Here is a 62,902-nt window from a genome sequence, read left to right as displayed (position 1 = left end):
CCTTATTTTCTCTCTCAGTAAGCAATATTTTCCATGATTGCAGTTAATTCTAGTTCAATTCAGTCGATTCGGGAATTAAACTGAAATTCCAGTTATTTTTCTTATCAGAGCAAAGAGAGAAACTGGAAATTCACGAATTAACTGAATTGAAAAAGAATTGACCACAATCCTGGTTGCTTGCTCATACGGTGGAATGAGTGAGTTATGATAAATAAATGTAATTTACAAAAGGAATCTGACTACAGTCTCATTTGGTTAAAATAGACTGTGTTATATACAATGAATGATTAAAGGGCACAACATCATATGCCAACTTTGTTTAGTGCGAAATGTCTCGCTGGGAAAATGTTCCGAATGAGTGAAACACCACCCTGCCTTCCAATACGCAGCCCCTGTATCTTGTGCCGCAGTAATTTGATCCATAAAGAGAACGAACGACACAAAGGAGGTGGGAAACATTGTCCACGCATCAGTAAGATCAGTGTAGAAATGTATATAACATACTTAACTTTACATACCACGTTTTTAATCAATGAACAAGAACGCTAATCCAGCCTAGCTGTTGAGCAACATAACTTTAAAGTATCAGAATGCTTGTTTTTTTAAATAAACGGTCTCAGCTAGCTTTCTGCAGAAAAGTATGAATTGGTGTTGCACACAACGTATGTGAAATAACGCGAATTACTGTATATAATCAGCAGATGGCGATGTTGGGTAGCCTTTGTCCACAAAAAAGTTGCCTTGTTACTCCTATTTCCGTTTTCCAATTACTATGCTACTGTTAGCATTCCAAATTCAGCTTGTTCTGTTTAGCTACCTGTTATTAAAATAGTGATTTCTACAATGAATTGAAATTATAATATATGTATAAACAAATACATACATGTATTATAAATTAAAATCACAGTTAATTGTTTTCTTTGGAAATGTACATTTACACTATATTTGACGTACTATCCTGTATCTTCGTACATTAGACCATAGCCATTTTGTACTCTTACATTAATACATTTTTTAAAAACTATTTCAAATGTATTTGTTTGTTAATATTCTGAAAAGTAGTCATTTTATGCATTATGCTGTGCATGACAGTGGCTATTTATATATTAAGGAAATGTGACTGTTATAAGAACTAATATGCCACTACCATGTGTTTGTATTGTAGATTGTTTTAGAACAGGTCCCAGGTAAGATGGCTGTCAAAATGCTCCGTTCTGATTTATCGGGGCTCTATTATGACATCAGCCCATCTACTGTAATGGTCATCAGTCCTAAAATGCACATTAAAACACTATCGTGAAGACAAGCGATATTTATGAATAGGCATTATTTAGCAAAATGTTTATAATACAGAAGCCATAAACTTAAATTCTGAGTTGGATTTCGTGGTATAGCACTATTTATTGTATTACCAGATCGTTCAGAATTAATACATTTTAAACCCCAAGAAATTCCAGGTAAGTGGGTTTTCCATCTTTCGGAAGCTGTTTTTACCCTTGGTGGTAAGGCGAACAACAGACCTCACGTCATTAAAGCATAGATTAAAGACACAAACCTGTCTTCCTGTTCCTTGTAGCCAGTTGGATCAGAGCTTGTACGATGACGTTGCACTGTTTAGGACGTAGGAAAACCTCCCCTCCTACTTGGACGTATGAATTAGTGATTGGAAGTTCGATTCTTTCTACGCACTCGGATCTTGTCGATTCGTTCAGTAAAAAGTTGTAATCTTTCGAGTAATTTCGTTCATTTGAGTCAGTAATGCCTCCGCCCCGTTTACGTGTCTTTTCTACTTAAGCAAACGCTTGTTTTACTCAATGATTACAACTGTTTAACAGTTGTAAAATAATGTTTATCATTACAATCAAAAATCGAATAAATTACTGTAGGCCATGCGTCCAATTGTCTGTTACAAACATGTACCAACATGCTACTTGCATGATCAACTTTTCTTTGGGAACATCAATCTAACAGCTGTTGGATGGAGAGTAGGCTACTCAGCTGGAAGCCAGCCGTAGGTGTAGTACTCCGCTGCCAGTCGTTCAAATGAACGAAACAACCGTTCTATTCAACAATGTAACTGAGGTGGTCTTTTTTACTTAGTCAAAAGCTCAGTGTACGATTTAATCTCTGTTTATCATAACAATCAACTACTACATAAATTATGTCCCATTATCATGCCCTTAAACATGTCTTTATAACGCTATTGTGGTCTATTTTTCTTTGCGAAAGAAAAACAAACATCGTAGTCTATGGTTGGGCAGAACTCCACTGTGATCATGTTGTAGAAATCCGCTGTCAAACGTCCGAATGAACGATGCAATTGAACGAGTCACTAGAAAAAAATGATTCCTGAATCCCGAGTCACTAAAAAGATTCGTTCAAAACGAACGAATCGTTCGCGAACTGCACATCACTTGTATGAATCATTTTTCAAGATGGCGATACACCTGCTTTATCCGTAGTAAACATTTTCAATTATAGAACTGTGGAGAAATACTTTAAAAGAAATCCTTATTTCAATATCTTTAATTTCGAAGAACAACGCTATCCATATTATCTTTCAAACATGTCGACTGAGGAACTGTCTACCTCGGACAGCGAAGCTGCCTTTGCTGGAGCTGGCGAGCGATGGGCACCTGTCGGTGCTGTAGCCAGCCCAGAGGATGAGAACGGTAAAAGGGACTCTGTCGAGCCAACGAGGAAAGGCTCGCATGCGGCTGGAGAGCCAGAGATGTTTGAAAGATTAAAGAAGCTGGAGGAGGAACAAGACCTGCTGAATTCCTCGCTCCTCGCGCTGACATCTCATTTCGCACAGGTGCAGTTTCGCTTGAAACAGATCGTTCACGCTCAGACTGATGAAAAGGACAGGATGTTGGTCGAACTGGAGGAGTTTGCGTTCAAAGGATGCCCTCACGTTGTGGGATGCAGGGCACAAGATTCCAAACAACTTGAAAACGCGGTAAGTAAGGTTATTCCAAGAAATTCGTCTAGACCTTGTGGAGATTTGGTAGTAATCACTAGTTTATAATTTTTTGTAAAACAAATTTTCATGAGACTTTGTGATTGTGTAAGCTTCACAGAGCTTAAATGATCACCCAAACCTCAGATAGAGACACTAATGTAGGTCTCTATCTGAGGTGAACACGGACTACACCGTGACACCTGTGGAGGGCATGGGTGAGTCATGTGATGGTCACTAGTTTGGGCTGCCCTGTTTGTCACAGGCTAGTGTCTGTGGGACAGCCATGAGAAAGCCCACTCAGACAGATGCAGACACCTTGGGAAGCAAAACTCACAGACACAACGCACACAAGCAGCAGTAGCCCCATCTCGTCAGATTGCTCACAGGAAATTCAATTGGGCGGCTACCAGGCGTTTGGTTAAGGCTTCACACGTCAGCACAGTGCTCTACCTCTGTATTGTTCCCTGAGATCTACAGTCTCCAGAGGAAAAGAGAAAATGTCGCTGTCTGGTCAACAACAACAAGTGACACACAGCCTCAGCCAGCACACCTCCTCGAGATCTGTATCTCTGTAATACTACCTTCTGTCTGCACAAGCGATCCAAACCACTTGGTCCCCGTTTAATTCCACTAGTTTTCGATTTACCTTTGAGACCATGCTTTGTAATGCAGTCTTTTATTAAAGTTTTCTCTCCTCATTTCTTTTTGCCTACCTGCTGTACTTGTAGGAGGGCCTGGTGAGTACAGCTCGAGCTCGTTGTTCCGCTGCTGCGTCTGTCTGGGATTTCTTGGACTTTAACACGCATGATGTCTCCGGACATGTTTGTGTGAACCATCCCTGTCACTTCCTGGGCCTTTTTGTGCACCTCAGCCCTTTACATGTAGTGTGTCCTGTGCTCTTTCCACAAAGACTGAAAGAGAGAAACGGGAGCGTCTCGAGGTCCAGAGGGAGAAGCAGAAGGAGCTCATTGTCCAGCTGAAAACCCAGCTAGATGACCTGGAGCGCTTTGCCTACCAGGAGGGCAGCTACGACTCACTGCCCCAGTCTGTGGTCATGGAGAGACAGAAGGTAGAAATACGTTCATGCGCTAGAAGGCTCACAAAAGTTTCGAATGTACTATTTAACCAATGGACAAATCACTAAGTTTGTGAACTACATTTAAATAAAATGTTTTCTGTTGCTTATGATATGAGTGGAGTTTTGTGTTACCTTCTCTACTCTGTTTAATTCAGTCAAAACCGCTACTATGTAATCAAAAGCAAGGATGCATATCAAGCAATAAGACATTACAACATTTGGTTAGGCATTGTTTTTTTTCACTGTCATAATAGGTCTACATAATATTCAGGTTTACTCTTCCTCTGCCAGGTAATCATTGATGAGTTGATTAAGAAGCTGGATGTGAACTTCAACGAGGACATTGGGAACCTAACGCCCGAGGAGCTGAGACAGAGAGTGGACGCTGCCATTGCTCAGATAGTGAACCCAGCCCGGGTGAAGGAGCAGCTGGTGGACCAACTGAAGACCCAAATCAGGGACCTTGAGATGTTCATAAACTTCATCCAGGGTAGGGTATTTATGTTAATGAAGCCCTTTTCATATCAGAAGTTGTCACAAAGTGCTTATAGAGATACCCAGCCTAAAAACCTGGAGCAAGCAGCAAAAAGATATTGGTGCACAGTTAGGAGAAACTTCAGAGTAGGGTCAGTAGCGAGGAAGAAACCTAGAGAGGAGCCAGAATCAAGGTTTTGTTTAGGTGTCTTCAGTGCTCTAATACACACCACAAGGTCAAACAATTGTTATTTTACATTTTGCTGGGTATTGTTCCCTGCCTGTTCACACTTTTTTTACCCATAGATGAAGTAGGGAACCCTCTTCTGTCTGACGGTGGACCCAACCAGCAGTCAAAGACAGCAGGGCCCAACACCAGAGCACCTGGAGCAAGGAGGAAAAGTCAGTAATCACCCAGCGTTGTCATCTGCATCACTCACAATAAGACTCTGTTCTAATGATTTCTTTCTCCCGTCCACAGTGGATCCTGAGCAGGCCCAGAAGATGAGGGAGACGGGCTTACAGCTGATCCAGCGGGCCCTGGCCGTCCTGCAGATCTTCGCGATGAGCCAGTTCGGCTGCACGGCAGGCCACGTCCCCCAGGGCATGTGGTCGCAGGGGGACGGGGGGCAGGACTACGGGCCTCTGCTGCAGCGCCTGGAGCTGGCTGTGGACCGGGTCCGAGTGCAGGCCTCCAACAGACAGCCCTCCGTAGATCACATGGTCAGTTACAGCAGCAGCTTGCCCCCGGGCCCCCGGGATGAGCTCACAGCCTCGGTCAGGAGGGAGCTGGCTATGGCCCTGAGGGACCTGCTAGCCCATGGCTTGTACTCTCCCTCCCAGGGCATGAGCCTGGTGCTGGCCCCCATCTCCTGCCTGTTGCCCTACCGACCCGGCCCAACCACCATACACCCCTGGGAGCTCTTTGTCAAGTACTACCACTCCAAAAATGGCAAGGCCTTCGTGGAGTCGCCGGCCCGCCAGCTCTCGCAGTCCTTCAGCCTGCCTGTCGCGGGCGGTCCGGTGACGGTCACACCCAAGCAGTCTCTCCTCTGGGCCATTCACACAGTGCTGCTGGAGCACGACCGCTACAAGCGCGGTGCCGACTCTGAGTTCAAGGCTCTGGTGTGCATGGCTCTGAACGAGCAGAGGCTGGTGTCCTGGCTGAACCTGCTGTGCAAGTCAGGGGCGCTGGTCACTCCGCACTACCAGCACTGGAGCTACATGGCCCAGACAGGCTTTGAGGGAGCCCTGCGCATCCTGGGACGCATCAGCCACCTCAGGTTCAACTTACCTGTTGACCTGGCAGTACGGCAGCTGAAGAACATCAAGGATGCCTTCTGAGAAGGGACCAGAGAGAGACACCCAACGCCGAGCTTTCGACACACAGGGCTGTGTAAGGGTTAACAACAATGTAATACACTGGGAGACTTGGTTTGGGTGTCGCTCTGAGGTCGAACCTGTTATGGGACAAAAAGTGGTTCGCGCTAATGTCGCTTTGTCTGTGTCGTTTTTTTAAGGGCATGTTGGGTCGTTCTACTCCCCCCAACCCCGCGCAAAAATATGTTTGCATCCCGTCTGAAACCTGGCATGAATTCCGCGCAAAGCCGTTCAACCGAAAACCGAGTGTGCAATGGTGAGACGCATGGATGATTTTATGTAGCAAATTTGTAACCAATATATCGTTAGGAATGGTGCATATCCAGATCCTGGTTACTTCTTACTTTGCATTACATGAGAGCTCGTTACCACCCATAAGGAGCAGAGGCTTTATGTAATGGTTTCTGCCATGTCCCTATGGAGATCAGATACAGTAGCTCATAGCTTTGTCTCGTACAGTTATTACATACTGCTGTGGATGAATACCCATTAAATGGGTAATTACTCAATATATATATATATATGAGTTAAAATTGACTAGCGTCATGCAATGTCACTACACTGTAGACGAGGACCATTTGTAATGGTCCACATGGAAGAGGGTAGTATTGATTAATACAGTTTATTCACAGAGCTGTGCTCTTTGTCTGTGGTTGCTCCTGGTTCTTTTGTTGCGTACATAAAAGACTGGTGGACACCTATTCGATGCACTCAGGTCAAGCTAAGATTGTTTGCCCTCCCTCATGAATGTACAAGCGAGGTAAACATTCTAGCGGTGTCACACTTGTTTGGAGAAACGAATGATTAGTAGGGCCTAATGTCGCTCCCAGATCCTGCATAACGTGTCTTAAGAAGGTGGGTAATGTAAAGACCCTGTATTAACTGCTGCTGCTTTACTGTTTAAAATAAGTGATTCTTAGATAAAAATAAGATGGTATAAAGTATATCTCTTCTCTGTAATTGTAATATATTTAAACGTCCAATATTTAAGATTATTGTGGGATGTGATAATTTCCTCTCTGAGAAGGTGAAAGAAAACACTTGAACTGAAATCTTTGTGTCATCCTATAGCATATGAATTACTTGGAGCATATCTTGAAAATCTGAATTTACAAAAAATATAGAATCAGTCAAATTGTTTGATAGGTTGTTTTCCTTAGTGACATGTATTGGCATTCCTTGTATAGTTTTTCCCACCCCCCTTATAAATTGTAATCTGCAGAGTCACTTGTTAAGTGCTATTTATTCTCAGACTTTATTTTCTATTCTCTCACGGTGTACACTGTTATTGTACTAAGCTCTATTTCTATTCTCATGTACAGGAAATTGTATTCCTTAACCGGACTCCTACCAGACACAATGTTAGAATGATATGTGCTGTACTGAAGTGCATCTCGATGTATTCATGTATGGAAGGACAGTGTTTTCTTTTTTTTTAACATCAAAATGTCTTCTTAGGTTTAACTATTACTGAGGTTTTTGTGTTAATATAAATGCAGCCTGTTCTAATGGATAATTCCTCTTATCTAGGCCAAAAATAATTCATTGGTTAGTGTATATATATATATATATAAGTTAATTTGATCTATATCAATATACACTCACTGAAAGGATTATTAGGAACACCTGTTCAATTTCTCATCAATGCAATTATCTAATCAACCAATCACATGGCAGTTGCTTCAATGCATTTAGGGGTGTGGTCCTGGTCAAACAATCTCCTGAACTCCAAACTGAATGTCAGAATGGGAAAGAAAGGTGATTTAAGCAATTTTGAGCGTGGCATGGTTGTTGGTGCCAGACGGGCCGGTCTGAGTATTTCACAATCTGCTCAGTTACTGGGATTTTCACGCACAACCATTTCTAGGGTTTACAAAGAATGGTGTGAAAAGGGAAAAACATCCAGTATGTGGCAATCCTGTGGGCGAAAATACCTTGTTGATGCTAGAGGTCAGAGGAGAATGGGCCGACTGATTCAAGCTGATAGAAGAGCAACTTTGACTGAAATTACCACTTGTTACAACTGAGGTATGCAGCAAAGCATTTGTGAAGCCACAACACCCACAACCTTGAGGCGGATGGGCTACAACAGCAGAAGACCCCACCGGGTACCACTCATCTCCACTACAAATAGGAAAAAGAGGCTACCATTTGCACAAGCTCACAAAAATTGGACAGTTGAAGACTGGAAGAATGTTGCCTGGCCTGATGAGTCTCAATTTCTGTTGAGACATTCAGATGGTAGAGTCAGAATTTGGCTTTAAACAGAATGAGAACATGGATCCATCATGCCTTGTTACCACTGTGCAGGCTGGTGATGGTGGTGTAATGGTGTGGGGGATGTTTTCTTGGCACACTTTAGGCCCCTTAGTGCCAATTGGGCATTGTTTAAATGCCACGGCCTACCTGAGCATTGTTTCTAACCATGTCCATCTCTTTATGACCACCATGTACCCATCCTCTGATGGCTACTTCCAGCAGGATAATGCACCATGTCACAAAGCTTGAATAATTTCAAATTGGTTTCTTGAACATGACAATGAGTTCACTGTACTGAAATGGCCCACACAGTCACCAGATCTCAACCCAATAGAGCATTTTTGGGATGTGGTGGAACGGGAGCTTTGTGCCCTGGATGTGCATCCCACAAATCTCCATCAACTGCAAGATGCTATCCTATCAATATGGGCCAACATTTCTAAAGAATGCTTTCAGCACCTTGTTGAATCAATGCCACGTAGAAATAAGGCAGTTCTGAGGGCGAAAGGGGGTCAAACACAGTATTAGTATAGTGTTCCTAATAATCCTTTAGGTGCGTGTGTATATATATATATATATATATATATATATATATATATATATGTGTATGTATGTATGTTAAAGTCTGATAAACCAAATAAAATATATTTGCAAGTAAAAAGTAATACATTTTACTTTCCATGTCTTCAAATCGGAATTACAGTGGCTCTCAAGCATTCACCCTCCTCGAACTTTATTTTGTTACAACATAAAATCTAAATTGATTTATTGTTTGCCACTCAACACAAAAACGTCCATAATGTCTAATAGAAAAATAAAGTCTGCAAATTGTTCCAAATTAATTACAGATATACATCAGAATTTTTTTTATTGCGTAAGTATTCACCCCATTTGCTATGACTTGGCTGAATACAATGTGGTGCAACCAATCGTCTTTGGAAGTCACACACAATTAGTGGAATAGAGTCCCCTGTGTGCAATTCAGGTAAAATACACATCTTTTGAATGTTCCACATTTGGGTAGTAAATTTTTTTACATACTTTTGGCATGTTCTGCGTCCATTGAAAGCGTCTTCCGGCTGGGAAAGAGCGGAGTATGAGTAGAAATAGCAGTAGAACATAATATAACCCTTGCTGCTGCAGTATGTGCAGTACTCCACAATATAGTATGTGCTCCAGAGGCAGCGACTGCTAGACACAAGATCACAACATTTCTTCCATAATTTTGAATCCCTGCTTTTTTCTTGCATTTTTTCTTATTTAAACCCATATTTTTTTTTATGGTTTTCGATTTTCCCAACTAATTGGAGCAAAAAACTGAAAACAACAAAAACCTCAATGAATCAAATTGATCTAAACTCGAACCCTCCGCAGATTAGGACGTATTTCCCAGTAAACAACCTTCAGACTCATTAGCCCTAGCTTCTGGATTCTCCTCATCAGCTCCCCCCAAAGATTTTCAGTGGGATTTAGGTCAGGGGACTGTGATGGCCATTGTAAAAGCTTGATTTGTGGTTTGGTTACAGCAGAGGCTTTCTTCTGGTAAACCTTCAAAATAACTTGTTTGTGTGGAGGTAGTGTCTAATTGTAGTTTTGGAAACTTGGTGACCCCAAGATAAAACCAACTTCTGCAATTCTCCAATGCTGATCCTTGGAAAAGTATTTGCCAATTAAACATCTGTGCGTGGAGGAAACTAAACATGTGTCCTCTTCCAAGCAGGTTCATCACAGGTTTAGTAGTTTTACATTTCTTAATTATTGCCTAAACAGTGGAGATGGGTATTTTCTGCCGTGTAGTTGTCCTTTTATTGCCATTGCCGAATTTGTGAAGGTTAAGAACCTTTTGTTTCATTTCATTTTTGTGTTCTTTGGTCTTTCCTATTTTGTTGGATGACTAAGAGATTTGAACCTGTATGTCATCACCTTGTATTTAAACTCCAGCGAAACAGGATGTCATGGAAGACCATTTGAGTCCTCAAAGACTCAGAGGAGCTTTAAGTAGTAATATCTCAATTAGAACATCGATCAATTTGATTTTGTTCATAAATTTGTGGCACACATGTTTTTGAATAAAATTATTTCTGTAAATTACACAAAATTCCCATCAGGTCATTCCTCCCAGAATAGTTCATTTGGACTGGACCAATTTCACAAAAATACAATTTGAAATGTTTTGATGACATGTTTATTATCTCATATGAGCTGCACTGCAAATATGTTTTATAAACTGCTATAGTGCACTATTGTTGATATACAGTATGTGATAATAAACTATTTCTAAATGTACATAACTGACAAATGTGCATTACTATCACAACAGAACCAGCCACGACCCATCTTCAATGCTCTTAATGAGGGAAAGAGGTGGTTGGCCAAGATCTAACGATACATGGCCCCATCCATCCCCCCCTCAATACGGTGCAGTCGTCCCCAAAGTCCCCTTTGCAGAAAAGCATCCCCAAAGAATGATGTATCCACCTCCATGCTTCACGGTTGGGATGGTGTTCTTGGGGTTGTACTCATCCTTCTTCTTCCTCCAAACACAGCGAGTGGAGTTTAGACAAAAAAGCTCTATTTTTGTCTCATCGGACCACATGACCTTCTCCCATCCCTCCTCTGGATCATCCAAATGGTCATTGGCAAACTTCAGAAGGGCCTGGACATTCGCTGGCTTGAGCAGGGGGACCTTGCGTGCGCTGCAAGTTTTTAATCCATGAAGGTGTAATGTGTTACTAATGGTTTTCTTTGAGACTGTTGTCCCAGCTCTCTTCAGGTCATTGACCAGGTCCTTCCGTGTAGTTCTGGGCTGATCCTTCACCTTCCTCATGATCATTGATGCCCCTTACCGAGGTAGGTTGACCATCATCTTGAACTTCTTCCATTTTCTAATAATTGCACCAACAGTTGTTGCCTTCTCACCAAGCTGCTTGCCTATTGTCCTGTAGCCCATCCCAGCCTTGTGCAGGTCTACGATTTTATCCCTGATGTCCTTAAACAACTCTGGTCTTGGCCATTGTGGAGAGGTTGGAGTCTGTTTGATTGAGTGTGTACACAGGTCTGTGAGAGCCGGAATTCTTACTGATTGGTAGGTGATCAAATACTTATGTCATGCAATAAAATGCTAATTAATTACTTAAAAATCCTACAATAAGATTTTCTGGATTTTTGTTTTAAATTCCGTCACTCACAGTTGAAGAGTACCTATGATAAAAATTACAGACTTCTGCATGCATTGTAAGTGGGGAAAACCTGCAAAATTGGCAGTGTATCAAGTACTTGTTCTACCCACTGCATGTTATAGCTATCTGGGCAAAAGTTAGGAGAAATAGTTGCCTGGCAATATTTTTATTAGGATTATTTAATAGCTAGCCAGTTTACAATTTTTTTAAATTACTGTTGCCAGCGTCTAACACAGGAGCTATCCCAGGTTGCCATATCTGTGATTTTCACATAATCTGGCAACACTAGCTATCTAGTTAGCTCCGCACCACAAGATATTGTATTGTGCGAATTAGCTGGTTTGCTACACTGTAGAAATTTTAAATTGTACATGTAATTCTCTGTATTTCAGAATGACAGTAAAATTCTGTTTTAAATTACACATTAAAACCTTCATTTAACATTTGTCCTCTAAAATAACTGGAAAAGTCTGTTATCGGGAAACACAACAATTATCTGTTTTTCCATAGACTTTTCCCACAGAAACCTGTATAAATACGGTTTAATTATTGATATCCCAGCATGCTTTGTGCCAGTTCATTTTGTTAATGTTTATGTTTGTTTATGATTGATATGAAGGTGAGAGAGTATTGTTTAGTTTTTTTGCCATCTTATTCTTTATGTACAGTGTTCCCCTTTGGATTGTTTTTGGGGGATTATGGTCGTGTTTGTGTGCAAATCTCTTGCATATGTCTGCCAAATTGTGTCTTATAGAAGTGGGTAAGGCGTGAGTCATCAAAATACAAATAGCTGATGTATAAATGCATTAAACTTGAAGAACAAACATTTTTAAAAGGTATTGATGACAGCAAAAAAATAAGAATTTGGGGAAGAAAATGGGTTCTTGCTGTGATTTTACATCAATATACTTTATTTGAAGTAAAGTACATTTCCGTATTTCTACAGATAAATAATGTAATTTTAGCTATGTTATACAACATAAATCTCTTTTTTTACAGTGTAGCTACTGCAGCTAGCTAGCTAGCCACCTGACTGAAATAACAGCATCTATTTTAATTACATTTTGACCAGTCATTTTCCAATATCCATCCATCCATCATCTTCCGCTTATCCGGGGCCGGGTCGCGGGGGCAGCAGTCTAAGCAGGGATGCCCAGTCTTCCCTCTCCCCAGACACTTCCTCCAGCTCTTCCGGGGGGACACTGAGGCGTTCCCAGGCCAGCCGGGAGACATAGTCCCTCCAGCGTGTCCTAGGTCTTCCCCGGGGTCTCCTCCCGGTGGGACGGGACCGGGACACATTCCCAGGAAGGCGTTCCGGAGGCATCCGAAACAGATGCCCAAGCCACCTCAGCTGACCCCTCTCGATGTGGAGGAGCAGCGGCTCTACTCTGAGCTCCTCCCGGGTAACCGAGCTTCTCACCCTATCTCTAAGGGATCGCCCAGCCACCCTGCGGAGAAAGCTCATTTCGGCCGCCTGTATCCGGGATCTTGTCCTTTCGGTCATGACTCAAAGCTCATGACCATAGGTGAGAGTAGGAACGTAGATTGACCGGTAAATCGAGAGCTTCGCCTTGCGGCTCAGCTCTTTCTTCACCACGACAGACCGATACATCGACCGCATTACTGCAGAAGCTGCACCGATCCGTCTGTCAATCTCCCGTTCCATCCTTCCCTCACTCGTGAACAGGACCCCTAGATACTTAAACTCCTCCACTTGAGGCAGGCACTCTCCACCAACCTGAAGTGGGCAAGCCACCCTTTTCCGACTGAGGACCATGGCCTCGGATTTGGAGGTACTGATTTTCATCCCCACCAATTCACACTCGGCTGCAAACCATCCAAGTGCATGCTGAAGGTCCTGGCTTGAAGGGGCCAACACGACAACATAATCCGCAAAGAGCAGAGACGAAATCGTGTGGTCCCCAAACCTGACACCCTCCGGCCCCTGGCTGCGCCTAGAAATTCTGTCCATAGAAATTACGAACAGAACCGGTGACAAAGGGCAGCCCTGCCGGAGTCCAACATGCACAGGGAACAAGTCTGACTTACTGCCGGCAATGCGGACCAAGCTCCTGCTTCGGTCGTACAGGGACCTGACAGCCTTAGCAAAGGACCCAGGACCCCATATTCCCGAAGCACCCTCCACAGGATGCCACGAGGGACACAGTCGAATGCCTTCTCCAAATCCACAAAACACATGTGGATTGGTTGGGCAAACTCCCATGAACCCTCCATCACCCTGTAGAGGGTATAGAGCTGGTCCAGTGTTCCACGGCCTGGACGAAAACCACACTGTCCCTCCTGAATCCGAGGTTCTACTATCGGCCGTATTCTCCTCTCCAGAACCCTGGCATAGACTTTCCCGGGGAGGCTGAGAAGTGTGATCCCCCTATAGTTGGAACACACCCTCCGGTTCCCCTTCTTAAAAAGTGGGACCACCACCCTGGTCTGCCATCCCAGAGGCACTGTCCCCGACTGTCACGCGATGTTGCACAGGCATGTCAGCCAAGACAGCCCCACAACATCCAGAGACTTGAGGTACTCAGGGCGGATCTCATCCACCCCCGGTGCCTTGCCACCGAGGAGTTTCTTAACCACCTCTGTGACTTCAGCCCGGGTGATGGACGAGTCCACCTCTGAGCCCTCATCCTCTGCTTCCTCAATGGAAGACGTGACGGCGGGATTGAGGAGATCCTCGAAGTACTCCTTCCACCGCCCGACGACATCCCCAGTTGAGGTCAACAGCTGCCCACCTCTACTGTAAACAGCGTTGGTAGGGCACTGTTTCCCTCTCCTGAGGCGCCGGATGGTTTGCCAGAATCTCTTCGAGGCCAGCCGATAGTCCTTCTCCATGGCCTCACTGAACTCCTCCCAGGCCCGAGTTTTTGCCTCCACAACCACCCGGGCTGCAGTCCGCTTGGCCTGTTGGTACCCGTCAGCTGCCTCAGGAGTCCCACAAGCCAACCAGGCCTGATAGGACTCCTTCTTCAGCTTGATAGCATCCCTTACTTCCAGTGTCCACCACCGGGTTCGGGGATTGCCTTGACAGGCACCGGAGACCTTACGGCCACAGCTCCGAGCGGCCGCTTAGACAATGGCGGTGGAGAACATGGTCCACTCGGACTCAATATCTCCAGCCTCCCTTGGGATCCAGTCGATGCTCTGCCGGAGGTGGGAGTTAAAAATCTCTCTGACAGGAGACTCGGCCAGACGTTCCCAGCAGACCCTTACAGTACGCTTGGGGCTGCCGAGTCTGTCCAGCTTCCTCCCCTGCCATCGGATCCAACTCACCACCAGGTGGTGATCAGTTGACATACGGCCGCAGGTCAGATGAAACAACAACAAAGTCGATCATCGACCTGCGGCCTATTTTCCAATATCAGCATCTGAATTAGTTACTAGCACTGGTCCGGGCCAAATATTTTTACTTACCACTCTGTCTGGGTTGAGGAAGTTTGATTCATGTCAGTATGTGGTGTGCACTCGGGTGAGTGGAGTTTGTTGTTGGATAGAGTGTTGAACAGAGATGGTTAATAGAAATCTCTTAATAAAAATCTCTGGTTTAAACCCTTCCTTCTTGCCATTTGAACAATTGATATAAAGCAGTATCCAAGCTCTGTCATTTGAACCTAGCCGTAGTGCATACTTCATAGTGATCGAGTTTTACTTCTAGGGTTGCCACCTTCCATGCAGAAAAATAAAGGACTGAATGGATTGAACAAGCTATTTATTTCATATCCATTGAGTTACATTGTGGCCAATGTTATGGGCAGAGTAAAATGCCAGCAACAATTGCAAATACACAGTGCCCCTTGATTATTTTGCATATTTTCTACAATAAATTCACCGTGCCTTATAGAATAGTTTATTCTGTATTAGTCAATATATAATCTATTATAGTGTTTTGCATTTTTACCTAAAAGGGTGTTGAATATATTGTGTTGCTAGATGTAGCACCTCATTCACCATGATTACACAGGTTTGTCTTACTCTACACACTCCTAAACATTTCCTACATTGCTTTCTCTGTGGAATATTTAATAGTTTATGGGCTACGAGGCAATATATTCCATATTCAGTCATTGGCATTGTCTGAATTTTGCCCTTGAAACGTGTTTTAATATCCACTTTTTATTGAAATTACTCTTAAATATGATCAAATATGAATTGCTGTGAATGTTTTGAGAGGTACGTTTTCTTAAACAATTAATAAACTCAATTAACGGACAATTAATGGACGATTCTGTGTTTTATGGGACGGATGGCAACCCTATTAGCCAGTGCTATACAAAGCGCTTTATTTAAAACTTTGCTTGAATTCTGAAAATGGTGAATAGCTATAGGATTTTTGTTGCAAATGGGTGGGAAAAACGTCTCAAAACACAATAATACCTCCAGTGCAACAGTAGCTAGCTAAGTTAAGATCAAAATCGCCAAATAAAACGAAATCTGTGGATGTCGTGTTTGTGGTGAACCATATCAGTCTTTGTTAAACAAACACAACCTTTTCCTAGGTACATTTTCGTTATTGCAACTGGACTACACCCTCACTTTAGAAGATATAAATATTGTCAGTATGTCATTTAATTACGTTTTTGCGACGTCCTGAGCAGTTGGTCATGCAATTATCTTCGGACAACGTTGCCACAACATGACCAATCCATTACGTCACGGTTGGTTGTGGTTACGTAACGTGTTTGCTGGGAAGAAATAGTGATACCACGCTGAGCCCGCCTTCAACAAGTCTGCGAGTGGAGGTTTTTTGAAAACTAACATCCAATAGAAAAATTGCCGCGTAAAGTCAGCTGCAACTTTTTATCAGCGTCCTAGAAAGCCAGACAAGATTGGAGGTGTGGCCTCGCGAGACCGATCCTGTACAAATAACTCGGAAAAATAACTAAGTCAAATAATACGTAAAGTCACCATCTAGAATCAGCAGCTCAGAGCGATTGTAAGGTGAAGAGAGTTGTGTAACTATTCTCCGTTTCCGGAGTTGAAGTTGCGTTGAAAAGCTTTTTTTTTGCCACATTTACAACTAGGTGGAACAACACCTAGTTCCCACTTGTCTTTAAATCACTGCCAAGGTTTGGACATTTCTGAGTTCTCTTGTTGTTACGGTAGCCAGACATTGAATGTTCATTTTCACCTGTAGTATTCTTATCCAGACACACATTAAGTTCTTACTAAGCCTAATGGCACACCCTGGGGATAAATGTAATGAGTCAACGTTATGATCTATACTACTATACTGTAACCAAACTCTGCTCATCTCCATGGAACTACATTGTTAGATGCATGCTGGAACTGTACAAATGTGTACATTACTGTGCTAAAGTCTTAGGCACCTGAAAGTCGAGACTAAAGGCTTTTATGTGTTTATTTGAAATATATATAGCGCTTCAGAAATAATTGAGACCACTGCACCTTTTTCTTTCCTTTCCAAAAAAGTTGAAAAGGAATGTTTTGAGTGAGGAACAGAAGCATTACATTTGTAATGGTCTCTTAATTTTTAGCCTTCTGTTCTTCATATATTTATGTGTGTGTGTATGTGTATTCATTAAAACACTTAATACCCAAATAAATGGCCTTAGTTTGACTTTCAGGTGCCTAAGACTTCTGCACAGCATTGTACATCAACTGTAAATTCAAGTAAATAACATGCTTAATTCAGATCATATCTTATTGAGACAACACCTAATGTATATAATTGTTTGTCAAACTTGTGTATATTTCGTGTATTCTCTCCCTGTATGTTGTCTACAAGCGCATTACACCAAGTACAGTTCTCAGTGGCCCTCATTTATCAAAAGTGCGTACACCCAAAACCACGGTGACTTTGGCCCTCATTAATCAAAAGTGCGTACACCAAATTTCCAGCGTACACCTGGCTTACACCCAAAACCACGGTGACTTTGAGATTTATCAATATGGACGTTGGCGTACGGCACACTCAAATCCTACGCCAGCTCAGGAAGTGGTGTACGCACGTTTTGAGTTAGTGCGGAAATGCGCAGAAAAAAAATCCTAACGCACTGACAAACTAAAAGATATATATTATGACCCACTGTAAAAAAAAACAACATAATTACAAACTTCAGTGTTTATTTTTGTGCAACATGGACTTCAATGTTTAATTTGTGTGACTTTACCAAAGCATTTGATGTATATGTATTCCTTCAGATGCGAGCCTGTGCGCTTTACATGACGTTTCAGGGTTAGGCCCGGCAGTTGCGCACGGACTGGGTTCAATAATAAAAGGCTTTTAATGACCAAAAAGATAATTCAGACTGACAAAATAATAAAAATGACATTCTTCTTCTTTTAAATAAAAATAATAGAAATAATAATAATAACGACATTCTTCTTCTAAATAACAATAAACGTGATTAATAATAAATATCATAAAATAATAAGACGAATATTACAAATTGTCATGCAATTATTAATGTGAATGAATGGTACTCCACATCACATCATCTTTTATTCCGCTTTTTAAACTGCCAAATAAAACAATTTTATTTATTTCTACCTCCCTGGTGATCGTCTCAATCTCCACGTCAGAGAAGTTTCTCCTTTTTTACCGTCTTCCGTGTATGGTCCATGGCGTAAAATGAGGGCGTGGGGGAAGCGGAGACTTGAATATAATGGGACGTGTTATTCTAGTGACGATCATTTTCAGCCTCGGCATTTATCAAGGGCAGGTATTGCGTACACCTGGATTTTAAAGGTAGGCACAGCTTCATAAGTCAGGCGGTGAGAGGAGTGTAAGTAAAATCTTACGCCAACATATACACCCGTTTCTACGCAAGAATGATAAATGAGGGCCATTATGTGTAAATATGCAACAAATCAAAAATTGCATACAGTTGATTTGTCAATAAAAACATTTTTATTTCCACGTTTCAGCTTAGGACAATCACAACAAACAACAACTGCAAATGTAATCCCTTTGGTACCAAAAGCCACAATTGATTATTACCAGATTATTTCACATTCTATTTACCTTAAATAAATCATAAAACACAAAGTGGGAAAATCCATTCCTAGTAGGAGCTGAGTGAAAATGTGTATAAACAGATGGTAAGGCATCCTACATGATTTCCTTAGTACTAAAAGGGAACAACAGTCACAGGGCCACCAAGGTGAAAAAACCCATTGTTTTCAAATTAATCTGACCTTTTTAGTAAAAATTAGTGGTGGCAAGTAGCCTGGGGGTGAGAGCATCAGATCAGTTACTAAAATGTTGTTAGATTGAACTGGTAAGATTAAACACCTGTTCTATCCCTGAGCAAGGCAGTTAACCCTAATTGTTATTCAGTGTCAACTGTTTTTCACCACATTCTTATCCTTTCCTGAATCACTATCATAACAATTTTGAAAGATCATTGAGCATTGATATCTAATTTTAAGAGTAGTTTCCGCACATAAGCAAGCATGGTTATTTCAAAAAGCCAATTGCTAGTACAATATATTCCTTCTTTTTAGGTGCCTACAGTATCTCAACATCCTGCTTTTAAAAACAGAAAACTTGATCTACTGTAAGTTAGATGAGGTCCCTGCAATTGCATTGGTTCAGTGCATGTAGGGGTGGAGTCATTCCAGCCATTAGATCCATTGGTCCGGCCCAACGTTGTCACACACGCAGGGCTTTCCTCTTGTTGGAGAAGAACACCTGCCAGTGGGCCCAGTTGAACCCATTGGACTGGACGCAGCTCCTTCCCTCCTCACAGGTGTAACCTGTCGGGCAGCAGTGCTTCATGTCTTCGCAGCACACCGCCTAGGGGGACAGACGGAGCCAGAGATGAGTCGGAGATGGAAGAGAGAGTGAAGTGGGAGAGTTCATAGAGGTGGAGACATGTCATATTTGACTGTCCAATATTCTTGAACCAAAAGTAGTACACCAACGTAACACGCGTACAACAACACTTTTCGTGCACAGAAGTGTTTGTGTCTGACAGAGCAACGGTGTGTGTCCTACGTTAGGAGCAGGGCAGCACGCCCATGTAGTGGCGGAGATCTTGCAGCACGTTTCCCGATCCTGGCAGACAAATGTCCCCCCGCATTGGACCTCCGCCCCCTGAGGTGTCAGGGGCTCAGGTGCAGACACTTGGGTTAGCGGTACTGTCTGGAACTGAAACAACATTAGCTTCTGACAGGTCCCCATGCCCAGGTTACAGCTGTAGCCTTGTGGGCAGCAGTGACCCTCGTCGCCACAGCACACAGCCTGGGGAGGGGGAGACAAACGAAAGGACATGAAAGATGAGCCCCGTGTGCGACGGCACGCTAGGACCGGATCCGGGGTTCTCCGTAGGCGCGAACACATGGACGCACCTGTCGTAGAGGGCAGCAGCTCCAGTGTCCCGTGGAGAGCTTGCAGCAGCTGGAGCCTTCGGGGCACCTGCTCTGGGCGTCACACCTCAACGAGGCGGCCGGCACCTGGGCCGTGTCCTCGGACTGAGCCGCCAGCTTGTTGTACCACGGAATCGTGACCTTGCCCTTAGTGCACGTCGTCCTGCTCACGTCACACTTGTAGTCTTTTGGGCAGCAGTGCTCTCCATCTGCACAGCACACCGCCTGGGAAACGGAGGAGACAGCGGGCCAAGCGTGAGAGAGGTGTTTCGTTTCTATGGCAACTTACTGGGAGTCCTGGCTGGGAGTCGAGGACATCCTTAACTGTCCTAGTGTAAGTCACCTGTGGCAGTGGGCAACAGCCCCATTTCTGGGTCGATTTGATAAAGCAGCAGGTGGTGTCCTTTGGGCAGGTGGTGTGAGAGTCACATTGTATCTTAGCCAACTGGTCGCCTTCTTCATCGCTCTTAGGCATCTCAATGTAGTTTGAGAGCTCCCCCTGGTCTTTGGTGGGTGACTCCTCGTGGTCCGGTGCCGGGGTTGTGAAGGCACGAACCTTGCCCACCATGGGAATCGGCCCAGAGGCGCCGTTACACATTAGGGTAGCCGGGTCACAGGTGGTGTCATGGGGGCAACAGTGAACATGGTCTTCACAACATACAGCCTGGAAGGAGGGTGGGAAATGAATGTTCAGTCAACAGGATTCTACTGTAAATTTGAGACGGTCACACAGACTTTATAGGGGGATGTAGGCATATTGCTTGTAGCGGAAATACTGTAAACATTCACAGCTGGAGATATATTGTTATTCTCCCCGGGTGTATAGCTCCTTTGATAAAATATTGTATCTAAGCTGATTCAATCTCTTAGGATGGCAGAAGAAAGGTGACAGGAGTACAGAATGGGGATGCCATAAATAGTGCTCCTTTGTTAACTATACATAATCTCACATCATATCCCAGTGCAGTCATAATATTCAAAGTGCATAGTCCATTCATACATTTCTCTCTCCATATCAGTAGTAACACACCACCTCTCTTTTCCTACCTCAGGTAAGGGACAGCACGCCCAATCTCCTGTCTCTGTCTTGCAGCAGGTGGTGTTATCAGGACACTTATGGGAAGGGTCACAGGGAACATCCGCTGGCCTTTTAACTTTCTGAGGCACAGCAGGAACCTTCTCCAGCCAGGGCTCAGATGACTTTCCTGAGGGGTCTTCACATGTCTGAGCGGGCAGGTTGCATATCTTACCATGAGGGCAGCAGTGGATGAAGTCATCACAACACACAGCCTGGATGAAAGAAGGGAAAAGATATTTCACTACAAGCATTTTCTGTCAATGAATTTACGGTCATCCTCACTCTATACACCAAGTGACTTGGCTCAGTCATATCCTCACATGGTTTCTCCTATCTATGCTATGGGGATGACACTCAACTATTTTTCTCTTTCCCCTTTGTTACAATCAGGTGGCGACACGCATCCTTGTATGTCTGGCAGTCATCTCTGCTCTGGCAGTCATCTCTGCTTGTGGAACACCACCGCAAGCTCAACTATGACAAGATAATGCTACTCTTCTTCCCCTCTATATCTTCAGGAAATGCTTAAATCCTACATTGCATTTGTCGATGCTGCGCCATATTTTGTTAGGAGAAACTGCTGCCCTCATTACATAATCTCATTACATAGCAATGCAGAAGGAAGGTTAGGGTTACAAGCAGCAAAAAGGTGACAGGAGTAAAGGTTTGGAGATGTCATACAGACTCAAAAAAAAATCTTTGCTATACATAATCTCACATCACAGGGTAGTCATAATTAGCAAAGTGTGTAGTCCTTTTATACATTTCTCTCTCCATATCAGTAGTAACACACCACCTCTCTTTTCCTACCTCAGGTAAGGGACAGCACGCCCAATCTCCTGTCTCTGTCTTGCAGCAGGTGGTGTTATCAGGACACGCTTTGGAAGAGTCACAGGGAACATCCGCTGGCCTTTTAACTTTCTGAGGCACAGCAGGAACCTTCTCCAGCCAGGGCTCAGATGACTTTCCTGAGGGGTCTTCACATGTCTGAGCGGGCAAGTTGCATATCTTACCATGAGGGCAGCAGTGGATGAAGTCATCACAACATACAGCCTGGATGAAAGAAGGGAAAAGATATTTCACTACAAGCATTTTCTGTCAATGAATTTACGGTCATCCTCACTCTATACACCAAGTGACTTGGCTCAGTCATATCCTCACATGGTTTCTCCTATCTATGCTATGGGGATGACACTCAACTATTTTTCTCTTTCCCCTTTGTTACAATCAGGTGGCGACACGCATCTCTGTATGTCTGGCAGTCATCTCTGCTTGTGGAACACCACCGCAAGCTCAACTATGACAAGATAATGCTACTCTTCTTCCCCTCTATATCTTCAGGAAATGCTTAAACCCTACATCCCTACCCGGCTTCTTTGTTCTGCCTATTCGGGGCTAAAAATAGAAACAATTCTTTAGTGGAATCACTGCATGGGCTCAGGATCACTTCAGAAAACCATTGCCTGTGAACAAAATATGGCGCAGCATCCACAAATGCATGTTCAATCTCTACCATGTGAAGAAAAAAATAGACATAAAAAACATCCAGAAATGCCAATGTCATCTCTGGGCCTGAGCTCATTTTAGATGGACTCAGGTGAAATGCAAAACCGTCCTGTGGTTTGATGAATCAAAATGTACGATTATTTTTGGGAATCATGAAAAATCCATGCACAGGCAATTTGCTCTGCCACTTCTGGGCTTTTGGACATACTACCTCTACGGGAAGGCAGCTCCCAATCGGTCCAGTCAAAATGCTTCTCTGTTCATGCACTCCAATGGTGGAACCAGCTTCCGATTGAGGTTAGAATAGCAGAATCTCTGACAATTTTCAGAAAGCATCCAAAATCTTACATCTTCAAAGAGCACCTAAAATAGCTACAGTGACCTCTGTTGCTTTTGTGCACAAATGTGTGCTATGTTTTTTATTTGTATTGTGTTCCTTCCAGAGGTTTTGCTGGCAACAGCAGCAATTATACACATTTAAAGAAATATTGTCACTCTTCCCAGATGACCCATCTTCCCAGTTTTCAAAGAAAAATTGCTTCATTGATAAAAGAAAAACATGTTGTTTAAGCTCCAAAATTACATAGCAATGCAGAAGGAAGGTTAGGGTAACAAGCAGCAAAAAGGTGACAGGAGTAAAGGTTTGGAGATGTCATACAGACCCAATTTTTTTTCTTTACTATACATAATCTCACATCACAGGGCAGTCATAATATTCAAAGTGTGTAGTCCTTTTATACATTTCTCTCTCCATATCAGTAGTAACACACCACCTCTCTTTTCCTACCTCAGGTAAGGGACAGCACGCCCAATCTCCTGTCTCTGTCTTGCAGCAGGTGGTGTTATCAGGACACGCTTTGGAAGAGTCACAGGGAACATCCGCTGGCCTTTTTACATTCTGAGGCACAGCAGGAACCTTCTCCAGCCAGGGCTCAGATGACTTTCCTGAGGGGTCTTCACATGTCTGAGCGGGCAAGTTGCATATCTTACCATGAGGGCAGCAGTGGATGAAGTCATCACAACATACAGCCTGGATGAAAGAAGGGAAAAGATATTTCACTACAAGCATTTTCTGTCAATGAATTTACGGTCATCCTCACTCTATACACCAAGTGACTTGGCTCAGTCATATCCTCACATGGTTTCTCCTATCTATGCTATGGGGATGACACTCAACTATTTTTCTCTTTCCCCTTTGTTACAATCAGGTGGCGACACGCATCTCTGTATGTCTAGCAGTCATCTCTGCTCTGGCAGTCATCTCTGCTTGGATTTAGGAACACCACCGCAAGCTCAACTATGACAAGATAATGCTACTCTTCTTCCCCTCTATATCTTCAGGAAATGCTTAAATCCTACATTGCATTTGTCGATGCTGCGCCATATTTTGTTAGGAGAAACTGCTGCCCTCATTACATAATCTCATTACATAGCAATGCAGAAGGAAGGTTAGGGTTACAAACAGCAAAAAGGTGACAGGAGTAAAGGTTTGGAGATGTCATACAGACTCAAAAAAAAATCTTTGCTATACATAATCTCACATCACAGGGTAGTCATAATTACATAGCAATGCAGAAGGAAGGATAGGGTTACAAGCAGCAAAAAGGTGACAGGAGTAAAGGTTTGGAGATGTCATACAGATCCAATTTATTTTTCTTTACTATACATAATCTCACATCACAGGGCAGTCATAATATTCAAAGTGTGTAGTCCTTTTATACATTTCTCTCTCCATATCAGTAGTAACACACCACCTCTCTTTTCCTACCTCAGGTAAGGGACAGCACGCCCAATCTCCTGTCTCTGTCTTGCAGCAGGTGGTGTTATCAGGACACGCTTTGGAAGAGTCACAGGGAACATCCGCTGGCCTTTTAACTTTCTGAGGCACAGCAGGAACCTTCTCCAGCCAGGGCTCAGATGACTTTCCTGAGGGGTCTTCACATGTCTGAGCGGCCACGTTGCATATCTTACCATGAGGGCAGCAGTGGATGAAGTCATCACAACATACAGCCTGGATGAAAGAAGGGAAAAGATATTTCACTACAAGCATTTTCTGTCAATTAATTTACGGTCATCCTCACTCTATACACCAAGTGACTTGGCTCAGTCATATCCTCACATGGTTTCTCCTATCTATGCTATGGGGATGACACTCAACTATTTTTCTCTTTCCCCTTTGTTACAATCAGGTGGCGACACGCATCTCTGTATGTCTGGCAGTCATCTCTGCTCTGGCAGTCATCTCTGCTTGTGGAACACCACCGCAAGCTCAACTATGACAAGATAATGCTACTCTTCTTCCACTCTATATCTTCAGGAAATGCTTAAACCCTACATCCCTACCCGGCTTCTTTGTTCTGCCTATTCGGGGCTAAAAATAGAAACGATTCTTTAGTGGAATCACTGCATGGGCTCAGGATCACTTCAGAAAACCATTGCCTGTGAACAAAATATGGCGCAGCATCCACAAATGCAAGTTCAATCTCTACCATGTGAAGAAAAAAATAGACATAAAAAACATCCAGAAATGCCAATGCCATCTCTGGGCCTGAGCTCATTTTAGATGGACTCAGGTGAAATGCAAAACCGTCCTGTGGTTTGATGAATCAAAATGTACGGTTATTTTTGGGAATCATGAAAAATCCATGCACAGGCAATTTGCTCTGCCACTTCTGGGCTTTTGGACATACTACCTCTACGGGAAGGCAGCTCCCAATCGGTCCAGTCAAAATGCTTCTCTGTTCATGCACTCCAATGGTGGAACCAGCTTCCGATTGAGGTTAGAATAGCAGAATCTCTGACAATTTTCAGAAAGCATCCAAAATCTTACATCTTCAAAGAGCACCTAAAATAGCTACAGTGAACTCTGTTGCTTTTGTGCACAAATGCGTGCTATGTTTTTTATTTGTATTGTGTTCCTTCCAGAGGTTTTGCTGGCAACAGCAGAAATTATACACATTTAAAGAAATATTGTCACCCTTCCCAGATGACCCATTTTCCCAGTTTTCAAAGAAAAATTGCTTCATTGATAAAAGAAAAACATGTTGTTTAAGCTCCAAAATTACATAGCAATGCAGAAGGAAGGATAGGGTTACAAGCAGCAAAAAGGTGACAGGAGTAAAGGTTTGGAGATGTCATACAGATCCAATTTATTTTTCTTTACTATACATAATCTCACATCACAGGGCAGTCATAATATTCAAAGTGTGTAGTCCTTTTATACATTTCTCTCTCCATATCAGTAGTAACACACCACCTCTCTTTTCCTACCTCAGGTAAGGGACAGCACGCCCAATCTCCTGTCTCTGTCTTGCAGCAGGTGGTGTTATCAGGACACGCTTTGGAAGAGTCACAGGGAACATCCGCTGGCCTTTTAACTTTCTGAGGCACAGCAGGAACCTTCTCCAGCCAGGGCTCAGATGACTTTCCTGAGGGGTCTTCACATGTCTGAGCGGCCACGTTGCATATCTTACCATGAGGGCAGCAGTGGATGAAGTCATCACAACACACAGCCTGGATGAAAGAAGGGAAAAGATATTTCACTACAAGCATTTTCTGTCAATGAATTTACGGTCATCCTCACTCTATACACCAAGTGACTTGGCTCAGTCATATCCTCACATGGTTTCTCCTATCTATGCTATGGGGATGACACTCAACTATTTTTCTCTTTCCCCTTTGTTACAATCAGGTGGCGACACGCATCTCTGTATGTCTGGCAGTCATCTCTGCTCTGGCAGTCATCTCTGCTTGGATTTAGGAACACCACTGCAAGCTCAACTATGACAAGATAATGCTACTCTTCTTCCCCTCTATACCTTCAGGAAATGCTTAAACCCTAAATCCCTACCCGGCTTCTTTGTTCTGCCACTTCGGGGCTTTTGGACATTCTACCCTTATGGGAAGGCAGCTCCCAATCTGCCCAGTCAAAACTCTTCTCTATCCTTGCTCCCCACGGATCAACAAGGCAAACTGACTGTCCCTGCCTTTTGAAAGAGTACCTAAAATTACTACAGGAACCCCTCATGCTTGCTTTGTTTATTATCTGAAGGTGTGTTCATTCCACCATTAACTTTTGCTAGTAACTACTATAACTCTGTTTCCAAAAAGTTGGGACATTGTGTAAAATGTCAAGAAAAACAGAATGCAATCATGTTCAAACAATTTAAACCGTGTACTCAATACAAAACAGTACCAAGACAGAATATTAAATGTTGAAACTGAGAATGTTATTGTTTCTTGGAAAATACATGCTCACTTTGAATTTGATGCCAGCAACAAGTTTCAAAAAAGCTGGGACAGAGGCACCAAAAGTCTGGAAATGTTGTGTAATGCTAAAAAAATAAACCTGGTGGAATATCGCACAACTAAGTAGGTCAATTGGCAACAGGTCAGTAACATGACTGGGTATTAAAAGAACATTCCAGAGAGGATAGGTGTGTCAGAAATGAGGAAGGGGAGGGCTTCACCACTTTGTGAAAGACTGCACAGGCAAACAGTGTCACAATTCAAGAATAACGTATCACAATGTAAAATTGCAAAGAGTTTAGGGATCTCATCATCTACAGTATACAATATCAATAAAAGATTCAGAGAATCCGGAGAAATCTCTGTATGCAAAGGACAAAGGGGGAAAAACAATACTGGATGGCCATGATCTTTGGGCCCTCAGGCGGCACTGCATTAAAAATAGAAACTATTCTTTAGTGTAAATCACTGCATGGGCTCAGGATCACTTCAGAAAACCATTGCCTGTGAACAAAATATGGTGCAGCATCCACAAATGCAAGTTCAATCTCTACCATGTGAAGAAAAAAATAGACATAAAAAACATCCAGAAATGCCAATGCCATCTCTGGGCCTGAGCTCATTTTAGATGGACTCAGGTGAAATGCAAAACCGTTCTGTGGTTTGACAAATCAAAATGTACGATTATTTTTGGGAATCATGAAAAATCCATGCACAGGCAATTTGCTCTGCCACTTCTGAGCTTTTGGACATACTACCTCTACGGGAAGGCAGCTCCCAATCGGTCCAGTCAAAATGCTTCTCTGTTCATGCACTCCAATGGTGGAACCAGCTTCCGATTGAGGTTAGAATAGCAGAATCTCTAACAATTTTCAGAAAGCATCCAAAATCTTACATCTTCAAAGAGCACCTAAAATAGCTACAGTGACCTCTGTTGCTTTTGTGCACAAATGCGTGCTATGTTTTTTATTTGTATTGTGTTCCTTCCAGAGGTTTTGCTGGCAACAGCAGAAATTATACACATTTAAAGAAATATTGTCACCCTTCCCAGATGACCCATCTTCCCAGTTTTCAAAGAAAAATTGCTTCATTGATAAAAGAAAAACATGTTGTTTAAGCTCCAAAATTACATAGCAATGCAGAAGGAAGGATAGGGTTACAAGCAGCAAAAAGGTGACAGGAGTAAAGGTTTGGAGATGTCCTACAGACCTAATTTTCTTTTCTTTGCTATACATAATCTCACATCACAGGACAGTCATAATTAGCAAAGTGTGTAGTCCTTTTATACATTTCTCTCTCCATATCAGTAGTAACACACCACCTCTCTTTTCCTACCTCAGGTAAGGGACAGCACGCCCAATCTCCTGTCTCTGTCTTGCAGCAGGTGGTGTTATCAGGACACGCTTTGGAAGAGTCACAGGGAACATCCGCTGGCCTTTTAACTTTCTGAGGCACAGCAGGAACCTTCTCCAGCCAGGGCTCAGATGACTTTCCTGAGGGGTCTTCACATGTCTGAGCGGGCAAGTTGCATATCTTACCATGAGGGCAGCAGTGGATGAAGTCATCACAACACACAGCCTGGATGAAAGAAGGGAAAAGATATTTCACTACAAGCATTTTCTGTCAATGAATTTACGGTCATCCTCACTCTATACACCAAGTGACTTGGCTCAGTCATATCCTCACATGGTTTCTCCTATCTATGCTATGGGGATGACACTCAACTATTTTTCTCTTTCCCCTTTGTTACAATCAGGTGGCGACACGCATCTCTGTATGTCTGGCAGTCATCTCTGCTCTGGCAGTCATCTCTGCTTGGATTTAGGAACACCACCGCAAGCTCAACTATGACAAGATAATGCTACTCTTCCTTCCCTCTATATCTTCAGGAAATGCTTAAACCCTACATCCCTACCCGGCTTTTGGACATTCTACCCTAATGGGAAGGCAGCTCCCAATCTGCCCAGTCAAAACTCTTCTCTATCCTTGGTCTCCAATGGTAAAAAACAGCTTCCGATTGAAGTTAGGATAGCAGAATTAACCGATTTACCATGGTGCTTAAAGGTTCATTACTAATTGCAGAGCGCTCACTACTCACTGTGTTCTGTACAATAGAATGGGCTGGCCCCCATTGTTGACACGTAGGCTCTCTCATTGGTACTTTTTAATTTACATAGCTATTTTGGGTTTGTCCCCATGCTACCCATGTGATCTTAACAGCAAAAATAGTTCTAAAAGCTATTGTTTACAATCACAGGATCTCTATTTACTGTCAGTTCCCACTCTGTGCAGAGAGATGGGCAGAAACTTTTTTAGGGTTGCTGCTCCTACAGCCAAGAATGGTCTTCAATCTGACCAAAAACTGCAGGAGCTAGTTGCACTGGGTGCTTTTAAAGACAATTTGAAAATATTGAAGGAGCGCCTATCTAGTTGTCAGTGCTTTGAAAATGTTGCATCTTTTTTAATTGTTGCTGTATTTATTTGGTTATTTATTGGCGCTGGGATGTATGGTTGCTGAATTTTGATTTCCCTAGGTTTGTGTTGTGTGTTTTAAATGAGATTTTGTTTGTTGATGCCTGTCTTGGCCAGGACACTGTTGTAAAAGAGATTTTTTTTAATCTCAGTGATTCCTTTACTGGTTAAATAAAGGTTGAAAAAAATAAAAATAAGAATCTCTGCCAATTTTCAGAATACATCTTCAAACAGTATCGTAAATAACTAGTCACAACTTCTATTGTCTTCATTAACTAAATCTTGATTTTTATTTTATTTATTGTATTTTTCCCAGCATTGACTTTTACTAATAATTAATTATGGAGTAGTGTACGTAGTTATTATCTTCGCAGTTTTCAAAGAAAAATTGCTTCATTGATAAAAGAAAAACATGTTGTTTAAGCTCCAAAATTACATAGCAATGCAGATGGAAGGTTAGGGTTACAAGCAGCAAAAAGGTGATAGGAGTAAAGGTTTGGAGATGTCATACAGACTCAAAAAAAATTATTTACTATACATAATCTCACATCACAGGACAGTCATAATATTCAAAGTGTGTAGTCTGTTTATACATTTCTCTCTCCATATCAGTAGTAACACACCACCTCTCTTTTCCTACCTCAGGTAAGGGACAACAAGCCCAATCTCCTGTCTCTGTCTTGCAGCAGGTGGTGTTATCAGGACACGCTTTGGAAGAGTCACAGGGAACATCCGCTGGCCTTTTAACTTTCTGAGGCACAGCAGGAACCTTCTCCAGCCAGGGCTCAGATGACTTTCCTGAGGGGTCTTCACATGTCTGAGCGGGCAGGTTGCATATCTTTCCATGAGGGCAGCAGTGGATGAAGTCACTGCAGCAAACAGCCTAGATGAAAGAAGAGGCTAGCTAAATACACACAAATAAGTGAAATTATCTATTTTAGAGAAACTGATGAGGACTTTAACTCGCTGGGTACAGAACAAAATACCTGTGGCAAAGGACAGCATGCCCATTCCCCTTTTTCCGTTTTACAACATGTGCTTCCATCCTCACAGCTTTTCGTGTCATTGCAAGGAACGTCTAGAGACATATGTTGTTAGCAAACAACAACTGGAAGGGATAAAATGTTTGTGAGGAAATGTAATGTCGTACCTTTTGCCCTAGTTAAGAGGGGTGAAGATTTGGCCCCCTCCCAAAGGGGAACCAGAATTGTATTGGTGGAGGTAGTAGTGTCTGGAACAGGTGTTGTCACTTCTGAAAGTGAAAAAATATAGAAATCATACACATGTACACATTCAGCCAGTAATTGGTACAAAAATAGAACAGGACATTTTAAACTAACTTTTGGGGTTTTCCCACTCTGCCCTGATACGTGCAGGGAACTTGGCCCACATAGGCATTTCCTTGTTGCTAGCAGATATACACTTCGATTGCTTGATGTCACAGGTGCTGCCATCAGGACAGCAGTGAATCTTATCCTCACAGCACACAGCCTGGTCAGGGCACATTGACAAAAAAAAATAAGCACATAGGCCAATGCAAATCCTTGATTAGACAACTCTCCTGGAGATAATAACACACTTTACCTATGGAGAGTGTATATTTCACAAATTTTAGGGGAACCAACATAATTTCAAATTCATGATGGAATGTTCCCAATCCTTCCATATAGCCCCAGTGTACCTTGGGCATGGGGCAGCACCCCCATCTCCCATCAGGAGTCTCACAGCATGTCGTCTCCCCTGGGCACTCAGATTCTCCATCGTTACACATCACTGGAACAACTGGATCTGCAGGTTTCATAGCCAAACCGCCAGAATTATGGTTAGTGATAATATTCCAATGCTTTTGCAACAGAATGATGATCAACATGTGGCTATAACATACTGCTAAGGGTAGTATATCACTTCAAAATGTTTTTCTGCATCTAATTTTGCAGAAAAACATTTTTAACTAATGATTCCTCAATTAGCCCATGTTAGCTAAAAAGTTTTACAGTGTTCTCTTAGTCTACCTTTAAATACCAGCAAGTCACAATTTTTCAAGTCTCAAGCCATCAAGTGCAAATTAATTTAGTCTATTCTCAATTAATTACCAGGCCAAATGATAATCAAAAACATTTAAAAACAGGTTGAAACATACATTAAACTTTTACAGACATTGAATGTTAGTTTAGAGGACATCATGCATAGAAAAATACTAATTAAAAAAGGATTTGTGCATGTGCAAACAAAAAGTGAATCCCAAGGCACACTGGTTAAATCAAGTATGTAAGTAAAATCAGGTTGGTATATAATTAGGTACCAAATTAACCAGTCAAGGTTTTTTCTTTAGGAAAGAGTTTGCATGGGCCTCACAGTCCACCAAAGATCACTGGGAAAACCCGAAAGTTTCTGGAAGTCCATTTTCTAGATGAGTCCAAAATTCACCTTTTTGGTCACAATCAAAACTGCTATGTTTGGGTAACACCAAACACTGCCTACCACCGAGAGACCTGATCCCAAAAAACAAGTAGCATGGTGGAGTGAATGTCAAGATCTGCTTTTCCACCTCAAAGCCTGGTGAATTGCACATCATCAAGGGCAAAATGAATTCTGATGCAAACAAGGAGATTCTTGAACAGAAAATCAGGAAATCAGTCAAGGAGCTAAAGCTAGGCCAAAAATGTGTCATCCAAAAAGACAATGACCCAAAGCATTCAAACTAATCTACCAAAGAATGGCTCTGGAGAAAGAAGATTATTGTTTTGGATTGGCCTAGTCAAATTCCTGACCTTAATCCAATCAAGATGGTGTGGAGGGACATGAAGCGGGCAGTACATGCCAGACACCCTTCAACAGACACCTCACTCAATTAGCTGAATTCTGTAATGAAGCAAAAATTCCCAGAAAAGGATGTAAGAGACTGATTAGTGGCAATAGAAGACCTTTACTATTAGGGCTTATTTACAATACGAGAGAATGCTAGATAGACTTATCTTAGTTTGCATAATAATTTCCATAACCTTTGAATTTACACCGGCATGTTCGAGAGATACTGAAATCGGTGTTTGGGCCTTAAATTCAATAGTGCACAGGAAGAGGACATTGGTTAGCGATTGTTCTGTAGTGCTCATGTGATGGCAGAGTTTGTCAAGAGGACATTGGTTAGCGATTGTTCTTTAGTGCTCATGTGATGACCGAGTTTGTCAAGCAAACGGACCGATGCAAATAATCATGACATTATTCTGGCACGGCTAATCTTTTATGGGAATAGCTTTTTCCATTTCTATCAGAAAATGTTTTCATTAACATCATTGTGGCTACACAAACTATAGACATCCTCACAAACTGTGCACACACAAAATGACAGTCAAGAGCTTGTTAGAAAGTGATGCATTCTGTTCAGGTCTCGTTAATAACTTGGTGAAATGAAATAATGTGTAGCCCTAAAGAGGTGCTTACTGCACAGTCCGACAAGCCGTCTTTAGAATAGATGCTAGAAAATGTAAAACCTGCAACTGACGTCACATAAAATGTATATCGTGTGAACCACAATCGCTTGAGCTTCCCCAATGTTGTGTTTTCACTGTGACAAAACATTTGTTTTTCACATTGATAATTGTTATTTCATAAAGTTATATCAAATCCCATTTGTGGGGGGAGAGCAATATAACCAGATTACAAATAGTTTTTTTTCATTATTCCCCATTAAGTCACAATTCATACAGCTCAAGTCCAAGTTGAGATAGAAGTAATTTAGCTCATGTCCAAATTTAGTATGAATTCATACAGTTTAAGTCCAAGTTAAGCCACAAGTCACACAGCTCCAGTCCGAGTCGCAAACCATACAGTCCGAATCTAAGACAACCCATACGGTTCAAGTCCACTTGAATTCAAACGTCATATGGATCAATGACGTTTCCAGGTCAAGGTAGGTAAGCAGACCTACGAGCCCCTAAGGATGAATTAGAATGTTTTGGGTCCCCCACCAGTGTTGCTCATCCTTGGTCTCACCTTTCAGTCTGATGCAGGACTGTCCATCCGTGCTGCACTGGTGGCCTTGAGGACAGCAATGTTTCCCATCAGAGCAAGACAAAGCCTGTGTTGTACAGCAATGAGATCAATGTATTACACAATCAAGCTTGACCCATTTCAAATCCGGAATGAGCAACTCCGTTTTTTTTTACGCCCAATCATAATGTGAATGTCATAACAATATGAATGGGGTAGAAAGGAATAGACTGCAACAGTGTCTGAGCCATTACCTGAGCTACAGGACAGCATCCAAAGCCTTTAGTGGTCTGTAGACAGGAGAACTCCGGTGGGCAGTGAGAGTTGTCCGAACAGATTTTATCATCTTCATCCCCAGCGTATGTACTGATCATTCTGAAAGACTAGAGGGAAGGGAAACAATTATATTATTATATTATTTGTTTCAATAAAAAATGGAAGAATGATTATTATACTTGTATGATTGTATGATTCTATATTCATGTATGGATGTTATATGAGTAAATTATTTAAGCAGGGACATCATCATAAAAATAACTTGATGCAAATGATCATTTATGCCTTTTTTCACTGATCCTCTTACTTTAAGATGTGTGGACTGTTTAGCAGAGACTCTCTCCACCCATGGCAGCGAGACGGTTCCATTCACACACGTAGACTCATTCACAAGACAGAGTGTTCCCATAGGGCAGCAGTGGATATGATCCTCACAGCACTCAGCCTGATATGTATGAAAAGAGTTTGATTAACAAAGTGTGGTAGACGTTCATATCACAGAGACCCAACAGAGCCTACAAGAGAATGCCGTTATCAACCGCAAAACATGGTAAAGACTTTACAGAGCATGTAATGCCACAAGAGTGCTATTGAAGGGGTATCGGCTCCATGGTAATAAGACAATGATACCATCGGTAGCTACTAGGTGTTTACATTTCTTATACGGTAGATATATGTTGCAGAGTACAGTAGGGATATGAAAGCTTATTGAACTCTAGTTGAAAATAAAGCCATAGGCCGCACTATGTGGGCACCACCCTGTCCCCACCTGATGTAGCGGGCAGCATTTGTAATCATTGGAGGGGGCCTTGCAGCAGGTGTTGCCCTCCGCACACATCCCTCCATCTGGGCAGCCATCAGCAGAGACCAGGGCCAGCAGGACCATACAGAGCACCAGACACTTCTGCATCTGCCCACACACAGAGACCAAAGGAGAGGCAGAGGGAAAAGACCATGGGACAGATTCAGAAAAAGTAACTTGCAACACAAACTCAATCCATTTAATGTATATTATAAAGCCGCTTTAACATCAGCAGTTGACCTTTTGGAAGCTCTCTGCGGACCATGGCTTTTGCTCTGATCCATGAGATGTACACTCACCTAAAGGATTTGGAACACCATTCTAATACTGTGTTTGACCCCCTTTCGCCTTCAGAACTGCCTTAATTCTACGTGGCATTGATTCAACAAGGTGCTAAAAGCCTTCTTTAGAAATGTTGGCCCATATTGATGGGATAGCATCTTGCAGTTGATGGAGATTGGTGGGATGCACATCCAGGGCACGAAGCTCCCATTCCACCACATCCCAAAGATGCTCTATTGGGTTGAGATCTGGTGACTGTGGGGCCCATTTCAGTACAGTGAACTCATTGTCATGTTCAAGAAACCAATTTGAAATGATTCGAGCTTTGTGACATGGTGCATTATCCTGCTGGAAGTAGCCAGAAACAATGGTCAGGTAGGCCGTGGCATTTAAACGATGCCCAATTGGCACTAAGGGGCCTAAAGTGTGCCAAGAAAACATCCCCCACACCATTACACCACCACCACCAGCCTGCACAGTGGTAACAAGGCTTGATGGATCCATGTTCTCATTTTGTTTACGCCAAATTCTGACTCTACCATCTGAATGTCTCAACAGAAATTGAGACTCATCAGACCAGGTAACATTCTTCCAGTCTTCAACTGTCCAATTTTTGTGAGCTTGTGCAAATTGTAGCCTCTATTTCCTATTTGTAGTGGAGATGATTGGTACCCGGTGGGGTCTTCTGCTGTTGTAGCCCATCCGCCTCAAGGTTGTGCATGTTGTGGCTTCACAAATGCTTTGCTGCATACCTCGGTTGTAACGAGTGGCTATTTCAGTCAAAGTTACTCTTCTATCAGCTTAAATCAGTCGGCCCATTCTCCTCTGACCTCTAGCATCAACAAGGCATTTTCCCCCACAGGACTGCCACATACTGGATGTTTTTCCCTTTTCACTCTATTCTTTGTAAACCCTAGAAATGGTTGTGCGTGAAAATCCCAGTAACTGAGCAGATTGTGAAATACTCAGACCGGCCCGTCTGGCACCAACAACCATGCCACGCTCAAAATTGCTTAAATCACCTTTCTTTCCCATTCTGACATTCAGTTTGGAGTTCAGGAGATTGTATTGACCAGGACCACACCCCTAAATGCATTGAAGCAACTGCCATGTGATCGGTTGATTAGATAATTGCATTAATGAGAAATTGAACAGGTGTTCCTAATAATCCTTTAGGTGAGTGTATATTGATATAGATCAAATTAACTTAATTAAACAGAAAACATAAAATATATATTTTTTTTTATTTATTATTAAATTTCCTATTTACAAAATAGCATGTGAACTTTATTTTAGGGTACATTTTACCCAGTAACTCAATGATTGTGGTACATTCTCTATACCATGAAGTTCTTGTGTACAGGAAATAATTGTTAAAATACAGAGAACTAAATCTAGACATAACTTTCACTTCCCTTTTAGCTGACAGCCTAAGTCTATTACTATCAAGTCATATGTAGTACTTTAGTGTACTCTTTACCAAGTAATCTTATTGGGTACAGAATGTCAAGTATCACTACCTCTTTTTTGTTGCATGGGGTGCACCTCAAACAATGGAAGGTTCTACATTTAACCAAGACAATGCCTCTCATATGCAACCACATTAAACCATTGAATTAATGACAAATCTACAACTATTTGTGTATAGTCACCAGCTAAGGTGTAGCTAAATAATATTTATAATTACATTGTTCTACCATTTCTTTAATGTTGTTTAGTGTAATATTCACACAACTGAATTATACTCTGGTGTTTGGTGAATTAAGTGAATTATACTTTCACTTTCAAAGTTTTTAGAGGAACACTCTTGTTCTGGGTAAAGTACGCCCTGGTATTTGTATTCACTTCCTTTATACAAGGGGCTTTCCTTCCCAGTTCCCATAACGTTTTCCATAATCATGTAAATCTGTTCCTTTTTTTCTTCATTTGTTTCTCTTCATTTTCCTTTTTTTAATTAAATACGATTAACAATCCCCACTTTTTATAACTAATTTTTTGTGTTTTTGTGTTCAGTATGTGTTCAGTAAAACAATATTTTCACCACAGACACTTTTCACTTTCAGCCGACAATCAGCTCTTCACTTACTTTTAAGTAGATAGTTTCAAAAGGAGAACTATCTTCATATGCTCTGTACTGCACACACGTGGACCCTGCAAGAAAATAAGTTGACATATGCATTTATTTTTTATCTTGGTCAAAGATAAAGCTACCTAGGTGCATATTAAATGCTTTTTAATTGTTATTACCAACAATGACCGATTACTACAATTTGAAAACAACAACCATTTAAAAGACAATGACATATGAAATGGCATGATATGCTATTTCATTCGAAGTAACGTTATCTTTAACTTGAGCATTTTATAATATTAATTAAACACCATTTGTGTCCTGATGTTTCTGCCACTAATTTAAATTAAAAAGGTGATCTTACCTCTGTCTCAGTGACTTTACTACGGTTGTGTTAATGAACAGTGTAGCCAACTCTCAAACATGCAGAGTCAAACAAATATGTACACGCCCCTAAAGGTTGTATCTTACCTGCTGATTTGACGTAGTTTGTCATGGGATGACATTTAACAGCGTCCACCCACTCCTACTGGAGTAAGCATTCAAATTAGCCACAAAATGGTCTTAGAAAATGTATTCTCCTAGAGGTGCTAGACACATAATAATGTTGCCCCCATGTGGAAGATAGGTGAACTACTTTCCTACTTTCAGCTTTCATCAAGCGGTTTTAAACAGCTGTAAAAAGATGGACCTATTTTAAGAATGATTAGCCACTAGATTAAAGCAAGTTGAGATCTCAGTAAACCATCGAAACCTGCTAAACCCACATTCAATAAACTCAGATGTATGAATAGTACAAAGCAAACGTACGCTGCTGTGCTCACCAGTTTTGGGAAGTTTCTAATCAAGAGGTAAATTGCAAGGAAAAGGGAGTTCATAATGAACCAGTGATCTTAACTGATCATTTGTCACTCTTCCTTTTTATTTTATTGATCACAGGTTAGTAATGAACTCTATTTACCTACTCCTTGTAGGTAATTATTTCAATTAAAATAATTAATTAAAACAAACTGCCTTAAATTACAGTTAGGGTACATTGAAACACAAAGATGTATTTGATAATTTGTTATTAGTATCTTTCAGGGATGTCAGGCAAGTACCTTTTCTTTGTACTTTTTACATAGTGAAAAAATCAAGTCTCAATGCCAAACCAACACTTTTCCCTTCACTGCAATTCCCGAAAGTTTACCAAACCAGAGAGAATACAAAATTTAAGGTAATTGTACATTGATCCTGCCTCTGCATTATAAAGCATGCCCCACTTCATTTTCCATCAAGCACAATTTATAGCAGTTATATGATTTAGAGACTTGACAAGACTTGACAAGTTTCCCTACACAGCCAACGGGTCTGTGGAAGACCTGGTCAACATGGCTTTTCACTTCATACTCCAGCATCTGAACGCCCCTGGAACCTATGCCAGAATCCTGTTTGTGGACTTCAGTTCCGCATTCAACACCATAATTCCTGCTTTGCTCCAAGACAAGCTATCCCAACAGGGAGTGCCCTAGTCCAGTGGTTCCCAACCAGGGGTACTAGGACTCCTGGGGGTACTTGGCCTTTCCACAGGGGGTACTTGAAAACACTCATGACACCACAGACTTACTAGTGAAATGAACATGAGGGGGTACTTCAGGGGTACTCCAAGCAGTGCAAATTCTTTTTGGGGGTACAGTAACTGAAAAAGGTTGGGAGCCACTGCCCTAGTCCACATGCAAGAGGATCACGGCCTTCCTGTCCAACAGGAGGCAGTATGTGAGGCTGGGGAAGCACTTCTCTGACCCCCTGACCATCAGCACTGGCTCCCCTCGAGGCTGCGTCCTGTCCCCCTACTCTTCTCCCTGCACAGTAACAGCTGCACCTCCACTCACCACTCTGACAAGCTCCTGAAGTTTGCGGATGTCACCACTCTCATCTGACTTATTTCTGTTGGAGAAGAGTCCACCTACAGGTGGGATATTGACCATCTGGTGTCCTGTTGCAGTCAGAACAACTTGGAGCACAATGCCCTTAAAACAGTGGAGATGATAGTGGACTTCAGGAGAAACCCAGCTTCCCCCCATCGCCTTGGGTGGCTCCCCAATCAACCCTGTGGAGTCCTTTTGTTTAGGCACCACCATCGCCCAGGACCTCAAATGGGAGCAGAACATCATCTCTCTTATAAAGAATGGCTCAGCAGAGGATATATAGTATCTCACAAATGTGAGTACACCCCTCACATTTTTGCAAATATTTGATTATATCTTTTCATGTGACAACACTGAAGAAATGACACTTTGCTACAATGTAAAGTAGTGAGTGTACAGCTTGTATAACAGTGTAAATTTGCTGTCCCCTCAAAATAACTCAACACAGCCATCAATGTCCAAACCGCTGGCAACAAAAGTGAGTACACCCCTAAGTGAAAATTAACAATTTTCCCTCCCCGGTGTCATGTGACTCATTAATGTTACAAGGTCTTAAGTGTGAATGGGGGGCAGGTGTGTTAAATTTGGTGTTATCGCTCTCACAAGCCCTCATACTGGTCACTGGGTGTTCAACATGGCACCTCATGGCAAAGAACTCTCTGAGGATCTTAAAAAACGAATTGTTGCTCTACATAAAGATGGCTATATGAAGATTGCCAAGACCCTGAAACTGAGCTGCAGCACGGTGGCCAAGACCATACAGCGGTTTAACAGGACAGGTTCCACTCAGAACAGGCCTCGCCCATGGTCGACCAAAGAAGTTGAGTGCTTGTGTTCAGCATCATATCCAGAGGTTGTCTTTGGGAAATAGACGTATGAGTGCTGCCAGCATTGCTGCAGATGTTGAAGGGGTGGGGGGGGTCATCCTGTCAGAGCTCAGACCATATGCCGCACACTGCATCAAATAAGTCTGCATGGCTGTCATCCCAGAAGGAAGCCTCTTCTAAAGATGATGCACATGAAAGCCCGCAAACAGTTTGCTGAATACAAGCAGACCAAGGAGTATTGGACAAAGCCACTTACTAGTTATGTCAGTGTGTCCTGTTCACAAGCCTTCTACTAGTTATGTCAGAGTGGGAGCTGGAATCGTCAGGTATCATCTTGATCTGCAACACAACAATGAGGACTTTGAAGCCTGGTTCATCATCATAGTAAAAGCTTTAAACAAATTAGTGAACTTGGCACTGTGCATAGCAACATCATTTTCAAAATCTTAGGTTTAGCCTCAAGTTATGGCACCAAAGATCATCATTAGGATTCAGACAAATAATTAACTTCAGTTTGCAGGTAAACAATATATGCTAAACTAAATAGGCTATTAATTTACACAAAACACTAATAAATACACTGCTGGTGTTGTAGGAATTGGGTGCGACAACTAAGCATGGCAGATGACACAATTCAATCTCTTAAGAACAACACAATTAGAAATTAAGCAGAGAAATGCAGACCTGCAGACAAATGTCAGAACTCAGCACACAAGGGACAAAATGTGCTTACAGAATCAGAATAAAATCTCTGCAGTATTCCCCATCCCCCATTCCTAGCATGTCCTATGAGAAGGACTGTAAATACTGTGAAATGATTCTGGACATGAAAGACACGTTTTATTAATGCAACACCAGACTGCAATCTAACATTTTAGCGTAACTTTCGAATTAGCAAATTCAGCAGCTCTGTAACAGAGTTGATTATGTACCATTACTCGAAAAATAAGTGTATACTTGGCGAATTACATTAGCTCTCTGCAACAAGTTTATACAATACGAACTCAATGACTAGCATGTAAATCAAATAAATATTGTAGCTACACTGTGACTTTCAGGAGCAGTCATGTTTTTCACGGTGTAAAAAATATTAAAATGTTATTGACAATAATGTTACAGTAGCATTGGTTTATTGTCTTTACGGCCATAATCAAGCTGAACTACGAACAGCTGGCATTGCTAGCTAATGTCCTAAAATTATTGTTATCAAACAATTTCTTGCATGTTTAGCTCAACGAATAACTGCTTGTGATGTAGCTAGCACTCAGTACTCATAACAAAAAGTAATAACGTTAGACATGTTTTTACAGTTAAAAAAAGCATTACGCTAAATACTTAATGGTATTTTGTCTTCAAAGAAAAAAAACAACTCAGAGCGTAACGAGGTGCCAATGAAAAGCAAACGTTGAGGAACCAATTGGAATAGGGGGAGGGTGTTCTAAATGGCGGAGTTTCCCTGGGCGGAGCTTCACTGTAGCCGGCCGCAGACAAACCCTTCTTGCTCAGAGGGATGTAGCTTCCGCTTTGAGTAGGGCGTCTCTCAAGGGCATATCCCGGAGGAAACGTTGCACGCGATAGGCGTGCACAGTACGCTGATGTTTGTTGAGGGCCCAGCATTGGAATGTTATTTGAGACAGTGTTGCACGCCTATCTCGTGAAACGACTATTGCCAGCCGATAATTCTGGCAATAATTGTTCTCCCACATACTTTTTACAGCCACACTGCTGTCGTAAGTTGAAACAGGTGTGTGAGTACTAGGGCAAAAACAAAAACGTGCACCCCTTTGGGTCCCGATGACCAGGATTGGGAAACACGCAATTCGCCTTCTGATGAGAATATTGTAATTTCTCCCAAGATTATTTATAATTTTCTGATTATGTAATACAATTATGTTTACAGTTATTATTATCGTGTATGTGTACGTTGTTACTAAATCCTGTTTCATATTCACACATTCGCCCTCTCCAGCAATGAAATTGGTCAACTCCAAACAAGCCCTACGTCTTTATGATAACCTGTGTAACTTGATTCCTGCCTAAACCTCTGACTTAATTTCTTTTTTAATCACACAACCCTGTTTATTTGCAGTTATTTTTCTTTTTTTGTCTAGTATTTGTTGTTGCTCAGACATGTGATACAAAAAGGTAAATATTTTAATGTAATGTATACCTGTATGTTGGAGATTTCTGAACTGTAAAAAAGATATCTGCCCTATGTTTCCACACTCACCCAGAACAAAAATTTGATTTAGTATTGTCTTCGAGTGAGCTGTTCGGGATTGTCCTGCGCTGTCCTGTTGCTTTATCCGTACCAGCCAATGGCGTTTAATCAGCCTGTGCTCCAAACAGATGGGAGAAAGAAGTTGGAGGTGTGGTCAGGCTGGATGCACAGTTTGCCCAACGACAGAGGTTGTTTGGTTCCTTCCTAGCCGAATGTAGCTGGCTAACTAGCTAGCTAGCTAGCTAGCGTTCTTAAGTTGGCTAGCCTGCAGCAGCATCGGTTGTAGGTACAGTAGACAGCATGGACTTTCAAAACTCAGGGAATCAAGCACAATGTCACTATGAAACCTCACTACATTCACAACACAGAAACCCTTTCTTTATAGCTAAGCTATAAATTAGAGGTGAGTATTATGTGTGAACATAGTTATACCTTGTGTTACGATATTTTGGCAGCTATATAAGCTAGCTGGTCGACAGCGGCAACGAGTACAGTGCTTTAGCGAGCTATTGTCTGGAAATTATAGCTAATAATATTGTAGTGACATGCGAATCCAAATGTCTTGTTTCTGTTTTAGCTTTTTTGTACTCCCAGAACTTATTTAATATATGCTAGTCTACCATTTGTTATCGAAATCCGTATTTATTTGCATTAGGGGACTAGAGAAATGATATGTTTGAGTATATTATGACGTTTATCTGGCTAAGTTAGTCCACAACAAAATGGTTGGTTCGCGTTTTTATCGTTAATGACATGTTGATGAGTATGTAATTGCAAATATGAGATTATTTACAGTACCGGTAAAGTTACTACGGTTCGGTACAGTAACCTGTACTACACATGCTGCTATTGGCTTTTGTAGGTGGATGTTGCTTATATAATGAAGAATGGAAATAGATTTGTTTTTGTCATCTAGCATTGGTAGTAATTTCACGATAAAATACTTCGAACAGACCGAAGATATGTCCAGAGTTAGGGAATTTTCAGCCGCGGTCAGCAGTAGTAGGGAGATGATACTAGCCGAATGGATTGGAACGCGACCGTGTTTTTTTGTTCTGGTGTCTGCAGTGCTTGAGTACGTTCGAGTTTCTGCATCAGACCGCTAACCTCCCATCAAGGAATCCGCAGGAAATGTTGATGCCTCCGCTTAAGCAATCAACGTCCAATTTAAAATATATTCCATTTACAGTGACATGGTAGAGTTCAGAGAGAGGGAAAGGTTCTCTTACTTTCTAGACATTTTCCGCGTTTAAACCCTGCTCGTTTCTGTGTTGGATTTGGTATGTCTTATATGGATATAGCAGTTATCTAGGTACCAGGTGTTATTTTAGCAGTGAAATGTTGTTGGCGTGAGGTTTGAAAACTGGGTGTAGAAGCACAGGGGAGACTGGTCATGCCCAGAACTGATACGCTATCTTAGTGTGTCATGCTCTCTGTTTACAACCCCTCCTATCCTAATTCACATGAATGAAAGCTTCTCTATGTTCTGTCACATCGTTACAATATCTCTGTGAAGTAGACACATGATTAACAACGTGGATTGTCCTTGCCTTGAGACAGTTTGTTCTTAGAAATCATGCACATTTTGTAGGAGAATAGCCTAGCTCCGATCAGATGCTGTCGTTGCTTTTATTAGTCTGCAGAATAAAGAACCTAAACGCTGGTCTGACCTAGCGACCCCATCACCATTGAACACCTTGACACCCCACACTGTAACAACCTTGTTTACTTTACATAATACGCAAACGTGATCAGACAAGAGAAAAGAAGGTAACAATATAATCTAAGATGGTAAATGTGACTTTTGTTGTTAAAACAGATGTTATCTGTGTCTCCCTGTGTCTGCCAGTCTCAGGTCATCAGAATGGGGGAGCGGGCTGTTAGCCCCTCAGCTGGGATCACTCCGGTGCAGCAGATGCTGGCCTCCGGCACTGGGGCCCTACTCACATCTGTTTTTGGTAAGATCAGTGGAGGGGCAGAGACGTGTTGATGCAGAGGGGCCCATCAACAGATTGTGGGTTTTGGTGTGAGCTATGATGGTGGATCTCATGTTGTGGGGCTGCTTTGCTTCCGAGGGCCACAGGAACCTGGTTAGAATACATGGACTGTCAAGTATCAGACAGTATTGGACCAAAACTGAAACTGTGTCGTCGTTAAATCTTCCAGCTGCACAATCTCCCCAAATATTCCCCCATATCCATACAAATGTCTCACTGAGCACAGAATAAAGCTTTTCCAGTGGCCGTCCCAGTCTCGTGATCGAAACTTAATTGAAAACCTGTGGGGTGTGCTGAAGAGCAGAGACCATAAACAATGACTAAAGCATTCTGAAGATATTATTAATTATGTCACATGGATGGGGTTCAAACTTAATTATGGACTACAGCTGTGTTTTCTACCAATTATGTTGTTGGTTGAACAAGCCTGCTGTCTAATTATCTTGGCCTTTATGGTTCTCTAATTGTTCATTCCTACTAGTGGCCGGTGGATATTGTTGTCTTTGTCGCAACAATTTCCTTTCAGCCTCAACATTGCAGGATCGTGAGGTTGGGTTGAGAAATATTCTCTGGGTTGGTAATGAATATTGACTCAGGGGAGCCAAACCTCCTTGTCAAATTGTGGGGTCTATTACCAACCCCAAATTGGTGTTGGTCGTAGTTTTCACAGATTCATGGGAGCTTGCTAGCTAGTCTTTTTTTCCCTTGTATATTAGTGTTTGCTTTGGAAGATTGAAAATCTCTAATATTGCTATGAATCCCAATAATTGGTGTTTGCTTACAATTAGCATATGTAGAAGATTGACAATTATTTCATTATTTCATTCCTACAATGACATTATTCCTAGGTCTACAATTACATCATTTTTGTCTGCTTTACGAAGGGAGCAAAGATTGAAGACTGAAGGGCACTGTACACACCCACACGGTCCTAGATCATGTATGCACATGCTCCCCATTTGACGACCCCCATGTTATGTATAATTGAATCAGTATTATTGAATCTCCCTCTCACAGTCACACCGCTGGACGTTGTGAAGATAAGACTTCAGGCCCAGCAAACAACATTCTATCAAGGTAGAAAACTAACGACCAACATGCACTGCTTCTACTAATGCCTGCCTATTGGTTCTTACTCCTGGCTGTCGCTTAAGTATTAAATCTCCCCCCCAACCACCCGAGAACTCCGCTGTCTTATCTTAGAATACATTGTGAGCGTTAAGACTTCATTTATCCTCTTGCTAGAGTTAAGGGGGTTTTGAAGTCCTAATGTGTCTTCAGTGTAAACCTTTTTAAAGCCATGTGAGGCTATGTGTAGTGTATGAGGTATGCATGCTTCACCTTTGCCTCTCTGTTCAAATACTTAAGTTGCGTGTCGTTAGTGGTCTTCTTTTTCCCTGTTTCGATCTCTTTGCTTTGTTTCCTAGCTTTAGCTGCTGAATCTGCTTCATGGAGTGGTGTAATCCGCCCCTCTAAATGTGAGTATCATCTGCCGGCATCACTCACTGCATGCCAAGACTTTGCCCAGTCTGTCACAACCCTTAATGGCACTGCTATGCAAATAAGGCCTACTTACAAACTTGGTCTTTTAACAATTGATTGCAATACAGTACCCTGCACACTTTGATTTTGAAGTCCATACAAGTTTTCTGAACCACCAATCTTTGGCTGTAATCTTTGTACATTTTTGCAAGTGTTCTTGGGTATGACTAGCAGCTTCCCACTCCTGTATTTGGGGAGTGTCTCCCATTATTCTCTGCAGATCCTCTCAAGCTTTGTTAGGTTGGATGGGGAACGTTGCTGCACGGCCATGTTCGGGTCTCTACAGAGATGTTAGATTGAGTTCATGTCTGGGCTCTGGGTGGGCCACCCAAGGACATTAGCAGACTTGTCCCTAAGCCAGTCCTGCATTGTCTTAGCTGTACTCAGACCTTTATCGCGGTCTAAATGATCTGGTGCTGGTTTTCATCAAGGATCTGAGGCTGCAAACAAATGTCCTTACAGCAGTGTAGGAATGGTATTGGCCCGGTGATGAGGGGTGATGGTTTCCTCCAGACATGAGGCATGACATTCAGTCTCGGTTTCATCAGGCCAGAGAATCTTGTTCTTATGGTCTGATGTTTGTTTAGTTGCCTGTCGCCAAACTCCAAATGGGCTGTCATGTGCTTTTTACTGACGAGTGACCTCCATCTGTTCATTACCACCTAGGCCTGATTGGTGGAGTGCGACAGAGATGGTTTTCCTTCTGGAAGGTTCTCCCATCTCCAGAAAGGAACTTTGGAGCTCTGTCATAGTGACTGTCAGGTTCTTGGTCACCCGCCTGCCCAAGGCCCTTCTCCCCGAATTGTTTAGTTTGGCCGGGCGGCCAGCTCAAGGAAGAGTGTCTGTGGTTACAAACTTCTTCCATTTAAGGTTAATGGAGGTCACTGTGTTCTAGGGGACCCACAGTACATTGGTTTTATTGACTGGTGTGCCTGGCCAAATCATGTCCAGTCATTACATTTTCCAAAGGTGCATCAAATTGTGGAAACATTCATTGCTGCAGTGGTATTGAATTGTGCCTTTATGAACTCCAAATAAATTACACAGTAAGAACTTAGTAACTAACACATGACCATGTAAATGATTTGGTCTGTTGTGTACAATAAAGCACATTATACAGTATAGTTCCAGAGGAGCCAGTTAGTTTGTAGATTTCTCCTAAAAAAAATTGTTTGCCTTGTCCTTGTATCAATCATTTGCCAGTATCTAAAAATAACCCAAAACCAATCCTCTGTCAGAGTAGCCTTTGTGGTTCTGTCCCTGGCCTGTCTGCTTGGCCTTTACCTCATATTATTAATAACATGGGCACCTTAGCGACCTGTCAACATATGCTTTGAACGAGAACAGACCAATTACATTGTGCTGCTCATATTCATCGCCTTTCTTTTTTTCTCTACACATCTAACTTTAAACAAATCCTTTAAAATAATTATAATCTAGACTGAAATGGAGCATCTTGTGTGATACAATAACATATTAGCCAGTAAACGTATATTCTGCTGGCTCTCTGTGGATTTTTCTCTCAGGGAAGTGTTTCCTGTATTGTAATGGCCTGATGGACCACATCTATGTATGTCAGAATGGGGCCAGCTGCACTAGCTGGTACAAAACACCAACCCACTTCAGTGGCACCCTGGTAAGAGCCTCAAAACCCTCTCTTACACCCGCTAACACAGCACACACGTCACCCAGGCCTATTCAGTCTGTCAATAGGAACCAAACTGGAAAGGACTGGAATTTGTGAGATATAAAACTTAAACACATGATTGGGCTCTCTGGTAGTCCCAGATGTTTGTGTTTTTATTAAAACTCATCTAAAATTCCCAGTGACAAACAAAGTGTGGTGTTAATGATTTCCCAGGATGCTTTTGTGAAGATTACACGCCATGAGGGTGTCAAGTCACTGTGGAGCGGGCTGCCTCCCACACTGTGAGTTCCCTGGGCTGCGGTCTGTCGTAGCAGCATGAAAATCAAGGAAGCTAACAGAACTAGTGCTACTGGTACTAATGCAGGTGTGTGTGTGTGTGTGTGTGTGTGTGTGTGTGTGTGTCGTGCGCGTGCAGGGTAATGGCAGTGCCTGCTACAGTCATATACTTCACTTGCTACGACCAGCTCCGGGACGGACTGCGCTACGGAATGGGTTTCCAAGGCAGCCACATCCCTCTGGTGGCTGGGGGCCTCGCTCGACGTAAGGCTCCGTGTCTGGCCGTTATCCGCGCCATCGTACGTGACCGCTACACTTATCGCGTCCATCCCGTCTAACGCCTGCCCGTCTGCCCGGTGCTGTTTCAGTGGGAGCGGTCAGTGTGATCAGCCCGTTGGAGCTGGTGCGTACCAAGATGCAGTCCCAGAAGTTGACCTACGGCGAGCTGAGCGTGTGCATCCGGTCCTCGGTGGCCCAGGACGGCTGGCTGTCCCTGTGGAGGGGCTGGGGGCCCACCGTCCTCCGAGATGTCCCCTTCTCAGGTGAGACGTGACCTCTGTCCACTCGGTTGACGTCACCCAACCGCCCCCAACCCACCGCGGGGATGTCACGGTTTGTTAGGACCTAGCTGGAGTGGTTGGAGGCAACAGAGTTACCCAATGAATGCAGCCTGTGTGGATGAATAATAAATGCTAGGCTTAGAGTGACACGGTTTCTCAGTGACCTGGCCACTTCAATTGTTTCTGTTTGTTGTTTTCTGTTTGTGTAGCCTTGTACTGGTTCAACTATGAGCTGGTGAAGGCCCGTCTATGCGAGCAGCACAGTGTCTCTCAGGCCACCTTCTCCATCAGCTTCACGGCAGGGGCCATCTCTGGAGCTGTAAGTATCTCATCAACACGTCGGCTGGGAGTTTATGCGGACCCAATGAGCTCAGGCTCCCTGAAAACAATACATCTGAAGCATACAGTACATCGTCTTATAGACTGAGTAGTTTAGGTGGTGGATAGTGTGATAGGTATGTTTTAAGTTTGACTGTTGTTTGTGAGCAAAGTCGACCTGAAGTGTGTGGGGTATTTTTGTAGTTAGATCAAACCTGTTCAAACATTGTTCACAGACGCTGAAATCACATGGCTGTTTATTTAGGTGTGTGTGTGTAGTTTGCGTACAGGTCAATTTGAGGGGAAAATGCAACAGCACACAGCTACCTCCTGGAGATGGTTCAGTTACTGTGGGAGAGTATTTTTGTTAATCATTGTGGTGTGTAGTTGATTTTGGCATACCCAATGTTTTGATTGTCACTGATCAATGTTTTTTCCCCTTCTTTTTCTGCCTGACTTTGGCCAGATTTAACTGTGTTGACAGGTCTTTATTTCATGCGGCAAAGCCTAGAATAAAGACTAGACAATGGCAGCTGTATTCTATATTCACAAGCATTGCAAACAAACACACCTTTCTAGTAAGAAAGTAAAATATGTGACTATATAAAAACCTGCATAGTCATTGTACCAGTTCTAATCCAAAGGGCTGGAATACAGCGAAAAAAATATTAACTGTATGTGTTCTTTATATATATATCAGTTACATTAGCCTGCCTCTAAAAACAGAATACTAAACTAACACTTGGCCCCGGATAGGCCTGTTATCTGATAGTGCACTCTTTCTCCCACATTGCTTTCTGGGGATTCTGCATTTCAAGGACACAATTCAAGGACATAGACTCTTCAAGTTTGGCCGGGCAGCCAAACTTGAATAAACATGCTAGTTGATACATTTTTATGTGTCAAAGGAGTATTTTCTGTGATCGTTTTGCTTGTTTTCCCAACATCATCTCTTTAAACCCTAGACAATGTGCGCACATGTGTGCGAAGCCCAGGAGGGTGACTGTTTCTAATAAACTGGCCTGGAAGAGATGCTCATACCACACACAGTCACGTGTTTTTCCTGTTTTACCCGTCTTGTTCCATCTCTCAACCCCTGGTGTACCAATCAACAGTACCTCATAGCTGATTTTAATTTCCCACTGTATTGCTTATGGATTAGTTGTCTTGTTCTCCAGGTGGCTGCCATCTTGACCCTACCGTTTGACGTGGTGAAGACACGGAGACAGATCCAACTGGGGGAGATGGAGACACTGGGAAGTGAGTGGCCACAGGGCCTTATGGACCCTTATGGACCCTTATGGGCCCTTATGGACCCTTATGGACCCTTATGGGCCCTTATGGACCCTTATGGACCCTTATGGGCCCTTATGGACCCTTATGGACCCTTATGGGCCTTATGGACCCTTATGGACCCTTATGGGCCCTTATGGACCCTTATGGGCCTTATGGACCCTTATGTCTTCACGTCCATTCCAAATGAGTTTCTCTCTCTTTTTGTGCGTAGGTCTATCCACTTAGCCTTTCTCTGTCCTTTTTCCTTCTAGCGTCTGCAAAGAAGACCACATCTACCTGGTACATCATGAGGGGAATCTGGGGTGAATTGGGCTACAGGGGGCTATTTGCAGGCAAGTCCAGAAAGTTACATAAAACACAGGCTGTGGCAACGCAACCATATTTTTAAGGATTTTTACTCTGCCGGACTAAGAAATATGGAGATTCCCAGTGCATCTGGCATGGGTCTCTTTGGACCTCGCCCTACCAGGAAACAGGCTATATTGGCAAATGGTGCCTGTTTAATAAACCTTTGTATTATCAAAGCTGCATCAATCTTTTCAAGACTCCATCATGATCAAGAGTATTCTATATATCGAACATAATAGCGTAGTGAAACCTTAACGTTAAATGTAGGTAATTTTGCAGAAATTGACCCAGCTTTGAAATAACTTATTAAACATGCACTCTTAGCCACAGTGTCCTGATTAGAGACATAGAACATGTGCATATGCTTTGGGGAGCTCTGGATATTTTGGTGTGGCAAAGTAAAGATCTTGTAAACATTGTATCCACAGACATTTTTCTTAATCGCTGTTACAGTGTAACGACTTGATTGAATAAAATGGTCTCTGTGCCTTTGTTAGGTTTCCTACCGAGGGTGATCAAAGTGGCCCCGGCCTGCGCTGTCATGATCAGCACCTACGAATTTGGGAAAACCTTCTTCCAGAAGATGAACCTTGACCGGGCGCAACGGGCTTGCTGAGAAGATGTTTGTGTAGACCAGCAGGATTTGCTGCCTTCCACTGATGCTCAGTGGGATGTAGACATTTACCACTACGCGCACACACACACACACACACACACACACACTGTGAAAGACTGCTCTGATAAAGATGTGGCACTGAAAAGCTTAAGCTTGAACTCTTTCTCAATTGAGACCAAGTGAATGGAATGTTTTTTTTTGTCTGATTTATGGGAGGCTGTAAACAATGTCACATAAGTATCTATTGGTAATGCTCACAGTGAAAAATGGTGTCCTTTGACAATTTGAAACTCTTGGATGCTGATATCTGAAGGATGCAACTTGAGACAAGAATCTGAGCAATGATGTCATTACCTGTCTGGTTGAACAACGTAAGGACAATGTTGAGACAAACCTCCATGCCGGATGGGAATTATTCCACAGCATACTAACATGTCATTGGCCACCATATGGAACAAAGCAAAATTATGACTGACTTTGTCTTAAGACTTCGGCATGCTTTCCCTGCTCGCTAAAAGATTTGTTCAACTTTGCAGCCCCCTGCTGTTTATGCCAGGGAGTACACTTTCAATGATGTTCCTAAACTGTGTGCACAGGCTGAAGTCCCCATGTCCAAATTAGAGCAAAGACCCTTTCAATCTCTCAGTTCATTTGCATACGTGGATGTGACGGATGTCCTTCAAGTGAACTTGTGATTGGAGTCAGGGGTCACAAATGGAACTTATGTTCCAGTATAACTTAAGATTGTTTGAAATGTTCCCCTGTTGATGTGATAATTGTGCATTGTGGACAATTTCAACTTGACCAGTGTACAGCCACGTAATAGCAAGGTTGGAAGGCATACCAACACGAATAGATAACTTAACTCAGTGTAGATTCTGCGGTAAGTGCCTAGCCTTTTGGGGATTAGCCCCAAGGGAATTTTATGTTTAAAGACTTCTCATGTTCACTCAGAAAAATATGATTTGGTCCATAGTAATCAATTTAGTCAAGACCTTCCCTTCACATGCTAGCCTATAACAAATGCATGGCTAAACTAGGGAGTGGATAGATCTGAAATGGCATGTCTATATATCTTATCTGACCAGTTGTCATGGATGGTATAACTTTAACTGAAGAACACAAAACAGGAAGTTCTCAACATGGTAGGTGACTCCGCTAGGTAGGTGACCATGGAGTGTTCCCTGGGGAGAGAACTGGGTAAAATGACAAACTGCATTTATACAAGCAACCCAATTCTTATTTTTTTTCACTAATTTAAATTTTCATCAGGAGATACCTTTTTTTTTATTTTTTATTATTGAATGTATGTAAGTTCTGGTAATGCGTTTCAGTGCTGGAGTATGAGTTAAAATAATTATTTGAATATTGTTTTTGTGTTTTATTTTACATTTTTAGATGTTTTAACTAAGCTACAGAAGTAAGGATTGTTTATTTACAATACTTCATTTTTGTGTTATTCTTTCTGGTTTACTGTACATTTATGTATGGAATGAATGTTGTATGTGCTCTGATCAGTTTACTTTTTCTAAATTCAAGGATAGAAATCCTTTCACAGAATGCTTCAGAATGATGGACACTTGTAAAAATTAAAAAGGCCTTGGCCAATTAAGAAAAGTTCTCTATTTCTTTCACCGTTGCACAAGCTACAATTAGAGAAGAATAAGTGATATAACTGTATAGACTATTGTATAGTCACAAAGACAGGGTTTCAGATGTCCCACTGGATGTACAAACCTGGATCATCAGTTTTTCGGTTCATTTCCATTCTCTACGAGGAGAAGACACGCAGTGGCCTGGCAGTGGAAGCCTATTGAGCAAGATATAGCTAGGCTGACATTTTGCAGATTTTGTTGTTGATTAAACATCTGATGTTAGTAGATTATCCTGTTCCTGAGAGTAGAATGTGTTTTTAGATGTTACTCATTTTTTATATTATATATATATATATATATATATTTATTATATTTTTTTATTTGGCAAATGGTGAAAATTAGTTGTGTTATGCACCAAGATTATACAACTGGGTCTCACTAGCTTAAGTTTTGTCTTCGTTATGGATAACAGGGAGAGGGGAGGCCAAGTTTTTGCTAGTTCTAGGGCGACATCACATGGTTACACAGAGTATTAAAGGGAGGCGGTGCTTGTTGGCAAGGTTAATCACGTGATAGATCACGTCCTATAAATAATGAATGTGCCCGTTCGTAGAGCCTCTTTCAATCGGCTCGGAGACAAGATGGTGAGTTGTAGTTAGCTTGTCTAGACCATAGTCGGAGTTCAATCCATTAGATATCTTCGCAATCGTTGTATTTTCCCCGAGTAACGGGCTATGGTGATATGTAGGCATGGTTGATTAATTAAGTTTTATCATAAAGGTTATGATTTTACGCCTGTTTCCAACTTAAAGAATGAAATCAGTAGTCGACGTGCAAGTTTAAAATGGCTGCCTCTCTTGGGCCTGGCTAACAACCTGTTATTACCACAATGTCTGGTGTTATCGTTTACTAGACTGTATTTTATAATACTTAAATGCTAATTTATGGAGTAGATGTGCTTATTCCTGTTTAACCTTTACCAAGAAAAGCCCGATTGAGTTAACTTGCTGGATGACATGCTGTCAGTCATGACTAAGCGTCAGCTAGCATCGTCTCCCAGAGTAACTTTTAATGCGCTGCTTACTTCAAATGTGATTAATTAGTTGCTACGTGTGTTAATATGTTGGATATGAGTGATGATTCCCTCGACGGGCGGACAGAAAGGGTGGCCTCGTGTTGCTCATGTTGAACGTCGAGTTCTGACGTATCTTTGCTCTAGTGCCTTTAGGCTATTTGGCTATGAATCGAGACAACATGCTAAAATCAACTTATGTTTTCAGTCCCACCGTAAGTTTTCTGCACCCCGCCACGGCTCGTTGGGCTTTCTGCCCCGCAAGAGGAGCAAACGTCACCGTGGTAAAGTGAAGAGCTTCCCCAAGGATGACCCCACCAAGCCAGTGCACCTGACCGCCTTCCTGGGCTACAAGGCTGGCATGACCCACATTGTGCGTGAGGTTGACAGACCTGGTTCAAGTGAGTGTTTAGGGGACATCATTTATTTGTAAAAAAAGTAATTGACAATTTTACTTCTGACCCCCTCCTGCCTGTGATGATCCCCTCGACGGGCGGACATATTGGGTCTAACCCTTGCTGAATGTCGAGTACTGAGCGCAGTCAATGAACATTCAATTAGCCACTATCAGCAACTTTAAACTGTACTGAATTGAACTGACCGCCTCATGTTCTCTGCAGAGGTGAATAAGAAGGAAGTGGTTGAAGCGGTGACTATTGTGGAGACTCCTCCCATGGTCGTGGTTGGCGTTGTCGGCTATGTCGAGACCCCTCGCGGCCTGCGCTCTTTCAAGACCATCTTTGCCGAGCACGTCAGTGACGAGTGCAAGCGTCGCTTCTACAAGAACTGGTGAGTCACTTCACACGTGAACAGTAATTCAACAACTCCTTGTGTCAGCTAAATGTGTATTTAGATGAGGCTTGAAGCGTTGTTGCTGCTCAGTGTAACATGTTGTTGGGTTTCTACTGAGTCAGTCTAACATCCGGTGCCCCCCCTGGTGACAGCTCCGCTCAGGTGCCCTGTGCCCTGATGAGCTCCGGGCTCCTCTGGTCGGTGGAAAGTGCTTCTTAGAAACCGTGCCATGAGCCGAAAACCCCCTCCCGCTGAAGCTGTAACTGCCTGCCGCCCTTGTGACGGCCGGGCAAGCAGCCGAGGGCAGTGTTCTTCCGCTGGCCCCCCCCGCCCGGGGGGGTTATGAAGGACCTGCGCCAACCTTTGTGTGCCTCTGTTGCGCTGGGTTCTCTCAGGTACAAGTCCAAGAAGAAGGCCTTCACCAAGTACTGCAAGAAGTGGCAGGATGACGAGGGCAAGAAGCAGCTGGAGAAGGACTTTGCCTCCATGAAGAAGTACTGCCAGGTCATCCGCATCCTGGCCCACACGCAGGTGAGAAACACGGGAGAGTGCCCTGTAGTTGTGCCGTATTGCACTTTCTGAATGTGTGTCGGTGACGAGACCACGGAACACCGCGCCAGGCATGGCGCCCGACACCCAATGAGGATATATTCCAGCTGCCTTCCTTCTGAGACCACACTTCCCTACTAGTCTTAAAACTGTTTTGCTGACTAGTTGAGGTGCACATCCTATACTGGGCCTTGGCCGTAGCAATGTAACTTACCCTCCTCCCCTCTCCAGATGAGGCTGCTGCCCCTGAGGCAGAAGAAGTCCCACCTGATGGAGGTGCAGCTGAACGGAGGTACCATTGCCGACAAAGTGGACTGGGCCCGTGAGAAGCTGGAGCAGTCGGTCCCCATCACCACAGTGTTCACCCAGGATGAGATGATCGACGTTATCGGGGTCACCAAGGGTCATGGCTACAAGGGTAAGTGTCCTGAAGCGCCGTGCTTGTCTATGACGAGACCACGGAACACTGCGTCAGGCATGACGTCCGACACGCATGAGGATACCTTCCATGCTGCCTTCCTTCTGAGACAACCCCTCTAATGACAATGTCCTCGACCAATCATAATTCTCATAATGTACTCGACCGGAACTAAACCCTTATGCTCCCCCCCCCCCCCTTCAGGTGTCACCAGCCGTTGGCACACAAAGAAGCTCCCCCGTAAGACCCATCGTGGTCTGCGGAAGGTGGCCTGTATTGGCGCATGGCATCCTGCCCGTGTGGCGTTCTCCGTGGCCCGCGCCGGTCAGAAGGGATACCACCACCGCACGGAGATCAACAAGAAGATCTACAAGATTGGCCAGGGCTACCACACCAAGGACGGCAAGCTGGTGAGGAACAACGCTGCCACGGAGTACGATCTGTCCAACAAGAGCATCAACCCCCTGGGTGGGTTTGTCCACTACGGAGAGGTGACCAATGACTTCGTCATGCTGAAGGGCTGCACTATTGGGACCAAGAAGAGGGTGCTCACCCTGCGTAAGGTGAGGATACTGTTACACCTGTGGACCCTTGGTGTTGTCTAACATCTACAGTTTCCAGTTTGCTTGGGTGCTTTAATGAATTCATTCAGTTTAATGTGTCATGTTGATTGGACTCTGGTGTAATGCCTGATCTGACAACATTGTGTAGTGTTTAAAATGACTGGTGCATCGTTGTAAAATCTGTTTTGTCTTGTCAGTCGCTCTTGGTACAGACAAGCCGTCGTGCCCTGGAGAAGATCGACCTGAAGTTCATTGACACCACCTCCAAGTTTGGCCACGGCCGCTTCCAGACGGCAGAGGAGAAAAAGGCGTTCATGGTGCGTTTGTCATGCAATGTTTTTACGTTCAGTCTAGTCCTATCCGTCTTTGTGCATTGGGCTAGTAATGCTTGCTGGCTGTTGCCCTGATTAGACATGGTGGAGCTGTAGGGGTGTGCTGCGTGCAGTTAACTTACTGGCGTACGTTGTGCATCCAGCTTATCCCCTGAGGTTAAACCAGTCATACTGTAGTACCTCCTGACCAGTACTACACACTTGTGTTCAGTCTACACCCAGTGCACTTATCGTAACCTGGTTCACTCTTGGTATGAATTTGGGTTCCATTCAGGTGCTAGATCAAACTTCAGTGAGGCAGGGGAGCAGCATCGTTTTTTTGCGGTTCCCTGTTCACTCTCTGGGAACATGACCTCTAGAGCTGCTGATAGTCTATGGTTATTTATAGAACTTGGTGTTAGCATTGTTGCTGACCTACCTCACCTTTCTGTCTACAGGGACCCCTCAAGAAGGACCGCATTGCCAAGGAAGAGACTGCCTGAAGTCCCTGTCCTCCCGCTCTGTCTTTGGCGATATGAGTCCTCATACAGCCCTGCAGAGTTATTTAATAAAAAAAGACCAAACATTTTCTGCTTGGCTTTGTCTTTTTGTCCATGTGGGTTGACATGTCTGGATCAATGTGTAACCACCCAAGGACCTTTGCAGTGGGCTGTAAGCATGTAGTGTTGATGGTAGAGGAGTTATGTACAGTGCTGTTAAATTGACAATGATCACGATTATTAGGGAAGTCCTAATCTTTGCTCATTGATCAGGAGACCCATATCCTGTCTGGTTAGGCTGTACCAGGCTCACTGCAGTCGAAACTTAATTAGGCACTAATCTTCGAAGCCTGTCGCAGGACGAAACCCCCTTTCACTCGTCGTGCCTTCAATTATTGGGACAAAGCATTTTTCTGACCGTGTAGTCACATTTAGATTGACAGTTAACCGAAACATGTTCCAAGTATATTGTGCCTGTGTCAGAACATGTCACACTGCAAACCTTGTGGGCTGTTCCCAGTCTGCAGTGGTCCAAGGAAGGAAAGGTGGTGAACTGTTGACAAGGTCATGGGCAGTCAAGGCTCTGATGCCCTTGGGGAGCGAAGGCTGGCCCATGTGGTCCCATGTAACCGATGCACTACTGCAGCTCAAATTGCTGTAAAGGTTAATGCTGGTACTGTGACAGGTGTCAATACTCTCAATGAATTACACTTTGTGGGGCTATGTAGCTGCACGCCATTCAGGGTGCCCATTCTGACCCCTGTCTATGGCTGACAGTGCCTACAATGGGCATATGAGCATCACAACTGGACTATGGTGTAATGGAAGGAGGTTGGCCTGGACTGATTACTTTCATTTTACATCATGTGTATGGCTGGGTGTGTGTTTGTGTCACTTACCTGGAGAACACACAGCATCTGGATGCACAATGGGAAGAAGGCATGCTGGAGGAGGCAATGTGATGCTTTGGGGAATGTTCTGCTGTGAAACCTTGGGTCTTGCCATTCATGTGGATGTTACTTTGACATGTACCACCTGAGCATTGTTGCGGGCCATGTGCACCCTTTCATGGCAACGGTATTCCCTGATGGCTTCGGCCTCTTTCAGCAGAATGCGCCCTGCCACGAAGCAAAAATGGTTTGAGGAACACAACAGTGAGTTCAAGGTGTTGACTTGGCCTCTCAATCCAATCAAGCATCTGAAGGATGTGCTGGGCAAACAAGTCCGATCCTTGGAGACCCCACCTCGCAACTTACAAGACTTAAAGGATCTGCTGCCAGATACCACAGCACACCTTCAGAGGTCTGGAGTCCATGCCTCGATGGGTCAGGGCTGTTATGGTGGCAAAAGGGGGACCTACACAATATTAGGCAGGTGGTCATAATGTTATGGCTGATCGGTGTCTGCTATATTATAGGCCAACTTATTGAACAGTGTTTTATATATCAAGGCAATGGCCCCAAACATACTGCCATAGCAAATATGGAGTTCCTCAAGACCCTGAAGTGGAAAATTCTTTATTTGCAAAGTCCCTGCCTGTAAAGATTTCAAAACAAACGAATACGGTCTCGTTGCCTGAAAAACTTCCCTCCCAACCCTTATCCACTCCTTCCTTCAGACTCTGGAGACTTTCTCCCATTTCTCACTTCCCTCATCAACTCATTCTTGACCCCTGGCTGTGTCCCCTCTGACGTCCAGATGGCCAGTCGCTCCCCCCTCAAGAAATCCAACACTTGATCCCTCTGACCATAAACTACCGACTGTTATCCCTTCTGTCTTTTCCTATCCCAAACCTATCTCTGACCATTTCTGGCTTCAAGACCAGTCATTCAATCGAGACCGCTCTTCTCCGTGTCACAGAGGCCCTTCACATTGCCTGCATTACACACTTCAAGACCGGCGTCGTGGCTGACAGCTCCACAGTGTCTTCCTTTCACAGTGCAAAGAACACTGGCGTGACCCTGGACAAACATCAGGTTATATTTAAAACCGTATATATAGATTTCATTTCTATAAATATATATAACACAAACTATATAATAGGACAATAGTTGTAAAGGGCACAGTATGATGCCGTTGAACTGAAACAGTCCTGTCTGTGGCCTAGGTTGGTCCAGTGGTCTGATGAGTTGCTGTAGCGCGTGGCCCACTTCTCCTCCAGTTAAGACTGGCAGTGGATAACGGAATGGCTGAACATACAAACTCCACTCTGGTGGTCACATGGGTGCTGTTGATGGTGTTGGTGGGCTGTAATACCAGCTGCATCACTATAGCCTGCAGCAGTAGCTCTCCCATCTGGGGGCAGGGGGTTCCATCTGTGAGGCCAGTGAACCTACTATGCCCGTTATTAACAGAGTAATTTTGGGGTTTTATTGCATTATTGGCTGATGTTAGTGTTACACTATGGCTTTTTAAAACCTATGTAATATTATAATCCCTAATGTAATAATAATATGATTACGCGCAAACATCTTATTATGTTAGGAGTTCAGAATGTGTGACAATATGGGCAGGTTATGGCGTTATCATCTACATGCATCAACCCTGTTATCCTACAGACATGCTAGATACTTTTTCAGGGTTCTTTTGTGGTGCTTATATTCAATTATAACAGAACAAGCTTTTATTCTCTACGCCACAAGGGGATTTATAGCAGACTTAAAATTAAATTGACAACCTTGGTACTTTATTTGGCACTTAACAGGCAATTAGTATAGTGATTTTCTCTCTTGTAACTTATTTTTTATGAAACTGAACATACTCTATATCGAAAGACTGTTATAATTAGGTCAAATTAAATGGTTAAACTTGAAAAGACCCTGAATTGGTGGAACAATCCCTTTGGTTCATGCTATAAACAGCATCATATGTTATTACATGGGCAACATCATATGTCCTTGTGACCATTACATGAGCGACATCATATGTTCTTTTGACCATTACATGAGCGACATCATACTGTATGTCCTTGGGACCATTACATGAGTGACATCATACTGTATGTCCTTGGGACCATTACATGAGTGACATCATATGTCCTTGGGACCATTACATGAGTGACATCATATGTCCTTGGGACCATTACATGAGTGACATCATATGTCCTTGGGACCATTACATGAGTGACATCATATGTCCTTGAGACCATCACATGAGTGACATCACGTCCTTGTTTTCCACAGCGTACCCATATTTCGCTAATTTCAGTCAGATCTCCACTGTTTTGACAGTACAGCAATTAAGCCCTCCCCTCCACTCTGACTCATCACAAAAGTGCTTCCACCTCCACTTCAGCCGTTAATGAGGAGGACCCTGAGAGGGCCATTTAGACCTCCCTTACATTGGCTACTAGACACAACTCTGTATAATATTCTGCCCCCTTAGCAAAAAATAGGATTTTCAGGAGGATTTTCAAGGTCCCCGTTATTTCCTATTAACCTAAAGTCTTTGGAGCATTGTTCACGCGATAGTGCATTTTCCGTTCATCAAAACTTTCCCCAACGGAAGCACTTCTTGTCATTGAGGTCCAAGGGGGAGAAGCAAATCCCAAAGAGTGTGATACATCCCCTGAAGGATGACTGTTAATGAGAAAGAGGAGAAAGGAGAGAGAGGCAAAGCAGTATGTCATTGTAGCTGGAGGGAGAAGCATGGAGATGGTCCTGCTGTTATGTCATAATAACCTCCAGAGCAATTGTCCCTGATTGCACTGCTACCCAGTCCAGTACACCCCCAACACCCACTTCTATAGAACTTGACTTGTTCCTCTCCTAATGGGCCAGCAACACTGTGAAATTACAGAACTAATTACTCCCTGCTTTTCCAATGGACAACTGTTCAGGTAAATCAACTCTCTCTGGAAGATTCTCTCCATCTGGCCCAGTCCTAACTAGCTTTTCAAGGCTTTCCCAATGGAAATGCTATTTCACTGTAATTATATTTTTTTCTTTTAAACTTGGTATGCCCAATCTAACAGAGATTGAGATTTAGATTCTGATAAAACAATAGGCTGTAGAGCCAGCCAGTAAGGTTATGACTTTGGCCAAAGACTAGAGGCTATTGCCTGGGGCCTACAGGCCACTAGCAGTATGCATAGCAGTGGAACCTTTTGTCCAGTACAGCGTGGCCGGGCCCCAGGCCTGAGGTAGCAGCTGTTGGTAGTAGGACGGGAGCCAGCTAGCCATGAAGCATGCTGGGACAGAAGAGAGAGGATGGCCAAAGAGTGTGTTTGTGTGTGGACTTACGTGTGTACTGAGTGTGTGTTTGTAACTATGTGTAAATTGTGTACGCGTGAGTCTGTGTTTGAGGGGTGTCCTGGGCCTGGCAAACAGACCGGCGGAGTCTGTCATCCTGCAGAGTGAGGCAGCTGAATCTGGTACTACGCCATAACTGCCTCGGGAAAACACTCAAGCCCATTGAAGAGTCTGATCTCCGCTTCCACACACCATAGGAAAAGAACAGGCATTTTAACATCATTGTCCCACAATAAAAGTAATTTAGGGACTGTGTTTACTGCTCTTTAAATACGCAATATCTCAAACACCTCTGGTCCTAGTTGTACTAAACTTTGTTGAATGATGCATCATATAGACATATAGATCCGGCATTTACATGTCACTGATTTGCCAGATGATGGTGCTATAGCATACACGTGTGTTGCTATAAAAAACAGTCAGACAGGCATTAGGGCAATTAGTGAAAGATAGATTGAACTTTGGAATGGATGAAATGAGTGACTTAATGGACTAAATAAATGACTTGATGGACTACATAAGTGACTCAATGGACTAAATGAGTGGCCTAATTGACTAAATAAGTGACTTAAAGGACTACATAAATGACTTATTGGACTAAAAGAGTCACCTAATTTACTTAATACCTGACTGAAAGGACAAAATGTGTAACCTAATGGACTAAATGAGTAGCCTAATCCACTTAAGTGATTTAAGGGACAAAATAAATGACTTAATGGAATTAACAAATGACCTAATGGACTGATGAATGGTTGTGATTGCGCCAGACATGCCAGTTCTAGTATATCAGAAACAACTGTGTCCCGTGTTGTTTATGTACAACAGTGATTAGTATTTAAAGAGAACGTTGTGACAAACAGATACATTTGGTGGATAATAGGGTCGAAGGAGAGAGCGCAATGAATTGTGCAAGTGTAACCCATGTTTGACTTTGGTGTGTGCAGATCAGGGCCGGCCCTAGGCATAAGCGACATAAGCGACATAAGCGGTTGCTTAGGGCCCCCAAAAGGCTAGGGCCAGCACTGGTGCAGATGACCGCTGATTGTCTCCCTGCACTAGATATTTGGAAAGTGGAGGAAGCAATACTGCTATACTGTAGAAGAAAACGGGCGGACCAGACATGGGGGCAGTTCCAATAATAATAACCTCTCAGGAGGTGGGCAAAACCATATCTCAGAACGCAGAACCTGTGTGTCCTTGTCATGGATGGGTTATTCCAGCAGACTACCAAACCAGGTTCCACAACCTATTGGCTAAAAATGTGATTGGCCACGCCATCACCAACACTCAGTCCCACTTCCTGTTGCATCACGCTGATGGCAGAGTCAGGGTTTGGCAGAGTCATGGATCCATCCTGCCTAGTGGCAACGGTACGGGCTGGTGGCGGTGGTGTCGTGCAGAGCAACGTTTGACCACCACAGCACATCTGAACATTGTTGCTGACCGCATGCATCCCAACATGGCTACCCTTTGTCACATGACTGTTTCCAGCAGTATAACGTTCCATTTCACAGGCACGTTTTGTCCGAGAATGGTTCCAAGGACATGAATAGCGAGTTAAATTCATTCAAGTGGCCAGCACGGCCCCTAGACCTCAACCTAAAAGAGCATCTTTGGGGTGGGGTGTAGCGGGCTGTTCGCAGCATAAATGTACCACTGTCCAATCTGCAGGAAAAGCAGAATGCCATGAAGTCAGCATGGAGAAACGTCCTTGTGTAATTTCACCGACACCTTGTAGAATACTCAGGCTATCCTGGATATAAAGCAGACACTAGATGTGTGTTCCTAATAAACTGGTAACTCATTGTGCCTTAATTTGTTTGACACATCGTGGACAAAAAATGGTGATGAAATGAAATATGTTGGTCACACGCCATATCTCATTGGTCAAAAGGGGGGCTCGCCCTCATTCGAAGAGGGCCACATCTTAACTGTTGCCTTACTTCTGTTTAATTTCAACATTCAGAGATAAAGGCTGAGAAGCAGTTTTATTTAAGTATTTTCACATACCATGGAGAAACACAAGACAGTGTATTTGAAGTAGTATATTTGCATATTTTTGAAATAATTATCAAATGTTTTCCCAAATACATTAAAATGTTAATTTATTGTCTTTAAAAATGAAGGATTTCTGAATAATTTACTTTGAATTTATGTAAAAGTAATTGGAATATTTTGAATAGCATATGAACCCTGGTTTGGTTACAACTCATATAGGTACAATCCATTTGTGTCTTGACAAACTGAGTTACAAACCCAGTAATGTCGACACAAAAGACAGAGAATTTCACTGCTGCTAGTAATTAGCCTTCTGACTTTTACCACCTGTAATGTGAATACCATAGCCTGAGTGAGCCCGAATAGACTGCAGCTCCCATGCACCCCTGCACCGAGGCATCATTATTCCAGGCCTGTTCCCATGGACACAGAGTTATCCTGTCTTCTCCAGGTTTCTAGCTGTACTGCTTTTAACCACCAGAGGGCACAGTATTGAGCCTTTTTTCCAAAACTGTCCTCATTATGTTTCCCAATGGTTTTTGACCTCATCTGGGATACCAAATTCGTCAGGGATCCCCTCTAAGTCTAACCCACCATGAGTAAGAGAAAAAAAAGTATATAAGTTTTATATAAGTTTTGCCACTGGATTCCAGCAGCCTGACATGACCCTTTTGAACTCAGCATTTGTTTTTTCTCCTGATATCTCCTGTAGAAAAGTCAGGCCTGGCTATCCATAGCCTCTCAACCATCTGTGACCGCAAGATAACCTAGGGGAGCCAGATCAGCAGCTCTCTGGTCAGCATAAAGAGGAGGCCACATACCCGCGCGCGCACGCGCACGCACACACACACAAACACTGTTTTCTTGACTTTCCAGGACATTTTCATTCAAA

At 42.9% G+C, this 62,902-nt stretch overlaps 4 protein-coding genes and 3 non-coding genes across 14 annotated transcripts; 6 read left to right on the top strand and 1 right to left on the bottom strand.

Annotated features, from left to right (window-relative positions):
- The first annotated feature begins 2,419 nt into the window (after positions 1 to 2,419).
- rundc1 (RUN domain containing 1) lies at positions 2,420 to 7,496 on the top strand. Of its 2 annotated transcripts, XM_010874084.3 has the most exons (6): positions 2,420 to 2,959; positions 3,691 to 3,699; positions 3,873 to 4,031; positions 4,332 to 4,530; positions 4,821 to 4,916; positions 4,996 to 7,496. In XM_010874084.3, exons 1-6 carry the CDS (start codon positions 2,567 to 2,569, stop codon positions 5,856 to 5,858), a joined length of 1,719 nt encoding a protein of 572 aa, XP_010872386.2. In that variant the 5' UTR covers positions 2,420 to 2,566; the 3' UTR covers positions 5,859 to 7,496. The 2 variants fall into 2 exon arrangements, with proteins under 2 accessions (XP_010872386.2, XP_010872387.2); XM_010874085.3 differs by lacking the exon at positions 3,691 to 3,699.
- A 10,702-nt stretch (positions 7,497 to 18,198) lies between these two features.
- Positions 18,199 to 41,465, bottom strand: grna (granulin a). 6 transcript variants are annotated; one of them, XM_029123109.2, is made up of 23 exons: positions 41,371 to 41,465; positions 39,397 to 39,479; positions 36,878 to 36,935; positions 36,422 to 36,486; positions 34,021 to 34,179; positions 33,559 to 33,696; positions 33,230 to 33,358; positions 32,979 to 33,063; positions 30,667 to 30,773; positions 30,326 to 30,476; positions 30,136 to 30,237; positions 29,972 to 30,063; positions 29,626 to 29,868; positions 27,849 to 28,091; positions 25,536 to 25,778; positions 24,034 to 24,276; positions 23,053 to 23,295; positions 21,570 to 21,812; positions 20,729 to 20,971; positions 20,025 to 20,345; positions 19,664 to 19,906; positions 19,311 to 19,556; positions 18,199 to 19,109 (listed from the first exon to the last, which is right to left on the bottom strand). In XM_029123109.2, the coding sequence occupies exons 3-23, from the start codon at positions 36,900 to 36,902 to the stop codon at positions 18,966 to 18,968; spliced, it is 3,708 nt and encodes a 1,235-aa protein (XP_028978942.2). In that variant the 5' UTR covers positions 36,903 to 36,935; positions 39,397 to 39,479; positions 41,371 to 41,465; the 3' UTR covers positions 18,199 to 18,965. The 6 variants fall into 6 exon arrangements, with proteins under 6 accessions (XP_028978942.2, XP_028978944.2, XP_028978943.2 ...); XM_029123111.2 differs by having other exon boundaries at positions 34,021 to 34,161; XM_029123110.2 differs by having other exon boundaries at positions 36,878 to 36,932.
- Positions 41,466 to 41,507: 42 nt separating this feature from the next.
- On the top strand, positions 41,508 to 51,332 carry slc25a39 (solute carrier family 25 member 39). Of its 2 annotated transcripts, XM_010868303.3 has the most exons (12): positions 41,508 to 41,764; positions 43,211 to 43,319; positions 44,376 to 44,435; positions 44,786 to 44,836; positions 46,427 to 46,536; positions 46,762 to 46,829; positions 46,964 to 47,088; positions 47,193 to 47,366; positions 47,594 to 47,703; positions 48,881 to 48,962; positions 49,250 to 49,330; positions 49,844 to 51,332. In XM_010868303.3, the coding sequence occupies exons 2-12, from the start codon at positions 43,226 to 43,228 to the stop codon at positions 49,960 to 49,962; spliced, it is 1,074 nt and encodes a 357-aa protein (XP_010866605.2). In that variant the 5' UTR covers positions 41,508 to 41,764; positions 43,211 to 43,225; the 3' UTR covers positions 49,963 to 51,332. The 2 variants fall into 2 exon arrangements, with proteins under 2 accessions (XP_010866605.2, XP_019906662.2); XM_020051103.2 differs by lacking the exon at positions 44,786 to 44,836.
- Positions 51,333 to 52,113: 781 nt separating this feature from the next.
- Positions 52,114 to 55,851, top strand: rpl3 (ribosomal protein L3). Its single transcript, XM_010868308.3, has 8 exons — positions 52,114 to 52,201; positions 52,838 to 53,030; positions 53,250 to 53,418; positions 53,817 to 53,952; positions 54,202 to 54,388; positions 54,593 to 54,951; positions 55,149 to 55,268; positions 55,721 to 55,851. The coding sequence occupies exons 1-8, from the start codon at positions 52,151 to 52,153 to the stop codon at positions 55,763 to 55,765; spliced, it is 1,260 nt and encodes a 419-aa protein (XP_010866610.1). The 5' UTR covers positions 52,114 to 52,150; the 3' UTR covers positions 55,766 to 55,851.
- Positions 54,006 to 54,100, top strand: LOC114840448. Its single transcript, XR_003782642.1, has one exon. It is a non-coding gene; the product is annotated as a small nucleolar RNA U83B (small nucleolar RNA).
- LOC114840449 lies at positions 54,410 to 54,503 on the top strand. Its single transcript, XR_003782643.1, has one exon. It is a non-coding gene; the product is annotated as a small nucleolar RNA U83B (small nucleolar RNA).
- LOC114840442 lies at positions 55,505 to 55,635 on the top strand. Its single transcript, XR_003782636.1, has one exon. It is a non-coding gene; the product is annotated as a small nucleolar RNA SNORA54 (small nucleolar RNA).
- Positions 55,852 to 62,902: the final 7,051 nt, after the last annotated feature.

Source organism: Esox lucius, chromosome 11, assembly GCF_011004845.1.
Source record: "Esox lucius isolate fEsoLuc1 chromosome 11, fEsoLuc1.pri, whole genome shotgun sequence".
In the NCBI taxonomy this organism is placed as follows: domain Eukaryota; kingdom Metazoa; phylum Chordata; class Actinopteri; order Esociformes; family Esocidae; genus Esox; species Esox lucius.
This window is presented reverse-complemented; position numbering and strand designations above follow the sequence as displayed.

Bases quoted from the DNA above. Each gene is read 5' to 3' on its own strand.
- slc25a39 (XM_010868303.3), top strand. From the start codon at position 43,226: ATGGGGGAGCGGGCTGTTAGCCCCTCAGCTGGGATCACTCCGGTGCAG. The intron at 47,089-47,192 runs GTAAGGCTCCGT...GTGCTGTTTCAG, and splicing joins GGCTGGGGGCCTCGCTCGAC to TGGGAGCGGTCAGTGTGATC. The intron at 49,331-49,843 runs GCAAGTCCAGAA...TGCCTTTGTTAG, and splicing joins CTACAGGGGGCTATTTGCAG to GTTTCCTACCGAGGGTGATC.
- rundc1 (XM_010874084.3), top strand. From the start codon at position 2,567: ATGTCGACTGAGGAACTGTCTACCTCGGACAGCGAAGCTGCCTTTGCT. The intron at 4,032-4,331 runs GTAGAAATACGT...TTCCTCTGCCAG, and splicing joins TGGTCATGGAGAGACAGAAG to GTAATCATTGATGAGTTGAT. The intron at 4,531-4,820 runs GTAGGGTATTTA...TTTTACCCATAG, and splicing joins GTTCATAAACTTCATCCAGG to ATGAAGTAGGGAACCCTCTT.
- grna (XM_029123109.2), bottom strand. From the start codon at position 36,902: ATGACAAACTACGTCAAATCAGCAG. The intron at 33,064-33,229 runs GTAATGGCTCAG...TGTACAACACAG, and splicing joins GATGCTGTCCTGTAGCTCAG to GCTTTGTCTTGCTCTGATGG. The intron at 30,238-30,325 runs GTTAGTTTAAAA...TTTCACTTTCAG, and splicing joins AGAGTGGGAAAACCCCAAAA to AAGTGACAACACCTGTTCCA.
- rpl3 (XM_010868308.3), top strand. From the start codon at position 52,151: ATGAATGTGCCCGTTCGTAGAGCCTCTTTCAATCGGCTCGGAGACAAG. The intron at 53,419-53,816 runs GTGAGTCACTTC...GGGTTCTCTCAG, and splicing joins CGTCGCTTCTACAAGAACTG to GTACAAGTCCAAGAAGAAGG. The intron at 55,269-55,720 runs GTGCGTTTGTCA...TTCTGTCTACAG, and splicing joins AGGAGAAAAAGGCGTTCATG to GGACCCCTCAAGAAGGACCG.